Source organism: Glycine soja, chromosome 6, assembly GCF_004193775.1.
Source record: "Glycine soja cultivar W05 chromosome 6, ASM419377v2, whole genome shotgun sequence".
NCBI lineage: Eukaryota > Viridiplantae > Streptophyta > Magnoliopsida > Fabales > Fabaceae > Glycine > Glycine soja.
The window spans coordinates 39,518,565-39,579,512 of record NC_041007.1 but is presented as its reverse complement, the minus strand read 5'-3'; the positions used below and the strand labels follow the sequence as shown (position 1 = coordinate 39,579,512).

The 60,948-nt window shown below is 33.1% G+C and overlaps 5 protein-coding genes and 3 long non-coding RNA genes across 11 annotated transcripts; 3 read left to right on the top strand and 5 right to left on the bottom strand.

Annotated features, from left to right (window-relative positions):
* Window positions 1–8,541: 8,541 nt before the first annotated feature.
* On the bottom strand, window positions 8,542–9,395 carry LOC114414193. The gene is made up of 3 exons (XR_003667153.1): window positions 9,306–9,395; window positions 9,019–9,132; window positions 8,542–8,928 (listed from the first exon to the last, which is right to left on the bottom strand). It is a non-coding gene; the product is annotated as an uncharacterized LOC114414193 (long non-coding RNA).
* A 2,295-nt stretch (window positions 9,396–11,690) lies between these two features.
* On the bottom strand, window positions 11,691–13,688 carry LOC114416922 (light-mediated development protein DET1-like). Of its 3 annotated transcripts, XM_028381961.1 has the most exons (5): window positions 12,605–12,871; window positions 12,427–12,527; window positions 12,241–12,351; window positions 11,872–11,948; window positions 11,691–11,791 (listed from the first exon to the last, which is right to left on the bottom strand). In XM_028381961.1, the coding sequence occupies exons 1-4, from the start codon at window positions 12,741–12,743 to the stop codon at window positions 11,934–11,936; spliced, it is 366 nt and encodes a 121-aa protein (XP_028237762.1). In that variant the 5' UTR covers window positions 12,744–12,871; the 3' UTR covers window positions 11,691–11,791; window positions 11,872–11,933. The 3 variants fall into 3 exon arrangements, with proteins under 3 accessions (XP_028237762.1, XP_028237763.1, XP_028237760.1); XM_028381962.1 differs by lacking the exons at window positions 12,427–12,527; window positions 12,605–12,871 and adding exons at window positions 13,185–13,349; window positions 13,422–13,688 and having other exon boundaries at window positions 11,872–12,351; XM_028381959.1 differs by having other exon boundaries at window positions 11,872–12,351; window positions 12,605–12,873.
* A 2,413-nt stretch (window positions 13,689–16,101) lies between these two features.
* On the bottom strand, window positions 16,102–20,617 carry LOC114416228 (WD repeat-containing protein 91 homolog). Its single transcript, XM_028381100.1, has 13 exons — window positions 20,564–20,617; window positions 20,386–20,463; window positions 19,680–19,757; window positions 19,568–19,600; window positions 19,190–19,284; window positions 18,752–18,854; window positions 18,555–18,649; window positions 18,024–18,086; window positions 17,768–17,843; window positions 17,585–17,693; window positions 17,063–17,175; window positions 16,926–16,984; window positions 16,102–16,274 (listed from the first exon to the last, which is right to left on the bottom strand). Exons 1-13 carry the CDS (start codon window positions 20,615–20,617, stop codon window positions 16,145–16,147), a joined length of 1,086 nt encoding a protein of 361 aa, XP_028236901.1. The 3' UTR covers window positions 16,102–16,144.
* A 3,654-nt stretch (window positions 20,618–24,271) lies between these two features.
* On the bottom strand, window positions 24,272–26,224 carry LOC114416227. Its single transcript, XM_028381099.1, has 3 exons — window positions 25,513–26,224; window positions 25,219–25,404; window positions 24,272–25,143 (listed from the first exon to the last, which is right to left on the bottom strand). The coding sequence occupies exons 1-3, from the start codon at window positions 26,222–26,224 to the stop codon at window positions 24,272–24,274; spliced, it is 1,770 nt and encodes a 589-aa protein (XP_028236900.1).
* Window positions 26,225–35,685: 9,461 nt separating this feature from the next.
* Window positions 35,686–36,969, top strand: LOC114416226 (protein NETWORKED 1D-like). Its single transcript, XM_028381098.1, has 2 exons — window positions 35,686–36,504; window positions 36,583–36,969. The coding sequence occupies exons 1-2, from the start codon at window positions 35,686–35,688 to the stop codon at window positions 36,967–36,969; spliced, it is 1,206 nt and encodes a 401-aa protein (XP_028236899.1).
* A 3,319-nt stretch (window positions 36,970–40,288) lies between these two features.
* On the bottom strand, window positions 40,289–42,109 carry LOC114416921 (ABC transporter G family member 35-like). 2 transcript variants are annotated; one of them, XR_003667654.1, is made up of 5 exons: window positions 42,066–42,109; window positions 41,068–41,109; window positions 40,887–40,968; window positions 40,615–40,723; window positions 40,289–40,416 (listed from the first exon to the last, which is right to left on the bottom strand). XR_003667654.1 is itself a non-coding variant. In XM_028381958.1 (5 exons), exons 2-5 carry the CDS (start codon window positions 41,083–41,085, stop codon window positions 40,397–40,399), a joined length of 300 nt encoding a protein of 99 aa, XP_028237759.1. In that variant the 5' UTR covers window positions 41,086–41,109; window positions 42,066–42,109; the 3' UTR covers window positions 40,289–40,396. The 2 variants fall into 2 exon arrangements, 1 of the variants encoding a protein (XP_028237759.1); XM_028381958.1 differs by having other exon boundaries at window positions 40,816–40,968.
* A 4,584-nt stretch (window positions 42,110–46,693) lies between these two features.
* Window positions 46,694–47,565, top strand: LOC114414365. Its single transcript, XR_003667195.1, has 3 exons — window positions 46,694–46,934; window positions 47,053–47,157; window positions 47,368–47,565. It is a non-coding gene; the product is annotated as an uncharacterized LOC114414365 (long non-coding RNA).
* A 1,042-nt stretch (window positions 47,566–48,607) lies between these two features.
* LOC114414345 lies at window positions 48,608–50,191 on the top strand. The gene is made up of 2 exons (XR_003667189.1): window positions 48,608–48,718; window positions 49,914–50,191. It is a non-coding gene; the product is annotated as an uncharacterized LOC114414345 (long non-coding RNA).
* The last annotated feature ends 10,757 nt before the right edge of the window (window positions 50,192–60,948 follow it).

The following is a 60,948-nucleotide window of genomic DNA, read 5'->3' as shown; positions in this document are numbered from 1 at the left end:
GCATTTAATGCTATATTTTAATTACCACATCATAGTTAATTATGTCATCATCATACAGCTTGACTACTTGATTTTTATTTTATTTTAAATATCTTCAATGTCTAGTATTTGGTTAATTTGGGAAAGAAAGTAATTACATATAAATAATTACTAATTTGGTTAATTTGTGTCAAATTTGTTAAAAAATAAACATGTTTAGTGTACCTAATTTTCTTTAAATTAGAAAAATTTGAAAATTTCATATTTATTTCATAAAATTTAATTAATTTCATATTGTCACGTGCTTACTATTTGAACCTTATATCAACTCTGTGACGATGGTCGTCAACCGATGTAGTTGCTCCCAAATAACCAATGTAGAATGTTGTTTCTCTAGTAATGAAGGTGGAAGAGAAACATCAAGGTTCATTGCGAAGATGAAGACAAAGGTCCACTCCAGAAGACACCTCTGATAAAATATTACACACACCAGGCCAGATGAAAGACTTTGTAACGAGGAAACAAAATTTTCCCAGGGTTGAGTTCCTACATTGCATGAGTTGCAGGAAGGAGCACAAGCTACGTCTTAAGAGCAAACCAAACACTAAGAACTACCATGATGCTTTGACCAACAAATCCTGGACATGTTATCCTTGGCCTTATCAAAAGTAAGGTGCACCCAAATCACAACTGAAGCTATATGATATTCAAGTTCATGGATGATTGATATTATCTTGTGAACTTTCTAGTTTAGGTTTCAGTTTTATATTTTTCAAGATAGTTAACAACATCTATATACCTGGAACTCAAACTCAAGACCATTTGTAATTAACAACTTTACGCGAGAGGATCATCCATGCCCTCAGAGATGTAGTGATAAATGACTGAATTGATTAATGGTATGATATGATAGAATGATAAAGAGAAATCAAGGGTGTATGTACTATTTGAGTGTCTAAATATTGCGACTCTTGTATGTTAGCTTAGGGCCAACCCAAATTGTATATAGATTGATAAGGTGACTCACATTAGCTTATATGGCATATAGTAAACTTGAATAGTGTAAGAAGCCATATTCTAGTTGTGAGGTCACCCAAATTGTATATAGATTGATAAGGTGACTCACTTTAAGTTGAGTACCATGTCAAACTCAATATTATTCAAAGAGAACAGGTTCTGATTTGATCAAATGAAAGACCAAGATGGCCATCTAGAAGTTCTCCAAAGGAAAAGAAAAAAGTCAGCTTTCTTAAACAATAATAAAGAGGTCCAAAGTTTCTCCGCAACATCATATAGTTTTCATGTCTTCATGTAGGTGCCAAATGAGTCAATTAAGAAATGGCACTTTGCAGAGCCTAGTTAAGGTTTAGCATATAGCATAAAGTCTCTGCATTCTTGGCAATTGCAATCCTCAAAGCGGCACTTGATGCACCCTTCACAGTAACAAGTTGAGCAGCCTTGGCACGTTGAAGAACGAGAACAGCCCCTGCTTGCTTTCAGACTTGATCTCTCTTCATCATCATCGCATGTTATTCTGAAAAATAAAAATTTTCACATCATTAATTAGAATTGATATTTGAGCAGATCTCTCAACTAGAATATAGCTTCTTATAGTATTTAAGTTTACTGTATGCAATATAAGCTAGTTTGAGTCACTTTTCAATCTATATACGGTTTGGCTTGGCCCTAAGCAAACATACAAGAGTCCCAATATCTGGACGCTCAAATTGTACATACACCTTGATTTCTCTTTATCATTCTTTCATATCATACCATTAATCACATCAGTCATTTATCTCTTCATCTCTGAGTCCATGGATGACAATCCGACATAAAGTTGTTCATAACAAGTGGTCTTAAATCTAAGTTATAGGTATGTTGATGTTGTTAATTACTTGGAAAAAGAACGTTGTTGCAATAATCAATTATCCTACCTTACTAAAGCTGGATTGTCCCTAGTTGAAGGTATTTGTGATTTTTAGTAAAATATCAATTATCGCTCATCCTTTTTGTTTCTCTAGCTCTTATTGACACATCGCGAGTCCCCAGTATCTTTTTCCAGCATATAATGTGTTTTGCAAGACTAAGTACCAACTAGTAAGTGTGATTGACCAACACTGCATGAGGGTTTTTGCATTTAATAGGAAAAGTTGAATGCGCAAAATTAAATAGAACTGAAATTGAAAACTGTATTTAATAAGACGACATTTCTTTAATCCTATAAATTTATAGTTTTCCGTATGAAATGTAATATGAAATTACTTTATCTTTATCATTATCTATAGATATACAAAAGAAAGAATATGTGGGTAGTTGCGGAAATATATTTTGTAGCTTTTGATGAGGAATTGAATGGAAAAAATTCAATATGCTTGTATTAATAGAAATTGATTGACCGGAAAAACCGATCGTGATTATAAATACAAAAGCAATTCATGTAACTAATCATGATTAAACTTTTTTCACCCAATTCATTTTGCACCCGTTGAAATACAATGGTAGGGGTAGCATCATCTTTTGAAGGAAAAGATTACACAAAATTTTAATTTTATGCGTCTTTTGAATCTGTAGCTATATTGTATATCACGAATTTAATTATATATTTTTTATTTCTTTAATCATATTATGATATATTTCCTGTCTTTTCTAATGTTAAATTATTTTTTATTGCTATAGGAATATGTTCAACATTAGCATTTTTATTAGCCATTTAAATGTGACCTTCCAACCTACCAAACTAAAGCTATAAAAGTCATACAAAATATATTTTATATGATGAAAACATAATTAATTTAAAAATATCACTAAATCCTCCGTTAGAGTTGATATTATGTCAAAATATAAATTTAAAGTACAAAATTAATTATTAATGCTAAATTGTTTATAATATTAACTAATAAAAAGAAAATAAGGAAAAATTAACTTATTTATACTCTATTAGTAACTAAACAATCATAGAATATTTTTCTCTATATTCTTTAAAGAAAATAAATTCATTGATAATTGAATAGTAAGAAATAATTCTAAAGAGCATTTGATAGTAATATAATATTATATATTAATATTAACTAAAAATATAAATAATTATAGTAATATTATATGTATAATATTTTAAAAAAGGTTTGTAAGAGGGGGGAGGGGGTGGCCAACCCCCTTGGTTTAAATGTTGGTCCGTCTTTGATACTATATAATGTACAATTGTTGCATGTAAGATTAATCTTCCCAATATGCTATTCAGAAATATAGACTAATTTTCTGGATTGTGTAATAACACTAGACTAAATGCCACCCAATTGAGAGATTATGTTTTGGAATCAAATGTCTATCAAGTATAATATTTCAATATTTATTACCATTGTATTTCTATTTTTCTTAAGTTGTGTAACATTCAACATTAAGTTATAGTTTCAAATTGATAGAGAAAGGCAACATGATATTGAAATTTAAACATCTTTGCTACCAATAAACATATTGTAACAAAAGTTTTCATTTTGTTACAATTCAAAATATTGTTTATCAAATATTCTTGCATATAAAATCATATATTGTTGAATTAATTTTATCTTTATTTCCTTTTATCAAGTGAATGAGACTTATAAAGAATCATTGAAAAATTATATATTTCTTTTGACATATTACGCACATTAATTTACAACATTTTGTAACAACAATAATTGCTAGATTAACAATAACATGCGTTATCAAACTTCTATTAATTTGAATTATTCTTTTAAAGTTTTACTTATCATATGCCAAAATAAATAGTTCTACAAAAAAAATTGAGCAGCTTTTTGCTCTAAAACTATATTATTTAATACAAAATAATCCTATCACTACACAACCAAACTTGTTTATCCTGTGCATTGCATGGATGAAAAACTAGTATATACTGACACAACTTATTTGCTCTTTTGGAAATTCACTATTGCAATAGCAAAGAGAGCAAAAGTTTAATTAAGTCACAACAATATAAATATCAAGTAATATAGGTCAATTGTCATGACATTTACATGTCATCATATAGTAGCAGGTCGGAAAAATATATTAAATTTTTATTATTGACTGGTGGAGGTAGAAAAATCATTCAATTATGATACTAGATGACCTAATTCACATAATTAGAACCTGTGGTACATAAATCGCATAGGTAAAATTAAGTTAAAACTATTATAACTTACCCTGCATTCGAATCAAAGTTTATCAATTGGCCTAATAATAAAGATAATAAAGTTTAGACATAGTTCCTTAAGTGTTTTTGTATTGTTCTTGAATTAAAATTAAAGTTTTATCCTGATAATAATCTATGAAATAGTTTTTTTAATCAAAATTAATTAGAGTTTCATCTTGATATAGATCATCATAAATTATCAACATAAGACTTTAGATTTCATGAAATTAAAAAACAACGCCAAAAGAATTCACATAATTATCATTAATTTATATTTTTGATATCATAATTTTCTCTTAAGAAAAAAATATATTATTATCTCCACCAATATTATCACTTCGATAATTGTTGTTGTCATCAACATTACCATCATTATCACCACCGGTGACAATGATGGTGGTAGGTGACAAATTTTTATATATAAAAAATATGATATGAAATTTTTTAATTAATTGTAATGATGTTAATAATTTGTTATTATGAGTAGTTTAGATATGCATAGTTCTAAAGTACAAGTTGCACCTTAGTGGAGTCTAATCCTAAAAAATTACAATATATATATATATATCAACAGAGATTAACTTTCTCCATCTCCTTTTTCGAACCCATTTTTTTCATATGTTTGTCTTGCTTTTTACATATCACTTGGGGTAAATTAAATTACACTTGGACACTTTGAGATTGAAAATATAGAGCGAAGAAGAGAGGTAAGATCATCTAATTATTCTCATGGAGAAGATGACGGGTATGAAGAGGATGGGGCAGGATGGAGAAATGAGATGTATAGGGAGAGAAGAAGTCATAGAAGATATGGAGATAGGCAAAGAGAGGAAGGGATTGATGGAGTAAAGGTGAAGATCCGTACTTTTAAAGGGACTCTGATCTGAAAGTGTATCTTGAGTGGGACATGAAGGTTGAGCATGGCAAGGTATTTGCATGGTCTCAATAGGGAGATCCAAGACATTGTAGAGTTGCACCACTATGCCTCTTTGAAGGATCTCATTCATCAAGCTATCAAGGTGGAACAACAAGTAAAGAGGAAACAAACATACAAGAAGGAGAGAGGATCTTCATTGAAATCTCATGAAAAGGTGCTTCCCTTGGTAAAAATAATTCTAACCCTACTCCCACTTCTTCAAAAGCGAGTTCCATTAAATGTTTTAAGTGTTTGGGAAAGGGTCATATTGTCTCCCAATGTCCTAACAAAAGGACAATGGCTGTGTTGGGTAATGGGGTTATTACTAGTGCATCTTTTTCTGGCTCTTCTAGTTCTTCTACTGAGAGTGAAAGTCAATGTGATGTACAACCCTTGAAAGGTTTTCTTTTGATGGTTAGGAGGTTAATGGGGAGTGTGTGTAAGGATTGAGATGAAACACAAAGGGAGAACATTTTTCATACTAGGTGCATGGTCATGGGGAAAATATGCTCTTTGATTATTGATGGGGGAAATTGCACTTATGTAGCTAGCCAAAGACTGATAGAAAAGCTTGCTTTGAAAACTTTCACTCACCCTAGGCCTTACAAACTACAATGGTTGAGTGAGAATAGGGAGCTAGTTGTAGATATACAAGTTTTGATATGCTTTTCCATTGGAAAATATGTTGATGAGATACTGTTTGATGTAGTCCTTATGGAGGCTAGCAATCTCTTACGTGGAAGGCCTTGGCAGTATGATAAGGATGTTCTCCATAATGGTCTCAAACAAATATTCAATGGTACATAAAGGGAAAAAGGTTACCCTTACACCTATGTCTCGAAGTGAGGTTTGTGAGGATCAAATAAAAAATTAGAGTGAAAAGAGAACAAGAGACTAAAGTGAAACTTTTTAAACATAAGAAACCAAACTAAAACATAGATAAAGTATCTTATTACACAATTTTACTATTATTACTATTTGGATCATACACTTTATATGTTGGCTACCTTATACCATTATATTAGATCAAGACCAAATCATTAATTTCTCTAAGTAACAAGGGAGAACACTGAAGTGGATGGAAACATTTTAATTTGTAATAATTGATGAATTTGACTCTAGAAGCGTTTGAGAAGCTTGATTTCAAAGAAGGGAGTGGAAGCACTACTAGAAATATAAGTTTCTACGACACCTATCCTATGATAAGTGGACTGCCTTAGAAAATGAGCTTGTGGCATTGTTATAATTATTGTAATGAAAAATGCCTTTTACAACACATATTCTAAGATGGTTATTGAAAACCGCCTTAGAATATTATGGCAAATAAAATTTAAGACATGTTTTTGTAAAAAAACCATCTTATTTCCACTGAAAAAAATTTAAACCGTAGCTAGCCTGCTGGAACTCTGTCGCGCGCCTCCATACGCTACCTCGACATCAAGAGAGAGGAAGAAAGCTGAAAAGAAGAAGAAGAAACGAAAACCCACTCACACACACTCTCTGCACTTGCACATGCACCATTCTCACTAATCTCTAGGGTTTATTCATCCATCCATGGAGCTAACTGTTTTCTCTCTCTTCTTCTTCTTCTTCTTGACATTCCACCTTCCCTCCTGCTTCTTAGGTACCTTGTTGATTTCATTCTTCGCTTCACGATTTCTTCACAATTTTAACTGTTATTTTTATTTTATGTTTTCTGTGGTCTAACTCTATTGTCTTTCCTTGCATTTCATGGAGTGTGAAGGGTTGTTAGTTGAGTTGAGATGGATGAAGAATGAAATTGAAAAGTGAAGTTTAGAGATGGAAGAAGAAAAAGTAGTGCCGAACTACGACGAGCTGACTTGTAAGGGCGAGAGAACTGCGTGGTTCAAGCAAGGTCTCGGCTTTTCCTCTTCAGCACCAAAGGATGATGTTCCAAAACCCTCCTCCTCCTTCCTCTCCAAATTCGTCAAAGCCTCCTCCAAGTCGAAGAAACAAGCGCAGCTCCAATCCATCCACGACAATCTCAAGAAAAGCCTTCTTTCGAGTCTAGGGTTTCGAGCAGGGATAGGGATAGTGATAGAAGTAGAAGATGAAGCAAGAGTAGAGTAAAACGTAGAAAAAGGAACAGAAGCGGAGATAGATACAGGGCAACGCGAAGGCGAAGCAGGAGTAGAGAGAGACATAAGGATAGTGAAAGAGGGAGACAGAAAATTGGGTTATTTTCCTTCACTGTGCTCTTTGTTTTCCCTTAGGAGCTACTTTCTTTCGGTTCCGCAAATCTAGGACCAAAGGAAAATTGGGATATTCAGTTATTTTCCTTAATTGTTATTTCTAAGTTCTTACACGGAGTATCGGGTTTTTAGGGAAGGACATTTCAGAGTTTAAGTTTATTGGCTTTGGCTTTTCTCCTGCGGCCATAGGAAGTAGGGAGTTCGAACTGATATTAGAATGACTATGGATGTGGTTGTTTTTAACATGGGGGGGGGAATCCACTTATTTATGCAAGTGGAATAATCTTGTTTTTGGAGGTGGTGGGTAAATTTGATGTGGAGATTATGTGTCATTGTTTTTGTTTCTGCAGAAATCATATGAAACCAAACGATATAAAAAGGGTCTCAAAGCAACTGATGTAATTTTGAAAACATTTCCCGACCATGGAGGTATACTTTATTATTTTGGTGATTATTTTCTAAGTTTTTCCTTATGGCCAGGGGTCATCTTATTTCCCTTCTTAATTGTTTAAGTAAGTCATGCAAGAAATGCAATGTTAGCCCCTCCCCCCTTCCCCATTTTCTATCTATTATTTCTTATTTGCAGCATATTTTATTTCTGTGGTCATAATTTTTATTTATGTGTCCGTTCCGGTTTCTGGATGATAGAAACTTTATTGATGAAGGGTTTGACATTAAATTGCATGGATCGTAAGTCTGAAGCATACGAACAGTTTATCAATCTTGCAATAGTTGTCTATCAGATGATCTAGCTTTGATTTTTGTTCTGGTACAAAATGACCTTAAAAGTCATGTTTGCTGCAATGTTTATGGTCTCCTTTATCTGTCAGAGAGAGAATACCGGGAGACGATCAAGTGCTATCGAAATGCACTGAGAATTGATCCCGACAATATTGAAATTGTTTCTGACCTATCACACCTACAGGTAGCATCTTAAATGCATTTGTAAATTAAATTAAGTAAGAGTGGATAACATAATCTCGTAAAAAAAGTGTGGATAACATAATGTGAAAGGTTGAGTGCATAATGTAAATTAAATTAGTTTTTTACACTCACAATTTATGTTCCGTAACATTAGCAAGTATAACTATTTTGATATTATTTGTACAAGTTGAGTATCTACTGTAATATTGAATTAACTACTTTGATGAATGATAATTGGTACTATTGAGTTTTAACGCTTTTTAAATGTATAGGTTAACATATTTAAGTTGTGACTTGTCGCAAGCAGCCTTAAACAGTGCATACTACAAGAAAATGACCTATACCTACAGACAAAAACTGCCACTATAAATAAAAAATCCGTAGGTAAATGTATGATAGACTTTGTCCTACGGACGTTTCTTCCGTCAACTTTGAGGGGGTGTATAATGACGGCTAATTGTTTGTCACTATAGGTTTTACCTACTATGTATAGTGTGTAGGTAAAAGTCATTAACTTCTACTTACATCTCCTAACTGTAGGTAAAAGTCTTTAATATGTATCTATCATCTTCAATTGTAGGTAAATGTTTAGATCTTAGAGAGAGCTTAGAACATACATAATTGAATGTGGGCAGTGCAGCAACCCAACGATCCTTCTAGCTCCAACTCCAACTAGCCTTGCCAAGTAGTTCATAATTACCTAGGCCTTGGCTAGAGCAGGCCCTCCACTATTTTTCATAAGATATTCATATGATTTTAATTAGAACCAAGGTGAAACATGGTAATGTGACTACAACTCATGATTAAGATTAACCTACCTGATGAGAGAAGGCATATGCCATGGTTCTTTCCCTCTTGACTGCTGCTTCTACTACTCATGAGGTTTGCCAATTGGATAGCACCATATTACTAAAGACACCAATAGCAATCACCTTTGCAAGCATCAAATGGAACTCAGCTCATCCACAAAAATTAGACACAAATTTCAATTCTTACTATAAAAATCACTGTCTATCTCTTTGTTGCTGGATATGTAAAATACTTAATTGTAATTTGTAAGTAATAACATACTGACAGACAACAATTATTGTGTGTACAAACTTACTTGTGCTCTGATTCATCTTGTATGAATGCATGAAGTGCCTCAACTACTAGGGAGAATGACATAATCAAAATAAATAGTTGTCTACACAAGCAACTGAACAAGAAAATTCAAGATGTTAGTGCATATGATGTAATGTACCAAACAGGAGAAAATATTGAATTAAGTTTGCCATAGTTAATTCAAAACAATGTCATACATAATTCTTTTAGCCTCATACAAGCAGTAATTTAAAGACTCAACATTGTAAAATTCAAACCAAAATGTCATGTATTATCACTTCTTTAACAAACTAAATTGCCTTGGTAAAATATATATATCTTTGGGCAACTCAATATAGTTAAACATGCCAATTCAGAATTTTTTTTACCATTTATTATGCAATATCATTTAGCATTTTACAAGATTTTTATGAAAAATAGTTCTACATAAATATAAAAATTCTGTTTTGTGGATATTTACATTCGGGATAAAAATTACATGTCAAGTTGTCAAAAACCTCTCAAAAGGAATCAGACCTGATTTGTAATCAACTGTAACACTATAATCTCTACAACTTACTTTTACTTTGGTTCCAGCCAACATATATATCAGCCAATAGACCAGCATATATATCAGCCAATATATATATCTGCCAATAGACCAGCATCAATAGAGCATAATAGGTTGGACTTAAGTGCCTAATATTTTAGTGAAGTTAAAATATTTAGATTATGAAAATGTAAAGTTGATAAGTTTTTATTTTAAAAAATTATTTGCTAATTATATAAACAAATTGAAACTGAACTTGAATATTTTAATAAGAAAGATTTCAGATTTGAGATGGAAAAGAATGTGACTAAAATAGGAGACATCACAACTAGAAAAATGGCTTTTTACGACGGTTATTAAGTGCTTTTAACGACGGTTGTAAACCGTCGTTGTATATAACGTCGTTGAAACGCAATTGCTTTTTATGACGGTTATTATAATAACTGTCTTTGAAAGTGAGAACAATTCAAAGACGGTTATTATGAAATAACCGTCTTTGAATGCAGTGTCTGGTTCAACATTCAAAGACGGTTATTACATAATAACCGTCTTTGAATGTTACATCTGGTCGACATTCAAAGACGGTTATTATGTAATAACCGCCTTTGATAGTTACATCTCCTCGAGATTTAAAGACGGTTATTACATAATAACCGCCTTTGAATGTTACATCTGATCGACATTCAAAGACGGTTATTACATAATAACCGCCTTTGAATGTTACAACTGATCGACATTCAAAGACAGTTATTATGTAATAACCGCCTTTGAATGTTACATATTCAAAGACGGTTATTATGTAATAACCGTTTTTGAATCTCGAGGAGATGTAACATTCAAAGGCGGTTATTACATAATAACCGTCTTTGAATGTCGACCAGATGTAACATTCAAAGACGGTTATTATGTAATAACCGCCTTTGAATGCAGTGTCTGATTTGACATTTGAATTCAAGGTATTTATTCCCTGGCAGAGGCTATGACCGAGAGTCTGAGACAACAAATTATAGAATTCCAGGGAACAGTTACTAGTAAGTAATAGCATGGAGTCTATCTTAATTTTAGCATTTGTAAAAACACACCATCACCAGACAAAATTAGGAAGCTCTGAAATAATGGAATATCCTTACACTTGTAAAAACACACCCATCTTTTCAGCAGAACTTTTAAGCATACATGATATCAGAATAAAAAAAACAAATTGCAATTGGAATATCCTTACACTCATGAAACCACTAAATAGTAAGTGTAGTTACTTTCTATAGTGTTCATCTTTAAGATAGTAAGGAGCTTGAAAAGAAGCATGATTAAAGTAACAGATACCAAATCACAACCAAACCAATGTCTATCAGTTAAAGACACACACACACACACACACACACACTATTTCTGCTGCTATGACATGAAGCCTTCATAGCACTGTCTTCACCCTTCCCTTTGTGATGTGCAAAAATCATCAATAAAAATCTTTTCAACTTAAATTTTGAAACAACTATGATATGAGAAGTGGTACCAATCAAATCTATCTAATATCATGCTAGTAAATAGTTATGCCTTCAGTAACAAGATTATGCATGTTTCATAAGTGACAATTTTAGCATGAAGACAATGCATATGTAAACTAGTGGGTCTTTATTTACATCACCCTTCTATGTATTTAAGTTCACAATTCTCAAGCTTGTGTCGAAAGAATATTAAAGAAGCACATTTAGGTATACAAGAAATGTCTTCTCATTTCCCCAACTGTGCCTACCAAATGATAAATGTAATATGTCAAACCAAACTACCAAAGGTATCCCAACATGAAAATTAGCAAATATGGCATCCATTTGAAGACAAACACAAACAAATAGATTGAAACACAAGTAAACCTGTTTTGAATTCACTTCTTGGTCCTCTTTGGGCTTGTCACTCATCACTTTCAACTGCAACTGCAACAAAGCCCTTTGCCTGTCTTCCTGCAATATATTCCAAAGAATAAATATAATAATAAAAATTATGACAAGAAATTAATTTATCATATCAGGGTATTCCATACTTTGGATTTTTGAAGATGCAACTCCTCTTCCAGCTTCTGACACTCATCTTCAAGTTCACACCTCAATGCTTTGATCTCTAGACCACATAGTCATAGAGAATTTCGTACCATGTCATTAACAAACTATCCAAAAAGCTCAAGCTGCTAGGTAACGATACATGAATGACTTTATATTGCATCTCTAACAAATACTAATCAGAAAGTAACTTTATTTAAAAAAATGGTTTTTTCAATTAATTAGAACATTAAGTAATTAAAAATATAACTAAAGACAAATCAGAACACTTATGATCCCATGTAATAGAATGCAATGATAGAATATTTCTAAGCAGCCAATAATTTCAAATTCAAGACTTTTTCTATGCTTACGAGCAACGTGTGTTCATCTTCAATGCGCATCAACTGCTGCCTTTGTTCTTCTTTGCATTCTTCAATTTTTTGGCCACACTTTGCCTCAATTTCTGCAATGGCTTTGTCAGCCTATAAAGGTTCAAATTAATTAGAAACATGTTGATGGAAATTACATTCTACAAATACCAGGAAATCATATCGAACCTTTTCTTTTTCCTTGTTCACAATTTCCATATTCTCCAACTCATACTTCCTCTTAATATGATTAATAGCCTGTTTAGAATCAATTGCCAACGGCCCATTCTCTATCAAATAAAAAATACCAATAAAGAAATTTCTTACTGATATACAATTTTTTAATAGAAATGATCAATTTCCTTACCTGTAAATTCTGGTCTTGTATATCGATCAACAGGCTTAGTTGATATCATATGAGCAAATGAATTTACAATCATATCCAGCAAGCACAAGACCTCAGCAAGCAGTGTCAACACAGAGACATTCTCACGAATGTCATCCATAAGTTATGTAATTTTTTTCTATTACAATAGATATAAATGCAATAGCTGAAAATAACCTCCCCTATCCTGTAACAAAAATAACTCCTCAAGCCATGACTTGATTGGTCCTCGTGTCTTGGTTGGAATTAAATGCAATTACAAGTATACAACCTATAACTTTTTTTTAATCAATTAGAATATTACTAAGCAAATATTTTTGCCACTGGGATGTGATCATAGAGTATAAAGCTTTTCTATCAAAATATTCTTGATTCAAAAGTAATGTGTACGTACAATGAGTCTTGATTCAAAAATATTCTTCACAAACTGCAAAACTACAAACAAAATTTATACACAGAACACATTAGCACATCACGTACATTGTCTTTTGTTTTTTCTTTTATCTAGGAAGGGAGGGACAGAGGAGGCAAGTGATTAGAAGGATACAACCAACAACACTACCTGTGCAGAGCTGCTTGCCTTATCTTTAATGCTCCGGAGCTGTTCCAGTGCGTGGATATTATTTGAATGAGAAGATATGAAATTCATATACATTGAATTCCTTGATGTTGCATGGAAGTGGTCACAGAACTGCTCAAACAACAGATAAAGCTCGTCTGGTGAATTCTGATAAGATGTAAAAATGAGTCAGAAAACACAGAAAACCCAAGAAAATAAAACATGATGAAAAACATTTACCTGATAAAATGATACAATTTCAGTTGTATCCATGTTATATACAACAACAAAAGCTGGGTGGTGATCAACATTTCGGAAAATTTTCAGAATAAGATAGAAATTGTAAGTTAAAATAAACCAAGTTAAAATAAAAGACTGCAAGTTAGAAGAGGAAAAAATAAGGAGGAAAGGAACAATGCCTCTTTCCAGCCTATCTAAGGCACTAAATCATGTCTGTACTTATGAGGTGAATGGCCAAGTTAAAAATATCTATTATCGAAGTTGATGTATATTGTGATTTTATACTAACAAGCCAGGTAATTGGAAAAAAATATATTCGAAGTAGTAATGTCTCAAAGAAAAATATAACTTAACAGAAACTTCCCCAAATAGAAAATAGAATTTCATGGAGGTATTTCAAATACAAATCCATATGTAGCAACATTCTTGTTATTTCAATGCCCATACATCAAAGACAGGGGGAGGCACATTAATTTAGTGAATACCAGGACAATGCTCATACCATTGTTACTTGCTAGAAAACTGGAGGATGTCATAAAACATAGATCATAAAATCATAAAAGTAAATTATCAACAACATTGAAGAAGCAAGGTACAACAGCTACAGGAAACAAAACTTTAAACTAAAAATTACAGTCGCAATGAAATCCAACCTTTTCAAGCTTATATCTAATTCTAACTTCTGGATTTGGGGAATTCATCTTTTTCTTGGCCTTCAAACGATAGCACTTCAGCTCATTTAGACAGTTTTGCTACTATGGTTGACATCTAGGAAGCAGACTTCCCACTTTTCTTTGATGAGGATAATGGAGACGCAAACTTCATTTACTGTTAGATAAGATGCATATTTATCTCCTAAATCGTAATACAATATAAAAAGACTATATCCCTATAAAAAGTTATCAACAGCTAAAAGCAATGTGTGAGGTTGTGAGCATTGGGTTATTTATATTCTATTAAGTATGCATTACGTTATGTCATATGATCTATATTATATATCTATCTTTAACTTTTGGATTGCGAAGTTGAGAAGATATGAAGCTGATTCTACAGTAGCCCTAAATATCTCAAACTCAAATAAATTGAAGCAAACATAAGAAGCAAAACTTGTTCTTTTCCCCTTTCCACTCACTTGGCAAATGGGAAGCAAGAAGGAAGACAATGCAACAAATAAATGTAATAAATAGTGAACAAAAGAAGAGACACAAACAGAAACTGAAAGAAATACGAATCACAGAAAAGAAATGCTTTATTTAAGTGAGAAAAAATGAACCTATTAAATGTGCAGGAAAACCCACGCCTTGTTCCTCTGATTAAAGCAGAAGAAAACATAAAAGTCCAAAATCTTGCTGAAATTAAACACAAGGAGAGCAAAATGATTTGGTTGAGGAAATAGTTCGAACAGATTGTAGTCATGGACGCAATCCAAGAAATGAATGGCAGACATTTAAGACGGAGTCATGGAAGAAAGCAAACTTAAGCAAGACTTGCCTTCTGTTTGTTTGCTTGTCAAGCCGCTGGACTTTAGTCCTCCAGCTGATATTGGCTGCTGCAGATTAGAGTTTTGATGGAAATGTGTTTTTTAGTTGCTTTGCACTACATTCAATTGAACTTTTGTTGGGCAAAATAACAATACCGTTTTCTATATTACAAAAGGAAAAAAAGAAAATCATTGTTTCAGAAAACATTCCATTGAGAAATAGTTTTCAGTTTGTGAAGTTAAGTTTTTATTTTATTTTTATAAAAGTAATTATAAAATATCACTCTATTTTACTTTACTTCTTTTTTTACAAATGAGTCTTGTTAACATGTATTAATTAAGAAACTAAAAAAAATATTATTTTGAAAATTATAGAGAAACATACAAAAAAATTATAGTATTGTAATTTTGTGTACTCAATAAAAAAAATTCTTCTATTAATCCAATATTATATTGTAATAGTGGCTTAATAATAAATGGATTAAGGCAAGCTAGATTTTCTAACCTTTTGTCGAGATCTTTGAGTCTTCAAGATATACTTGTTTGGCCTTATATTAGGTTAAGGCATTTCATAAGATACGGCCTAGGGACCAGGAGTCTCCAGGTTGAAATTTTCTGGAATGTTTAATTAGATATAGAACAAAACATGAGCCATGGCCCATTTTAACTAGTTGGACAAAATTGCAAGATATCAAAAATACTCATGGGCCTACTTAAAAATTGTAAGACTTTAAAAGTTAGTACTTAACATGGTATGACTGCATGAGATCTCCATGACCTAGTGATCAAGAATTCAATCCTTATTGTCCCAGTCTGATAACTAAAATAAATTTCAGCAATAGGTTTAAGCACTGAGGGGGGAATTATAAGAAAATTACCATACTAGTTATAAACTTCAAGGTTTAAGCGTTAATCCTTGACACTAGATGTTTCAACAAGATAGGATAACCCTGGTTTCAACCAAGGCTCTCTGTATAGTGAGGAGTCTCCTACAGAGAAGCTAGGACTGTAATTCAAGGAGGGCTGCCACATGCTTAAGCTAAAGGAAACAACAATGCTATAGCATTTTTTATTTTATATTTGACCATGAACCTGACACAAGACAACCAGACACAACAATTCCAGATAACTAACAAGATAACCGGATATATTCAAAGCCAAAATTTACTGGGTGTAACAAGTCAAACCAATGTATGGATAATTATATAATTATAATCCCTAAAGGCAATGGTCTAATCACAATTCACCACGAATCATCAACCTGGTATATGGGTGCTCTAAATGAACTGGATGTTACCAAGAGTCTCCTCCCATTTGCATCTAATGCCATCTCATGTCTGCAATATTTTGAATCATTGAGGGGGTAACAGAACCTATGGAAGGAAAAAAAAAGGTCATGCTGTGAATTATTTCTTCAAACAAGTATAAAACCAAGGATAGGAGGAACCGGGATAAAAATGCTTTAGAAAGCAAGCCAAATACTCTAAATAAAATATTTACACTTATAATATTGGGACCCCACATCGACTAAAAAAAATATGGCCAATATAGTCATTATAAGACTCGGACAATCCTAACCTTCCAAACCAATTTTATATTATTGAGTTGTTAGACCCAAAGCCCAAATTGTAATTAGGATGTTATAATTCTGTATTAGGAAGTTATCTAGGATTAGGCATTTATATGTTGCATGATAGTTATATATAGGTTGTGTGACTAATTTGTAGAAGGCAATTAAGATGCTTGATTGGAATTTCTGGTATTTTGAAAGAGGAAATTCCTTGTTAGGGAGAAACCCTGTCTTTGTTGAAGTTTGTACTAAAATCTGGCCTAAAAAAACCAGATTATTTCTATAATTTATTCATAAATAATGAAGTATGTTTACTTCTTGAGTCTGATATGACAATCCTCTATTTCATGCATCAAATTTTCCTGCATTTGGCTAATAAAAACTATTTTGAGCCGCACAAAAGAAAAAAGAAACAGTGTACATCTAAGTGTAAGGTGTCAAACTAGAAATATACCTACTAGAGTCTCTCGACCACAGGATTTGACCTTGATTTTGCAAACTCCACTCAAAAATCTGACAACAAAGAATAAATTAATATAAATGTACAACCCATTTCACAAGCTGGAATAACATTAAATTTATAATACTTGCCTTCCCATCAGAGCCCAGGCTAAAAATGCTAGTCTCATCTGGTCCAAACAGAATTGAACTGATGGAAGAATCATGTGCAGGCCAGCCAGTGATTTGTAGACCAGCAGACATGTCTTCGACTAGTTAAGGATGACATGATTGTCAAATCATGTGGCCACTGCTAGAACATTCTAAATACATTTATCTTTAAAAGAAATGCACCATTTTATTTCACTGAACAAGAAATCCCAGCAAATTGGCAACTCCAGCAAGGGAAGATATAACTTAATAAATGCAACCAATTGTTGAAATTGTGGGGATTTAAGTGTGATGGATATTATTGATAAATAATTAGAAACTAAAGAATTAAGAGAAATTAGAAAGAAATCAAATAACAATAGAAATATGGAAATATGACAATCAAATCAAATTATATTGGAAATATGTTTAACAGCAACAAAATTACATTATATTTTACTTCACATATTAATCACTAAGTATATCAAACCAAGGAAACAATCAAATGAACAAAATTAAGGATACCAAACATGTGAATCATTCCATCAACGGCAGAAGCTGCCAAAATCTTTCCATTGTGATTAAAGCATAGAGAAGTAATTGCTGGTGGATCTTCTCCAAGAGGAAGGACTGTCTTTATGAAATCCAAAATTAAAAATAGCCATAAACAACATAAACATAAAACATTTTATACAAAGAAGAACATACCATGGCTTTCCATGTCTTCATGTTCCACACAGTAAGTGAAGCAAAACCCAGGTTGTCAATATAGTTAGAACCAGCCCTACAAAGAAAGTAAGGTCCTCATATTCCATAGTTCATCCTTATGTCCGAAATCAAAACAGCAAAACATACATATCATAATAAGACTAACATTTTATTAAAAGTTACAACAGAGGATCAAATCAATAAATTAAATTACTAGTTCAACAAAGAATTCAATATTTAGAAATTTAACAAATACCCTCCAGATGCTGCTGCAGACACAAAAATAGGTTCCACAGGACTGCACTTTATGTCCAATACACTGTAAAACCACAAGTAGGAGAGTTAAAAAGGCAATACACAGAAACCTGGAAAATATACAAGGTTTAAATATGTTTCTGCGAATATAGCCATTTTTGTTTTTAGTCCTTGCAATTATTTTATTTTTTATCCCAACAATATTCACCATCACTTGTTTTGGTCACTGCCATAAAAGTAGAGACTAAAAACAAAAACCTTTATATTTTATAGGGACCTAAAAGTAGGGACTAAAAACAAAAACTGCTATCTGTGTAGGAACCATAAACAAAAAATTGTTATATTTTGCAGGGACATAAAACTAAAACAGATATATTTGCAAAGATGTAAAACATGTTAACAGCAAGTTCACGACAAGGACCAAAAACAACGAACATTGCAAGTTATAAAAAAGTTATAGGGACTAAAAACAAAAACTACTATATTTGCAGGGACCTTCAACATATTAGGCCAATATATAATTAGGAAATACCTTGGAAATGCTTCGGTTGTGTTGAGGTCACAGACAACTCTCTTTGCATCCACATTCCATGCCTTAATGCACCCATCGGATGTACCTATAAGAAGCTTTTTATCAAGAGGAACAACTTAATAATTTAATTCATAATCTCATCTCATAATCATTACAACTGAATAAACTCAATCACCATGATAAATCAATTCACATACCAAGCGGTCTGATTTACATTCCCAGTCAAGTGACAAAATTTCAGTGCCGCAATATATGGTTGCATTTCTAGACACTGGAGTTGATGTATCATATGTCCATATCCTTCATTAAAACATGCAGAGCAAACAAAGGCAAAATTGCTTGAGAGATTTCATATAAAGGTTAAAAAGAAGCATTAATGATGCAAAACATATAAAGGGGAATTTGAAAAGAAAAATGTATTGGAGTGCATTAAGCTTTATTTCTTTTTTTCTTTATTTAATTGTGTATCATTTTATGTTAACTTGATGCTTGCTCTAAATATATCTACACACAAGGGATCTAAATAGTGGCAAATGAGTACATGCTACAGCCAAGTAATTGAGACTAATAATTACATGAAAGCTATTCTATTTTGCCACTAAAGTGATACTTCACATCAACTCCCACAAAGATACATGACAGTTCCATCCAGAGAAGCACTGGCAATATTGTTTCCAGATGCAGAGAAGCAACACCGACTGATTGGACCGGTGTGCCCCAAAAATGTCTCCTAGAAACCAGTAAAGAAAGAAATCTTTACATATAAGTTCATTGCAAGAAGCAAGTGCTACACAATATAATTGGGTGAAAAAACTGTCAAATCTCTTTGCTCTTGATGGCAAATCATGTTTATCACAATCTTCATGTTTGCATGAAAAAGAAAGCCATCTAGGCCTATAAACAATCAACTCGTGATGATTTCTGCTGAAACTTATAAGGTATTGGCCATCATCAGTGAATTTACAAAATGAATGGTCTGGGCACTCAACCTCATATACTGTGTAACTTGGTACCAAATTTTCATAGAATCGCCGAGCATGATGAACCTGCAAGAATTAAATTACAACTGCAAAAATTAAATTCAATTCAGGTTCCTTCAACAGAGGAACAAGACAACAAATTTACAAATTTCCCACTGAACTTAGTTTGTCCATCTGATAAAGTGAAAGCAAATTTTCCAAAATGGCGCATCATATATACCTTCTGCATTTCAAGTTTCCACATTAAAAACATCAGGTTATACTTGACAAAGCAAAACCTTATTTATCTTCCCTCACTCATGTTCTTGATACTTCACCAAGGATATTCACATTTTCTAAAATTACAACCCAATCATTGTGCAATTTCTTGGAGTCGTTTGCCTAGGGCCAGCTATTCTGCCTACAAAGCAAAAGCCTCAACAAGGAAAAATTAAACTCATTCACAAATAAATAAAAAATGTAAAATTACCATGTTGTGTCGGGATCCTTTGGCTCACAGAAGGGTCTATTCTTGGAAGAGTTGTGTAGTTGTCCTCCCCATCATTCACTCTAAATCTGATAGAGGCAAAGAAATCTCATTGCCAATAAGAAGCATTGCTTCTTTATAGTTATAAAAGAATAAGTATGTACAGCAGTTAGAAATTTGTGAATTTTATGTCTGCTGTCTTATTAAAAAAAAGAATAAGCGGTATAGCAAAAATGTAAGCGGTAGAGACAACAAAACACAAAGTTTCATAAATATATTTCCAAATAAATACAAGCCAATATAGTGACATTTGTCTCAGTAATGTTCACAATAACCAAAAGATTTCCTATGTCAACTAAGACTTTGTACATTGAATGCTTTGAACTTTAAGAAAATATGCTGCCCATTTCTGGCGAATCGTTGTAATTGTTTCGTTGTCTAACGCCGTTCCATCAAGAAAACACTACAAAATATGAAGAATACAAAGGGTGTATTTAATGAAGATGTAAAATGAATGAAAATACTACTAAAATAGTAATTTGAAGATGTTAAACCGAACATACCATGCTCCAATCATTCTTTAAACCCCCACCGACGATGTTCCACATCCAATGCATCACGTAGTAGCCACACTCATACCCTCCGCTTTGTACATGGCTTTACATTCAATATAAATAATAATTCGATCTAACAATTGTATTGAGGTTATCATTTGAAGATCAATACTGGAAAATAATGATTAATTGCATCACTAACCTTGACTTCAACCCACTTAGGAGTTGCTGGATTATTTGTACCATCCGCGGTTGTGTTTGCTGACTTCATTGCACTGCTTATAATAATAGCATGATCAACATCTATACGACGATAACAAATGGTTGACACAAAATATTACACTGCATGATATGAGGGACAATACAAAACTTTACTTGTTAATTGCAGTTTTGATATGAGTATCAGGCTTCTTACGTAACGAACAAAACCATGCAACAACATTGGTCGCAGGACACAGTACTACCAGTTGCCAATGGCCCCTACAAGAAACAAGTATTAGGTACGTAGAACTTCAACATTATTTATAACCATTTGAATTAATAGTACTTACTAATTTAAGTAAGCTCCTAGGTACACCTCTCGTTGCGATTCCTTGAGCCATGCTTGTAAGTAATGCTCACATTCAGCACGTCGATCCTTTGCATTGTGTATCGATTGTGGCTCAAGGAATCCATACACGGAAGCATGACCCAAAGTAGAGCTCCACTCATCCAAAAACTTGCTTTGATAAATTATACATAAAAATTGATACTGATGCATAGCATACAAAATACTACTTATCAATGAATCATATTAAATTTACTTACAACATCCATAACTGTAGTATAGATATGTTCAAACATTTGTATCCAGCTACTATTTCATTTACATCAGAGAATGTCAAGAAGAATGAAGCATCAACATTTGAAAGCCCAAATTTGCTGCCATCCCACTTCAACTCAACAGGTGTGTCGTACATGAAATATAGGCTCTTAATCAGTTGACGCAACGGATCATGGTCAAAATCATTCGTCCCTCTTTCATCTGTTTCAGGAAGTTTCTTTGGACTAGCATCGGACTCCTAATTGTGTAATGAAAACAACAATTTACATAATTTCATAAACTAACATATATTCATGTAAACATGTCATGCAGCAAATATAATAACACCAAATTTACCTCATGTGACACTTTTTTCACAAGATTTGTTGGCCATGCAATGAATGTTTGAAGAGCCTGCTTGACATATTGAATCTCTGATGTCGGGAAGGGCACTTCGGCGTCACCTTCTATAACTTTGTCAACACTCACCCTCACAACATCATCAGCATAAGTGACATTGTGAATGGCTGATCCACCCTCACATATTTTCCCCAAGGCCACCAACACTGTAGTATTTTGTCGTTGCACGTATAACCCCATAGTGGGTTTTAAGCTCACATTTTTGTCGCCTGATGGGTCAACATCAGCAGTTTCTACATTACTTCCTTTAGTGCTAAGACGTGCAGCCAATGCCTGTAAATCCACCTCAATAAGGGGAGAGTATTGTGATCCCATCTGACTCAATTGAATGAAGATCTGACTGGACAACTCCTTCTTAAATTCCTCCAGACTCCTCTTGTGTTGTTCTTCATATTCATTCCTTACTTGTTCCTTTATGTTTCCAATAATGTCAGCCCACTGTTGTTGCATTAGTGTTGCTGAGGAACTACTCGACGTACGTGTTGCCCTACCATAAAATTGAGTAAGGGTCATACCAGATCCCGCTGCACGAACTCGACCTGGATGTTCCGGTTTGCCAATGGCCGTATTCAAGATGCCATCCCGACCATGGGGAACAAAACTACCATGTGTCGTCTGCTCTTCTAACGAGTCCTAAAACAAGCACAACATATTGAAAGAGTTAATGAGATAGTAATTATAAAGCAAACAAAAATTAGTTCCAAATTGATTATAATCATGCTGCAACTCACAATTCTATCCGAAATTTCTTTTGCTGCCTTTGATGTCATCTGGCCATATCGTTTGGTTCTAGCCATTTTCCACTTCACGTGCCTTTTAATGGGAGATGGTGGCTCCTCCAGATCAGACAATGGATTCTCAGTCAAAAGTGCCTGCTGTTGTCTTTGCTTTGTTTTCTCATCTAACATTTTTTTCTCAAGCAAGTCATAACCCCCACGAGACAGTACGTGGGGGCAGTCATTGTATTTTTGACTCTCCTTTGCCTTTTTCCGAATTTCCTGTCATTGACAATATATTATTTGCATTTATTTAATTGTTAAAAATGTACATTTCTAAAGAAATTTAAACTAAATTGAACAAACATGTTACCTGCCAATCCGGGGTCTTGCGACTTGCAACAAATTCGTCCCAAGTTTGTTTATCCATACCATATTTTGCTGAAGGATTTTCTTCCTGTCCGGCTTGTGTGTCAGCATAGACAAATTTAGTGGTTAGCGAAGACTTAAATTGCCTCCATCTAGTGCCCACCGTGGACATTACTTTTTTCTTGGCCTTTTCAGCTTCTGGGATATCAAATTTAGCCTGCATTACATATTCATCATGTCAATTTTAGTGCATGTAAACATTTTTTTGAAAATAAACTCAATGTTTGAATACATCAAATTGTTAATGTGACTTACCAAAATGTCCCCCCATACCATGTCCTTAAGAGTTTCTGGCACATTTTTCCAATTGCTGTGGACAATGGGGATCTTTTCTCGAGCTACAACCCCTAAAAAACTGTGGAACTTTTGCTTCTCTGGGCCTGATGCTCTTCCAGTTGCAGGATCCACATTAACTATTGGTCTAGGCTGATCTAAACTTCTTAAAGTCAACCTTCTAAGACGTGTGCTTTGTCGTGTCTTCTTAGGTTGTGGCTCCGAATTACCATCTGACTGCGGAGGGGACCTTGGCGGTGTCACCATGACGCTGTCCAAATGAAACAAATTTAGATTAATTTGGTAGGATTAAAAATAGCATGTATGCGGCACAAAATAAATATGAACGTTACATATAAGTCAATAACAAATAAAATAATATTGTAACATTACATTGATACAAGGCGGTTAAGGAGCAATGTTCTCCCATAAACCTTCAGCATGATCATGACGAATCGCATGTACGTCATCCACCTCTGCTTGTTCACATATTGAAGGCATTTTTGTGCAAAAATGAGGAGTCTCACAAATGTCAAGGGATGCATCATGAACTTGTTCCCTAACACCAATTGGCCTTCCTTGTAGAACCACTGATAATGTACGATTATTTGGATCTTGGATGTAAAACACTTGTCTAGCTTGTTCTGCCATTATGAATGGTTCCTCCTTGTAACCTACCTTGTTAAGGTCTACTGAAGTGAATCCCATTTCATCTCTATGAACACCGGTATTTCCATTAACCCAGTTACATTTAGATACTGGCACTCTAAATTGATTATAATCAAGCTCCCAGATTTCTTCAATAACTCCGAAATAAGGCATTGAGGCTTCAATTGGGTTGTTATCAGATGCTCTAGAAAAGTGCTCAGAATGAGCCTCCACAAGCACCCCACTATTCTGCACACTACTTTTATCATCTTGTGACTTTGTATAGAACGAATAATTGTTTATGTCATACCCCTGCCAAGTAGGGACATTTAGATTCGGACCAATAGCCAACAATCTTAATGTTTTGGAAGCATTGTCATCAGTCATTATTGTTTCTTTAAACCAGTTCATGAAAGTTCTATTATGCTCTTATAACAATTTCATCATGTTCAATTTTGGGTTAATAGATGTCAGATATTGTTTGTGAGTTTGTATGTATGGAACGACCTCCTGTGTGTTATTCAAGATATACAAATGCGCCTGTGACACATCTTGTCGACTCATGGTAACAACATTGAAGCCTCGTGTCCCTTGACCTCCTCGTGTCCGGTCATGACGAATTTTCGGTACCCCCACAGCTTCAACTGTTTCCATGTATTGTGAACAAAACTCAATAGCTTCTTCAGCAACATACCTTTCTACAATGGAAGCTTCTGGTCGGTATTGATTTTTGGTATATTCCTTCAACACTTTCATGTAGCGTTCAATTGGATACATCCACCGCAAAAAAACCGGACCACACAACCGAATTTCCCTCACAAGATGAACAATGAGGTGAACCATGATGTCAAAAAATGATGGTGGGAAATACATCTCTAACTGACAAATGACAATGGCAGCCTCATTCTCCAAGTCATCCAATTGATGAGGATTAATGACTTTACTACATATGGCATTAAAAAGAAAGCACAAACGGGTTATGGCAACTCTAACTTTGTCAGGCAAGATGCCGCGAATCGCAACAGGCAATAATTGTTGCATTAAGACATGGCAATCATGAGACTTCAAGCCAACCAACTTAAGATCATTGAGGGCGACAAGGCTCTTGATATTTGAAGAGTATCCTTGTGGAACTTTGACATTCCGCAGACATTGACAAAAACTTTTCTTCTCTGCTGTTGACAGTGTGTGGCATGCTGGGGGTAAATATGTTCGTCGACCTTGTGATATGGGATGCAACTGCTCTCGTATTCCCATGTCAACCAAGTCTTGACGACATTTCAAACCATCCTTTGTCTTCCCTTTAATGTTAAGAAGAGTACCAATTAAACTATCACATACATTTTTCTCCACATGCATAACATCTAGACAATGACGCACATATAGATCAGACCAGTATGGAAGATCAAAGAATATTGAGCGTTTCTTCCACATGTTGTTGGGAGATGATGTCTTCTTCTGGGACTTGCCAAACACGGTTACAATGTCCTTTACACGATCATGAACTTGGTTTCCAGTTAATGCTTCTGGGGGGCCTTCATTCTCCTGACTTCCATTAAAAGCTTTTTTCAATCGTCGTTAAGGGTGAAAAGCTTTTAGAAATCTTCGGTGTCTGGTATATACTGTCTTCTTTCCATGCTTGAGTTGGATGAAGCTTGTGTTTTTCTCACAGATAGGACATGCATGATGCCCTTTCACACTGTATCCACTTAAATTTCCATATGCTGGAAAATCATTAATAGTACAAAACACCATTGTGCGTAACCTGAACGTCTGCTGCACATTTGCATCCCACACATCTACCCCTTCTTCCCACAATTGTTTCAAGTCTTCGATTAATGGCGTAAGATACACATCAATATCATTCCCTGGCTGTCTTGGACCCGCGATCATCATACACAGGATAATGTATTTACGCAAAATGCACAACCATGGGGGAAGGTTGTAAATCATCAGTAAAACAGGCCAAGAACTGTGGTTGCTACTTAAGCTACCATAAGGATTCATTCCATCAGAAGCAAGAGCAAGCCTTAGGTTCCTTGGCTCATCCCCAAACTCTGGATACAAACGATCAATTGTCTTCCACTGTGGCGAATCGGCAGGATGTCGCAGTAATCCATCAGATTTTCGGTCATCCGAATGCCATGGAAGGTTTTTTGCATCATGTGCATTAGCAAACAATCGCTTAAACCTTGGTATTATTGGAAGATACCAGCACACCTTGGTAGGACGACAATTTTTGGTTCCTGCATCATCAGTTAATTCATCGTGTTGCACTTTGTATCGTGATACCCCACACGTGGGGCATTGCCGTAGTTCTGCATACTCATTTCTATACAATATGCAATCATTAGGGCATGCATGGATCTTCTTGTACTCCATTCCCACTGGACACAAAATCTTTTTGGCCTCGTAGTGATTTTTCGGCAAAGTGTTTTATTATATCATACAGAGGTGCATGCTCTTGCTCAAAAGTCTCTTGTCCAAGATCACGGATCATTTCCTCTATACGCTCTCCGCTGTCTTCTGAACCGCCTGAGACTGAGAAACAGTTGGAATGTCGGCCGATTCCCCATGCCATATCCATTTTGTGTAATTTGGAATGATGCCGTAACATATCAGATGTGATCGGATTTCATCAACTGACTGTCATCTACCATTAAGACATTTAACACATGGGCAAAAATAATTGCCCCTCAAACTTTCAGCATTAAGTTGCGTAAACAGTAGAAATTGTTCCACCCCGTTCTCATACTCATCACTGATGCGTTTTGCTTTCATCCAACTTCGATCCATGTTTCGTATTTGCTATTCATGACAATGAATAAGTTATCTGTGATGCATGCTAAACTCACTTTTTTGCATTGAAGGTGTGGCCCTACCCCATTCAGGAAGACATTTTTTATAGTTGAATCAAACGTACAAGTAAAATCTCTTTCGAGTGATTTGATGAAATTTCGGCAGCATTTCACATTGGTCTTCAAGTACACAAGATGAAAGCGATGAATGTGTGAACAATCACCGCGATCAAATATGCACCCGAAGAACAATGTCAAATGCAGTATACCGAAATTTATTCAAATCATTCAAAAGATAATTTACCTCTACGTATGATTCAACTATAAAAATATGTCATCCCAAACTGTCCAAACGGACAATTCAAGAATCAATACATTGATTAATTCAAACTATCCGTATTAATCGATGTATCGAATCTCGAACGGGGAACTAAGGTTCACTCATAATGCAACTAACTAGTAACATGAAACAATATCGATATTTGAACAACGACATGTTACAATCATACCACTTTTTAAAAATAGAGACATACCTCGAAAGATGCTCAGTGTCAATGACAACGAGTGCGGGGATGCAGTTACAGGGAAAACACTAACACAAATGTTGTAATGACGACATATAATCTGTACCATCAATGGGGGAAACTATCAGCTGGATCAATCATACTCAAATAACAATGCATCATGTTTGAGGTTTATAAAATAGTACAACCAGTAAAGAGGTTTATTTTAAGTGAAATAAGGATAATTTAAATATTTAGTCAAATGGAAACAAATTAAGTTTTGCCTAACATCTTAACTTGACCAGAACAGGGAAAAGCATACTCATGTATTCTTTAACATGTTGAGGGCAACAAGCTTCTTTCACATGATAATAATACCATTCCAGAGTTTCTATGTGCCCACTAATTTAATTACATTGAATTAGAGCTTGAATTACACAAAAATATTACTTCAATCAGTACAACATCCATTAACCAAGGCCCGATTTTGTAGGTGTATAACAATGTCAATTATGTACAAAAGTCAAGTAATTAAATTCCCTGTACGTAAGGGCATTCATGAGTGACATGAGGCTCATTTGTGTTGTTATTGTCTTTGAAAATTATTATATCTTTTGTTCATCTGTTTTCCATTATTTATGATTGCTCCATTTTTGGCTGCCTAGCTGGCTAGCTTTTAGATCAACGGAAACAATGGGTTGATTCTAAAGGGTAGAGGCCTAGTTGACTAAAGACAAGAGCAATTAGAAAATAGCATTTTTTTTGGGGCTGAAAATAGAGGCTTGAGGAGTTGATGTTTTGCCCTATAAAGTATGTCAATATCAAGAATCTTCCCTAGCAACGTTAAATTGGTGTTTGCATCACAAAATTGTATTCAGAAATGATATTTCCATCGTGAAAAAGTTTATTTTTTGGAGTAGATTTAATAGAAAGACTTTTAGCTGACGATGGCATGATCCAGGGGAGTTTATTTTTTGCATTAATAGATTTAATGCAGTATGTGTTCTGCACTTCTTCTAGGATTTTCCTTCTTTTTTTTTTGCCCTTCTACGTCTTTGGTAATGACTTTCTGGTTTTACTTTTCTCCATTTCATTAACTATTTTCTAGTTCTTCTTCTTGGCCAAGGTAAATTTCAATCTTCATTTTCATTCTTCTTTATGGATGCCAAAACATTGTTTTGCAGATTCAAGGTATGTCCTTCTTTCTTTCCTTTTCTTATTTGTTATCCTGTTACTTATCACTTGATGAAAAGGCTAAAAGTAACTGACTCATTTCTAAACAATATGCAGGCAAGGTCAACAATATAACTATTCACAAATAGAGCAATTTTCTTATAGGTGCATTTGAGGTTTGTGATCGGTCAATGCCTACTTATAGAGCAATTTTTTTATTGTTTTTTGTGTGTAGTTTTTATTTATTTATTTATGTTGAGTACGAGATAGGTCATCTTACAATTACAAAATTATCAAGAATTTTAAATATAAGCATTGAGCTGGCCAACTTGATCGACAACAAGTGCATGGGGCTTACCAACTGGTATGGCCTAATACCAGAGCTTTTCCCCAATGTTAAGTATGTTCAAGGGATCATGACCGGGTCGATAGTAATTTCCAAAGGAACAAAGTACCTACCTACCTACCTAATCACATTAATGTATGTACCGTTCCAAGACAGGTCTATTCTTAGCTGCTGGCAACAAATTTTGGATTTACTAGCCCTTGTTTCATCCAACTCACTGCACCTGGACTTAGCATGTTATTTTTTTCCTTCATTTTTACATGCAACCGGTTATACAAATTATGCTTGTGTCCCTTTCTTTGAAACTTTGGTAGCATTCTCTTTTTTTTCTTTTCAACTTAAGAGTTTTATCTTATCACAATAAAATCATGTTTTTTCCTACTAAATAAATTTGATACATAAATCAAAAAAATTTAAAATTTTCTTTTGTAAATCCTTTTTAAGAGACTTCAAAATAAAGATCCAAGGAAAAGAATGACTGCAGCACAAGCATTAGGTGAGTTTCTCATCTATTATTTGAGGGTATTGGTTTTTCTTCTATTCTATTCCTTACAGCCTACAGGTAAGGACTCTATGAAAAGACAGCTAGTGATGCCATGACTCCCATAACTGATATATTTTCTATTGATATTAATGCAAAGCTTGATAGGTAAGGACTCTATTTGTGACTCAAAAAAATTACAAGTTCAAACTAGCTTTTGTATCTTATACAGCATTTTGTCATCCAACTGAATGCTTATTATTAAGCAGGGATTTGATGAATCCAATATTGGAGAAAGGGCATAGCAGAGTTCCTGTCTATTATGAGCAGCCTACAAATATTATTGGACTTGTTCTGGTATGTAATTATGCATACAGTCACTTATTTTTCTTTATTCCTTCAGTATTGAACAGTCATTTTCTGCTATGTGAAAACTTATAAAAACCACAAACAGTATGAGACTATTTTCTTTAAGCTTCAACCTGTTAACTTGCTTTCCATCAAGATGATTTGCAGAAGTTAATTATTTTTGTCTGTTCGACCAAAACTATGTTGCTAGGTTTTGATAAACCCTAAGTTAATATTAATTAATAATTTTGCGCTTCAAAAAATTAGAAAAGAAATTCGGCGATCCAAAATTTCTAGATACGCATGCTAATCTGACTAAAGATAAGAGTGTGTTGTGCATTACTATCAGTTGAAGACACCAACACTATGGAGTAATGCGACTTTTTGACTTGTGAAATTGTTCCGTAAATTTTATTCATTCTCTCCCTTTTTTGCGGTTATCAAAATGGATAAGAAACACACATTAAAACTCCTAAATTAGAGATTCCTATAAAATTCTCAACCAAAAGAAAAATTATCCTAAAAAAGAAAATAATAAATTGTTATAGTTTCAACGGCTAACCATTTGTTAGGGAGAGGATCAAACTTTTCACTGCTGACCATAATTTATGAGCTACTATACCTATTTTCTGTATTATTCTTTCTTTAGTTTTTGAATTTTCAGGATGATTTCTATGGACTCAAAGTGAAAAATCACATCAATATTTCCATTCCCCATCATTGATCTTTAACCTTGTTCAGCTAGAACACCAGAGTTACATTTACATTTTCTTTAATTTTTTCTTCAAGGGGGGACTTGTTCAGCAAGAACACCAGAGTCACATTTACATTTGATAATTACTATGATGATTATAATGACTTGTTTTGATGTGGTAATGGCTAAAATGTCCCCTTTATGAGTTTTCCATTGTGGGATTGTCACAAATGCATGCATGCAACTAAGACCTTGAAAAGCATTATAATTTGAGAATGGAACCTACTTTGAAGGAAACAAAAAAGGGCTTGAATGCAAGGGACATTCAACTTCGTATATTAAAAGTACTTCATGTTTCATTTGAGATTAGCTACACTTTCATGCAAAGGAATCCATTGGTTTCGGGTGCTTTGTTAGTCTTCTTCATTTTGTACATATTTCTTTCTTTTATTTATAACTTGTTGGTCTTCTTGTCCCCATTTTTCATGTGCACTGCCATTTTTGTTAGAATCTTTTGGAGTTCTGAGCAAAACCTCCTTAATATTGTCAACAATGAGGAGGAAAAGGGAGGGGAGAAAAGGGATGAACCAAAAATTTCACCTGAGATGATCAGGAATGAGAGACGTAGTTTGCTTTATAAGTGTCCATCATACAATGCAACAAGTAGAATAAGAAATTTCACAGGGAAGAAATTGGATGTTTATGGTGGTTTAGAAATAAAAGCCAAGGATTTATCGTCGGTGTTTCGCAATGAATTCCCTAGAAACAACAATAAGATTGGAAGGACTAAATTTGACAAGGAAGAGATTGGTTCTTTGGAGGCTCCTATAAAGCAAGTTTTGTTTTCTGAACCTTCAACGATGAACCTGGTGACTCATGTTGTTAGTTCTGATGGTCTAGAGAAAAGGACAGAAAACAAAGAGGATGAGAAAAAAGTTCAAGAGGGTGGCAATAAAGGTGAATTGACAGAGGATGAACAGAAAAATGAAATGGATCTTGGGACATGTGAGTTGGAGAGACAGCTGGTGATGCCATGACTCCCATAACTGATATATTTTCTATTGATATTAATGCAAAGCTTGATAGGTAAGGACTCTATTTGTGACTCAAAAAAATTACAAGTTCAAACTAGCTTTTGTATCTTATACAGCATTTTGTCATCCAACTGAATGCTTATTATTAAGCAGGGATTTGATGAATCCAATATTGGAGAAAGGGCATAGCAGAGTTCCTGTCTATTATGAGCAGCCTACAAATATTATTGGACTTGTTCTGGTATGTAATTATGCATACAGTCACTTATTTTTCTTTATTCCTTCAGTATTGAACAGTCATTTTCTGCTATGTGAAAACTTATAAAAACCACAAACAGTATGAGACTATTTTCTTTAAGCTTCAACCTGTTAACTTTCTTTCCATCAAGATGATTTGCAGAAGTTAATTATTTTTGTCTGTTCGACCAAAACTATGTTGCTAGGTTTTGCTATGTTCTTATAATTAATATTAAGAATAAAATCCTAAATTATTTTTTCTATTTTTGGCCAAAAATTAAAATCAAGTAATATTGATGAATTAAAATACCATAAAACTTATTTTCATAATTAATATTAATAATATAACATTTAATCTAATAATTAAATTATATCAGTCGATATAATTGTAACAAATTACTCAGAATCATACTCACTAACACAGTTATTCGGATCTACCAACCAAGTGCCCAATTAACCAAACCTAGAAACCACCCACAAGTTTGAAGCTTTTATTTCTTAAAATTAAATGACAGCTCACTTGAATTGGTACAGATATTTTTGAAGAATTGGATTTATGAGCCTCTTGTAAACGCTTTCTATGATCAGTCTGAATTTCTTTCAAAGGAATGAATCTCATCAACCTATCACTATACATTCCATATATTGTTCTTGTAGGCTGTGGTCAACGAAGATTCTACTGGGGATGTAATTCCTTTACAACATCAAATTCCACTTTTGAAGGTGGTATCCGCTATTTCTTGTAGTATAAGTTTTATGTGAGTTGCTAATTTAACTAAAATGATAAATTTTTGGGCCAGGAAGAGCTTTCTATCCTTAAACGACGTCAGAATATCTCTAGGTCTTGGTCATTTTCTTTGTCATCTATCAGAGATATAAAACAATCACTAGAACTCGAAGACTGTTGCCTAGAAAATGCAACTGACATGGTTGACCAACATGAAGATAACATGCCGGATTATGAATCCAAGGGCATCAGAATGTCCCACAAACAGGTATACATGGGTAGGCTTGGCTATGTTAATGAAGGCCAGTGTAATGACAATTTATGTATGAAGGATGAACCAATGTTTCTATTGTTTTCATGCCTTGTTGCTTCAAGATATATTGAATTCAGGACTTCTCCTTTGTAATTATTCATTTGTTTTATTCATGTATGATCATCATAATTCTTGTCAAAATTTGAGAATGGATTGTTGATTTGTCATCTTCTGATGCCTTTAAAAATTTCATGTTTTTATTGATTTGCCAAATTCTGATATATTTTTATTTTTGGACTTTCTGTTGTTTTAATTTATGATATTATCAAATACTTGGTCAACATTTGTGTGAAATACTCAAAAAGAAAATTTGATCATCTATATTAATTTTGAGCATGATTCTCTCTTGTGGATAATATATATTTATGATTTGTACCATTAAAAAAATTAAAACTAATTTAATTTATGATATTTTTTATAAAGTAATTTAAATTATTTTATAAGAAATATATATATAGTCAAAATATTATTTTCTAATATATATATATATATATATATATATATATATATAAACACATTATACATATTAACTAGTCAGATATAAATTATGTTTTAGTATAAAAATCTCTATCTTATAATATAAAAATTATTCAACAGAATATTTACAGATTAAATTATTTAAATTTTTATTATATCATTTTAAAGTAAAAATTATTTTCCCTTAAAAAAAGGTAAAGAAAGAGTCCTCTCCATGATCTGTCTTTTGTTGCTTGAGAATCCTCCACATTAGAATCAACACCATATGTATGTTTATTTGTAAACTATCCCCCCATGCTAAGGTTGCCTAAAACTACTAGAAGAAGAGGTGAGGAACAACCATCCATCAGCAATGATTACCTAATAGACAGCTGAAAACGAACAAGAACTAGAAAGACGAGTAAAGTAAAAGTATAGCTAATGGTGAGAATCCTAAGAAGACGGAGTAGGACTGAGGGGCAAAAACACCCAAATGATTCTCGAGAGTGGTAGCTCTATGAAGGTTTGAATCTCGTCACCTTCATGTGAATTAAGGGCTCAAGTGCACAGCCTAAAGAGCATCCATCCACTCTTGAAGGGCCATAGGTGTTACGGTTATCAAGTCATGGAATGCACTACTACCCTGACCATATATAGGTGCATTTCATCTTGTAGTGTACCAAAGTCTAACTCTTCATATCACTACAGCACATGCCATCAGTGTATAGTCCTTCATCATATATCGTCTCAACTCGTGAATTCAGGATTGACACAATGAGGCTTTCACATCATTACTCTCTATAATATCCAATAACATTTCCTCTACAATTTGATTCCAACTATGAATACCTCATACATATGGTGACTGACCTCAAAATCACATAGATATGTATAAAAGTAAAATTTTATTAAAAAAATAATGATATCCTATAAATTATAAATATATATTAATATTTATAATAATTCTTTTTATAAAATATTTATGTATCGGCTTAATTCTTTGTTAAATCCATAATTAATATATGTACACAATGGGTGGCCTTGACTAGCCGAAAAAGAGAAAATAAAATTAATAGCATTAACTATAAAAGTATATTTAATTTTATTTGATGATCTCCTCATTATTTAAGAAAAAATATTGTTTGATTTAAAAGGATGTTATAAGAACTAATCTTTTTAAAAGAGATGTTAGGGTGTTATTTCATTGTGTTTTTTTACACTACCCCAGAAATACTCTCTTTTGTTTTTAATTTATATTTTACATAAATATTAATTACTATAAATAATTCACTTACTAATTAAATTCAATATATTATTTTTTGGCATAAATATATTAATTTATATATATATATATATATATATATATATATATTCTTATCTTTATATTTCATTTTTCTAAAACATATTGCTAACTCCATGCATCTTGTATCAAGTTCTGGCCTTTCTATGCATATCAGCAAATGCACAATTATTAATTTATTTTCTGTTAAAAGAACTTCAAACAGGGACAAAAATCTGGTGCAGAGAGAAATGAGGGCCAGATGTTTTCTTTTTCTTTGGCTATAGAACCCTAAATATATATGTTGTTACTAAAGGTATCATGATTGACAAAGTTCATTTTCTGGATTCGAGGTGGAATCAATCAAGATGAAGAATGCATAATTTACTGAAGGGATCTCATTTTAGTGGGGAACTTTGAAAATCACTTAATGTTGTACACTAATAAGAAAATGCCAGGCCTATTCAATCTTTTGAGTGGATCTTGTATAAAATAGTGACAGAGACATTACCACTAGGCCAAACAAAAAGGCAAAACCACGCCATAGAAAGTAATAAAATAAAATAAAAAAGAGGCTAAAAAATAGAAAGCAATGTACTATAGAGATCTTCGGGCTATTCTTATTTTTGTGGAATTATTAGAGTCTAACTTTTTTTCTGAACCTAACTCCAACTTCTGATACATGCATGCTCCCAGCTCCAGGCATTTACCAGAAAAAGTAAATAATTTCTTAGCTATATAATATATGTGATCTAAGACATTCTAAGAATTGGAAAGTTCCTCCAATAATGTGATGTGAAATTGGCTGATGTCATGAAAATTATCAACTAGTAGTACCTTATAATTTGTCAGTACACTGATGTAGAGCATGTGATACACTAAACCCCACTAAAGAGTTTATAGTGAGAAGCATTCAAATTATGACATCCGATAAAGTTATGACACTTGAATTACTCCAATATGAATTAATCTGTATGGAAAGGTCAACGATTGATAGATATAATGGGACACACACACACATATATATATATATATATATATATATATATATATATATATATATATATATATATATATATATAACCATGTCTAGAGCTTTCAAAGAATATTAACAGTTCTTCTTCTGTACATTATCTAACTACAGACTTGTTCTACGGTCTGGTTCTTCCTAGTTGATATTTAGTGGCTTTTTTATGTGGGAGCTTCATTATGATGTTGGCTACAAAGTCATCATGGATTGGATATTGACGCCATCATGACATGAATTTCATCATCAGACATTGATACACTACCGTAACCATACATTATATATTTGTAACATCAAAATTTTTGTTAAGGCTAGTATATATATCAATTAAGGTGGGGCTTACTTTATGTTTTCCCTGGAGAACAAGAAAATCTTCCAAAGTTTGCTAGAAGGGGGCTCAATTTTTTTGAGACGCAGGAGGAGAGTAATGAGCAAAACAGTGGAACTTAATGAACGAGCTACTAAAGCTGAAACTGAGACTGAGTCCCTAAAGCAGGAACTTGCTAGAGTAGAAGCTGAAAAGGAAGCTACCCTTGTTCAATATAACCAGTGCTTGGAGACAATATCAAAACTGGAGGAGAGAATAAAAGAAGCTGAGGAGAATGCAAGAAGGATTAAGGAGCATGCCGATATAGCAGAAAAAGAAATCGAAGCTTTGGAATTACAAGTTACTAAACTTAATGAAGAAAAGGAAGATGCTGCTCTCCACTATCAGCAATGCATGGAGATAATTTCCAGTTTGGACTATAAGCTCTCTTGTGCTGAAGAGGAGGTGCATAGGCTAAATTCCAAGATAGTTGATGGGGTTGAAAAGTTACAGAGTTCAGAACAGAAATGTCTTCTGTTGGAGACATCAAATCACACTCTGCAGTCAGAATTACAATCTTTGGCACAAAAAGTGGGGTCTCAAAGTGAAGAACTTAATGAGAAGCAGCAGGAATTGGGTAGACTTTGGGGTTGCATACAAGAGGAGAGACTTCTGGAGAAAAATACTGTTTTAGAGAATTCCCTTTCAGACTTGAATGCTGAGCTAGATAGCATCAGAGGAAAGGTAAATGTGTTGGAAGAAACATGCCAATCTCTACTAGTGGAGAAATCAAATCTTGCTACTGAGAAGGCCACCTTGTTTTGTCAGTTACAATCCACAACTGAAAAGTTGGAGAAGCTCTCAGAAAAGAGCAACCTATTGGAAAATTCACTATTTGATGTGAATGCTGAACTTGAAGGGTTAAGGGTAAAGTCCAAGGTATTAGAAGACACATGCTGATCACTTGAACATGAGAAGTCCAGTATCTGTCAAGAGAAAGAAACCTTAGTTTCACAGTTGAACATAACTCATCAAACACTGAAAGATCTTGAGAAACTGCACAGTGAATTGGAATTGAAGCATTTGGAACTAAAAGGAGAAAGGGAGCCTGCACTTCAAAAGGTAGAAGAGCTACTAGTTTCCCTATATTCTGAGAGGGAAGAGAATTCCAAAGTTTTGAAATTGAATGAAGATGAATTGGCTGAGAAGGAGTTACAAATTCTTATTCTACAAGAAGATGCAAATTGCAAGAAAAAGGAATATGAGGAGGAAGTGGACAGAGCTATACATGCTCAACTTGAAATTTTCATCTTGCAGAAATGTATTGATGATTTGGAGAAAAAGAACCTCTCCCTTCTAGTTGAGTGTCAGAGACTTTTGGAGGCTTCCAAAATGTCTGACTAAATGATATCTAAATTGGAGACTGAAAATGTTCAAAAGCATGTTGATGTGAATTCTCTGTCTGAGAAAATTAAAATACTAAGGATTGGCTTGATTCAGGTGTTGAAGACTCTTGACAATAACAGTGGGCATTTCGGTGAGGATATGCTTGAAGAAGACCAAATGCTCCTGAACCACATATATGGAAAACTTCAGGAGAGGCAGAAATCTTTTGACACAATTTTCAATGGAATCCAACAAATGGCCATTGAGAATTCAATTCTGATTGCATTCCTAGAGAAGTTGAAACTAAAGGTGGAAAATCTTGTAAGAAAAATAGCAGGTAATGTTAATGATATAGACATGCAGATAAGTTAGTCTTTTGGTCAAGCATTAAGCATGCAGATATGTATTCAGCAATTAGACATGAAATAGAAGCAGGAAGCTAAAGAAAGACAATAACGTAAAATAGCTCTAGAAGGCTACGCCGCACATCAATTTTCATGGTGCTTTTGTAATTCGTAGATGAGTGCCATAAAACAAGGAATTCATTTATATAAATAGCCTACAACATCAGAGAAGCCTTAGCCTCGAACATTCTCAGGAGTAATTTTACTGGTTAGGCTGTCATTAACTATAATACTTTCCCCCAAAAGGTCCATCAGACTAATAAGTGAAATCAACTCTCTCTTTGGATTTAATCCTCAGTTCCCTTGTATCATAAATATTCCATCATTGATAACGGCATGATTTTTCTACCAAGAGACTTTACTAATAGAACCAACCACAAATCTGAGCCAAAGGCAACAGAGGAAAAAAAGTTACATGCTCTGTTCATGCTAGAAACTTAGTATATCAAGAAAAAATTTCATTTTATAATTATTATTGTACCTTGGTATATTTTGATATCTTGGATGATCTCTTGGATGAGCTTCTTCACCAACAACTCATCGCTGACATGCGCGCTTCTTCCCTGCAACCACGATTAGCAACCATCACCATTAACAGAAATTATATGGAACCCGCGAACTTAGATAATAACAGTACACGAACCCCTTAACCAAAAACAAGCTTCAAATAACCTTAACCTAACAAAGTTTGTAAGTCACTAGCAAATCTCTCTCTTCATGAAACTTCAACCCAGGAACTTGGAGCGATGAAGTCGACCTCGTCCAGTTCAATGGAAGAAGGCTACAATGTCGAAGAGAAGAGGTTCAATGTTGAATGTCAAAGAAAGGACCAAGCAGAAAGGGGAAGAAACATGCGCTAGGGTTCAAAGAAAGGACAAGCAGAAACACAGGCTAGGGTTCAAGGAAAGGAGTTCGTAGCAGAGAGGTGAACAAGCAGAAAGGGGAAGAAACATGTGCTAGGGTTCAAAGAAAGACAAGCAGAACAAAGAAAGGAGTTCGTAGCAGAGGACGACGAGGTTGCGGTTTTGTTTTTTTTTATTTTGAAAATTACAACGGGTTTTTACTAAAAACCGGCGTAAATTATAAGAAACATAACATTCTAAGGCGGTTTTCAATAACCGCCTTAGAATGTGCGTCCTAAAAGGCCATTTGCAAGCCAATAATTTCAAAAATGCCACCGCACCACTTATTAAAGCGGTTCCTTGTACAACCGACGTAAAGTGCGTGTCTTAAAAAAGGCTTTTTGTAGTAGTGCATTGAAGATAGCAATTATAGATGCTTCACAACACTAACAAAGGTGCCTAAAAAAATACCAATACCAGGAGAGAGAAAAAACAAACATAAAGAAAGAAATAGTAATTAGCTCTACTCAGCAAGCAAATATCATAAAAGAATGAAATAGTTGTTTTCCATCATCAGTGAAAAAACCGCACTTGCTCCGACAATTTTTTTGTTCTGTACATTGTATCCATACACAATAATATAATTGATTAATAACAATGGATTTTCTTCCCAAAATTGGAATGACAGACATATATACATTGAATCGTGTTTCATTTGGCATATATTATTTGACAATTTTCAAATAAAATGGCACTGCAACTTGTAGGCTCCTGCAGCCATATTTGCTAGAAAATTTGAGTGGAATAAAGATAACAATAACATTTTTTTTAGGGAAAGAGAACAAGAACATAAAATCATTTAATTGTAACTACATAATAAGCATAAGGTGAGAATATAATTGGTAAACGGGTCAGCTCATGCTGTTTAAGATTTGTTACAAGTGATCCGTATTTTAATTGGTCCACATTGTAACGGATTAGGCTAGAATACGAAATAAATTATTTTTTATTTTCTTAATTTATCCCTGCTAGTATTCTTTATATTGATTATTACAAATATTTACTTATTTATTAACTCATATAAACTATTTTAATTTTGTTCTATCATTTTTCTATTTAGTCTGTCATATCCTCCTCATTTTCACATCTTTTTGTAAATATAAATTTTTAATATATAATAAAAAATAAAAATGTGGACAGACATGTGCTTGTCTCTCCACTAGTTTAATAGGAAAAAAAAATCATTAGAGCAACAAAACTAATTAAATATAAAAATTAGACACCAATTTTAACAAACAGAACAAGATTACAATACAAGCTGATTGTAATTTCTGATGTTTGGTTTTGTTTTTCTTTCGTCCAACTAAAAAAACACAAGCGGATTGTTGCCAGCCCGGCCCACTAGTCTCCTATCAAAGTTTCAGTTGTTTTAAAATGACGACACATATTTTAGAATTCTACCTTTCGTATTGATTCAAACTGTATACTATATTTTAGACGAATGCTTATTACTTTGACGTTTAGCTCTCATTGAAGGTTTGAGTTTTAAATCTTAATTTACAATTCAAACATTTATTAGTTAACATAGAAAATATGAGATGCATGTTAATTACTTGAAAATCCTAAATAGTTTAGTTTGACACTAGTTTTAATTTAGCTTAAATTTAGTTTGGCAAAAAATTAAACCAATTTAAATTGAAAAAAATATGTATAATTAAATGAATGATTTCTTTAAGTATATTTTCCCCAATATCAATGAATGTTTCGCTCTTTATTATTAGAAGATATTTATTAGTTCAACAAATAATGTGAGCAACACCCCAAGATTCACTCATTTCATTCTTCTCTATTTTCGCCACCAATAATTCCAATTTCAAAAAGGCAACTTGGCATGCACAGACTCACAAACATACATATTTGAAAACAGCAAGGTGGCAGTTTTGTAAATTAAAAGTGAAAACTGAAAAGGAAAAAGAAGTAAACAAAATGAACTCAATAGCCTTTGGTTTGAAATATCTAAAGAAAAAAAAGAAACAAAATAACATCCGATTACCAATATTTGTTGGATTAAGTAAGGAGACTAACGGGTATAGTTCTGAGTTTCTGTACACATTGGTGAAGTTGACCTTAAGAGATGCTTCTATGCCTGCTGATGTAACTTCCAACATCCAGGTTGCAGGATTATAACCTTCTTTGATCTTAGGAACTCCTTGAATAGCCTACATCAATCATGCACTATAGTGAATATGCTAAGTTCCCAATGCTACAGAAGCATCATATGTTATATGTGTTAATCTTGTTTACACTAAATTCGCCTCATAGTACAGAATCAGATAAGAACAGTGGTGGCCTAACGGACCAGCATATATTTGCTCCCCTGCCAACTTCAAAAGTAACATCCATTAATGTAGTCTTACCGGCACCACTTACACCCATCAGAGCTGTTAGTACTCTTGGCCTAAAGACACCACTAACACCCTTCAAAAGTTCTCGACGTTCCTCAAAAACTCCTTGCTTTTTCATTTCCTACAATCAAATAAACACTCAAATATATTTTAAATATAATCAATACCATACAAATAGAAAGATTACATTTTTTAAAAAAATGTGTATAGTACCTGTGGCATGTCTAAAGAATATTTGATCTCATCAAATGTGAGAGATAGAGGTTGAAAAGGAAGAACCATACCCTTCCTTCCACTTCTGTTAGCTTTATCATCACTAACTCTTCCAGAAAAAGATCTGGATGATAAGTTTGCTTCTTCTACAATCTTTGTTTCAAAATCATCATCAGATTCAATTGGTTATGAACATAATAAAAAAGCTCAAGCTAAAAATTTAGAAACTATAACTAGAGCTCAAGGACTCACCAAAAGAGATTTTTCCATTTGGTAACTGAATCAACTCTTCAGCTGTTGAAGCATTTCTCTCAATCAATTTCTCAATTAATTAAGGATATTATAGATAAAAATAATTAATGCATCAGACTTTTAGAAAAAAATCTTATAAAAAAAAGGACAAACAATTGAGTAAAAATAATCTTATACATAAGAAAGGAGGTAGTATATTAAGATCTCAACTAGAAATAAAGTTAATATAATCCTTATAAAACTAAGCCAATCCTAGAAGCCAGTTTTTTCTAGATTGATTAATCCATAAACTCATTCTAAGAGCACAATCCATTTTTGTCTTTGTGAACATAAAATAAATCAAGAATATCATGCAAGCGATAGATATTTTAACCATAAAAAGTTGCTACCCAAGAAGCTTGGCCAATTAGAAATCAATGTCAATATTATTGACAAAGTAAAACATCAACAATACAATTATTATAACTCCGCAAATTTTGATCTACAAATAATGTCTCACTAGTCACCATGTTTTACCATTTGTCATTCAGTTTATAATCTCACATGGTACACTAGTCATGATGCAGGGATTATTTCTCCTGAACACGATCCTGCATCTCTACTTTTACAGTTTAGTTACCAACTCGTTTATCTCTTTAAATCAAAATAAATTGCACTAAGTCAAAACACTATAAAAAAATTGCAACATGAAATACAGAAATACCCGATAAACTCATGCATATTGAAGAACATGCTAAATAAGTTCTAGGATTAGCAAGTTAATGAAGATTCAAAATTTTATGTAATATATTGAAAAACAACTCTTATTGTACAAAAGGAATCCCGCATTCTGGACCGCATTGAATGGTCGGAAAAAATATAACCACTGAAATACATCTTCCCAGGAAATCCAATTTTCCCGCATTCTGCTGCAAATTATCTGCAGTCGGCAACAGAATAGATGAACACTATTGGGCTAAACTTCTAAGCTTGCAGGGATATTAGCTTAAAATGCTTACAATTAGTAGACCAAGGAATTATGATTTAGGCTTTTTTGGGGTATCTGAGCTTGATGGTTCAGCTTTCCTCTTAATTCCCAAAAAATGCTCTACCTGAATCAATTAAAAAAAAAATTTAACAGAAAAATGCAAAGCTATTCCACAAAAGCACTTTTTCTAAAGCTTAAACACGTCCTAAATTACCTTTCGATCACCAAGTTAAACATTATTAACATTAAACATTAAACATAGTTACTTACTTCTTAGCATGCCAAAATCACTTTTTGCCATAATCAATTTAAATTTTTTTAAAATAGGTTCTTAATGCAGCCATAAGTCAACTCTCTTACATCATCTTTGGTCAATTTCCTTCTCTCAAATTCAAACTCAAGTTTTGAAATGGGTTGAGTGGATGGTTCACAGTCATGTTCGCCAAGCCAGTGAAGTAAGGATCAGATAATGCCTGATATCACAAACATGACAGAAATAATGAAATATACTCTTAGGTAATTATCAATGAAATTATATATAGGTGATAGGAGATCATCCTCTTCAGCTGATGGAAGGTCTTTAGGATCATTAGGTAACTTTCCTTCTCCAACATAAGTATAACATGCAAGAGTTTCGAAATACTCCAACTGTATGCTTTGAACATTGTCGTTGTTTCCACATATGAAAACTCCTCAGAAACACTAATAAATTGAATTCTTTTTTCAATGAATAAAGAAACGCAATGACATCGATTCAGAATAATGACTTACACAAAAACTTCGGTAAAAGCACGTGAAAAGACGCAAATTGAAATCCGTGTAATTTGAAAATTGAAAGGAGGCGCTCTTGCTCGTCGATTTCCTCGAAATGTCGGCGCCAGCGATCCTAATCCCAATCCTCGTCGCCACCGCCGACGCGGACGCGATCGACAGCGGCGGCGTTCCCAAGGGACTTCCAGTAGGAATCGACTCGGTTGGTGACCTCGGAGAACTGGTGCAGCACGGAGTCCTAGCCGCTGCATTTGGCGCCGGCACTGCGGTCGTCGGAGGAGGAAGAGGCAAGGCAGCGATAGGGGGGTTACGATGGGAACGAGAGGAGCAAGGGCGTCCGTTGTGCGGGGAACGGAACGGCAAGCTTCTGCGTCAGGAAGGTGAGCGTTGGTGCGGAAATGAAAGAAGAAGAAGCCATGAGAGAGAGAATGAAAGAATGGATAAGCGTGTTGTTGAAGAAGAAGGAGATTGGGAATATACTGTGTGTGTTGAAAATGCGAAGTGAAGGCGATGGAACATGAGGCTGGGAACTTGACTGTGAAAATTTGAGGGATGGATCTTCTTAGTGCCTCAATAGATTTTTTATTTTTTCTAGACACAAGGGGATAAGGATGAAATGAAAATTTTATTCTTAACTTATCTTTCCTTCTCTTTATGAATCAATGTCATGTAACTTCCTTTTATTTTTATTGATCGGTTTGGGTTGCCATTCAAAAAGGTGAAATAGGTGGCACTAAACAAATTATTTTTTATCAATGTCATGTAACTTTCTTTTTATTTTTAGTCTTAAATGGATTATGTCAAAGAACATACATAAATAATTTGAAGTGTAGTTCTATTAGTCTTTCTTTAGTATATTAATAATTATTTTAATATGATAAAATAATTATTTTAATATGAGAAAAATAGTGAAAATATTGTATATTATTGAGTTTCTGATTAACTTTCTTAAAATAATTATTTTAATATGTATTAGTTTTATTGTATTTTACTTACACTATTGTTTGTAGGTAGAAACTTTTTAAATTTTATCTACACCAATGGACTGTAGGTACAAGTTTTATAGGATTTTACCAACACCAAGTAATCGTAGGTATAAGTTTTTTTAAATTTTACCAATACTAAGCATTTGTAAGTAGAAGTTATTTTGAGTTTTACCTACATTAAATAATAGTAAGTATAAATTTTTTAATTTTACCTATGACAAATAAGTGTAGGTATAAGTATTTTTTGACTTTTACCTACACTAATTTATGTGTGTAGGCAAAAACCTCCGTAGGTATATGTCATTTTTCTTGTAGTGTGTACACTAAACCCTGTCATGGTAGTAGAGATTATTTTTACGAGTTAAATTTATACATATATGGTCATATGTCAGTATATAGAGTGAATTGAAGGGACTTTTTTATGAGAAAGTGAGATAATCAGGAATAATTAAGTATCAGATCAAATCATGCAATATTAAGATTAAAGATAATGTGACATAACTTTTTAAGAGATTATATAAGCATAATTATCCATGTACATGATTATATAATCTAAATTTACTTCTCTTATCTTCTTATTACAAATACTATAAGAAATTTCATGTGTGTGTGTGTGTGTGTGTGTTTTAATACATAACACAAAATAATTATATCCCATTCAATAAATAATTAATAATTATATCCCGTTTAATACATGGGTTTTTCTATACGGTATGTTAAAATTATGTTGTGCTTGTTGTAAGGTTAAAAAAAGGTCCTAAGATGGTTTTGGGGGGGGGGGGGGGAGGGCCACTCGGGGTGTGTGTGTGGTTCTCTGTCAAACCCAGTGGTTTGAATTTATGAATTTATATGTCCAACAGATATGGCTTATTTCTACACTAGTTATTTTATTCACATAACCTAAGCAGCAGGTGGAGTAAATGATAATACTCATTATTAATTCTCAGGTTGACCTGATCTGGGTGGTATTCATGGTTTGACTGCTGTTATTATTTTTTCCTGTGGGGTTTCTCTGCACTGAATATTATTTCCCTGATCTCATTGTTAGAGGAATGTGAGTTTCTTGAGAGAGCTCTGGAGGAGTTGCACAAAAAAGAATCTAAAATTGTAAGTATGTTTTACTTTTATTAACCTAGGGAATTTGATAAATGTAACTAATACATGATATATAACTTGATGATTCCGAATATGCCTTCCTAGGTTGATAAACTTGTATACAAAAAAACAAGAGGTTTCAGTTTTAGTAAAGCTTGGTCACCTAGAAGAAGGTGAAGCTTTGTACTGGGCATTACTTTCCATGAATCCTGATAATTATAGGTGATCTCTGTTGTCACTTATATTTTAGGTTGAAGTATCTCGATTGATTAGTCATTTTCAGGTGTTTTTTTTCTCTGACGTTGTTATTTTTTTTTTGGCACCTTTCTTGGTTCTCAATAAAATTGTTCTATTCATAAAAGTTACATTTTAATTATTCATTGTGTTTCAAATGGTGAGATTGAGATGAACCCATGTATTTTATGGTATATTTTCATATAAAAAAGTTACAGAATAGTTTTTGTTGATGTTTTAAAAATTGGACCTGTCATTAAACTTCCTATTCTGCTGTTTATATAAACTTATTAACCTTATATGAATGCCATGTTTTTTTATATGTTATGCCTTCAAGGCAGCATGCATGTCCATGTATAAGTTGTCTTGGATGTTCGGTTGAAGACTTCCATTCTTTTGTTTACGTATTTTGAGGCTTATGGTTATATGGACTATTTCCTAGTGTTACTTATTATACATAATATCCTTATCTCATCTTCATACAATTTACAAGTAGTCTTTTGTTAAGGATTTTGATGGTAATAACATTATATATATTCATAAAGAGGAGTTCCCTCAAGAAACTCCAATTTCCAAGTAGTGTCTATTTTTACTTTCTCCTTTTAAAGGTATCTAATTTTTTAACTTGAGAAATAGCAGAATGCTTTCTGCCTCTGTGTGTGTAAACCTTACACTGGGTTGGATTGAATGAATACTTACAATATCTGCTACGTAACTTTGCTTTGGGTCTTGTTCTTAAAATACAGGATATGATGTACCATGGAAGGCCTTTTTCCAAAATTCTGCTTACGTGTGGGCATATATGCTGAATTCTTTTGTAGTTGGGGTCACCATAACTGTTTATCATATGGCTTGACACATTTTTCAGGTACTGTGTAAGCATTTAATGCTTTATTTTAGTTACCACATGATAGTTAATTATGTCATCATCATACAGCTTGACTACTTGATTTTTATTTTATTTTAAATATCTTCAATGTCTAGTATTTGGTTAATTTGGGAAAGAAAGTCATTACATATAAATAATTACTAATTTGGTTAATTTGTGTCAAATTTGTTAAAAAATAAACATGTTTAGTGTACCTAATTTTCTTTAAATTAGAAAATATTTGAAAATTTCATACTTATTTCATAAAATTTAATTAATTTCATATTGTCACGTGTTTACTATTTGAACCTTATATCAACTCTGTGACGATGGTCGCCAATCGATGTTGTTGCTCCCAAATAACCAATGTAGAATGTTGTTTCTCTAGTAATGAAGGTGGAAGAGAAACATCAAGGTTCATTGTGAAGATGAAGACAAAGGTCCACTCCAGAAGACACCACTACTAAATAAAACATTTATTACGACGCGTGAATTACGACGGTCCACAAAAACCGTTTTAAAAAAATATCCAAAATAATATTATAATAAATTTATCAATAATAAAAACGGTTATTTAAAAAACCATCGTAATTCCTTTTATATTTACACTTTTTTTTTGCTTTTTCTCTCTCATTACAGCTGTTAATTGGTTTTTTCTTGTTATTGTGATTTTCTCTCTCTCGCATCGGGCAGCGCACTGGTCATGCTTCTTCCCTCTCTCTCTCTGCTCTTCTCCGCCTCTTTGTCTTCCCTCTCTTTGCCTCTTCTCTGAGTGTTTCTCTTCCCTCTCTCTACCTCTTTCTCTTCTCTTCATTTCCGACGTTGCCTTAATTCTCAGTAAACGGAGTTCGTTGGTACCACACATACAAACGACGCATCCTTCTCTTTCTTTCGGCTTCGATTTCTCTCTCCTCTTCCTCCTCAACTCGATCCCAATTCCACTAGGGTTAGGGTTCCATCACCCTTTTCCCCTTCTCAATTCTTGCTTTCCTTTTTTATCCGCTATTGTTTTCGTTTATTAATTGATCATTCTTTCTCGTTTTGTTCTTTTTTGGTGAATCCAGGATTCAATTCTGATGCGATTCCGAGCTTGTTAGATCCACGACAAGGTTTCATTTCCCAGATTTTTTTGTAAAAAAAAATTCTTCCTCTGTCTCAACTTTCTTACGGTAAGTCATCAAACTCTCAATTTTTTGGTATATTCCACTGTCGCTTTCTCTTCACTCTCCTGAGAAGCTAAGTTTAGTGTCATTATCATAGTAGTGGAAAGTTGATAGTTGAAACCCCTTCATGGTTGCTGAAGTTCATTCAATAATCACCCAAGTGAGTTTAATAATAATTAATGTTATTGAAGCTATATGTTTCGTGTTCATTTACAGCATTTGGAGGAAGCAAAAAAGTGTTGGTAGCTGAAATTGACGCTCACAACAACAAGACTTTGCCTTAAAATAAAGAATCAAACGCTTCCTGGATTGGGTTCTCGGAAAATTAGGATCTGCTGCTTCAGTGCTTCACTGTTTTTTTTGTCTTGAGGAGCACTTGGTGCAACTTTTCTTGTTCTACACAAGATTGAAAACAAGAGGTTGGGCACTGTTTCCTTTGTGTGTGTGTGTGTTCTGTGTAAATGTAATTGCTGGCATCATGCAGCATGAACTCTTAATGAATTTAATTTCGCTTATTGAAATCTTGTAGGTCCTCTGCTTCTCATCAATGTCTTTTGAGGTACTAATCAGATTTCTACTCCAAAGTAGAAGACATTTGGTTTTATGAATTTAGTATTCTTACAAAATGTTATGAGCACCATGTGATGTGGCATTTTATTTGAGCTTAATTCCATCTGAATTATGAAGCTATTTTTGTAAGTCTAAATCATGGAATACTACGTTCTTCTGGAGCAGGGCTGCGAATATAAAGAAAGCTCGGGGATCTTATTTTTTGGAGGTAACTAATAAGGTTTTGTGTTCCATTCCTTGGTCTTCCATTTTCGGGGATCTTATATTTCAAGGATCTTATCAATAAAATAAATAGATCCTCCATTTCTCCACTGCCAATTGTTTACTCTTCCACACTGTAAGTAACTTGTTTTTACTTTTTAAATTGTGACAACGTTAAAATTTTTTTAAGCATTAGCTTCAAGGGAAGTGTTTGAATTTATACAAAATATCTCAGAATATATTTAATGTGTCTTAAAATATTTTAGAATATCTCTAAATATTATGTAATCAAATAGACATCATACTAAGGAAGTAATCTTGTTTCATAATTTTATTATGTTTCCTTATTTAGTCATTGTAAGCAATTTTATTTTATTAGCTTGTGTTGTGTGCTTGGGCTTGTTCTAGCAGTGCTTGGGCTTGTCTCTTGACTGTTTTTACATATATTGAAATTATTACTTAGACATGATAGTTCAAATGGCAAAAGGAAGATAGAAGAGAAGAACCTGGGGTTTTTGGTGTGTATTGGGAGGGGCAAGGACTCAGAAAGCATTAATCTGGTTCACACGCTACTGCACCTGAAGTTAATATTTCTTATTCATTCTTTTGTTATTATTATTATTATTATTATTATTATTATTATTATTATTATTATACTGTATTAAACTTTCCATATGTTATTCTATATTGATTATTGTATGTGAATTTTTGGTGGGTTGATGATTTATTTCAGTATTGGAAGCTAATGGTCCGAAAAATCCAAGGAATTTGTTTCAGGAATACAAGTGAATATGAGGTATGCTTCCAATTCTTCAATTTTTCATTTTTTATGTCACTGTTGATGTTTTTAGCAATATCTTTGTTATTTATTTCAAACATGCTATTATATTAATCTATAATATTACCAGCTTAAGTGAGAGAATTGTTTAAAATGATAGCCTGGCAAACTGAGAGAATTGTTTAAAATCTATAGTATTAATCTAGCGTGGCAAATTAATCTATAATATTACTAGCTTATTAAGTTATTCTAGCCTGACAAATTAATCTATAGTATTTATTTTACACTCTCCAGGCCCACTAGCTTTAGTCTAGCCATTTCCACACAATTAAATCACGTTGACATTATATATAAAAAAAATCTTTTTTAGTTTTCTCTGATTTTTTTTTAATCTTTTCAAACAATTTAAAACTAAAAGAATCTAAAATATGATTAAAATTAAAAGAGATTTTGAATAACTCTTCAAAAAAGTCAGTTTTTTTATAAAACTATTTATTACTATATTATAATAAACACACATGGCTTATTATTTTACTAATAATATAAAGTATTTTGACTTATTTTTTATATTTAATTAAAATATTTAAAATAAACAAAAAATTCAAGACATTAATTCAGTGTTGTTAATATAACCATACCTTTATTGAATATGTAATTATTTTTACAGGGATAATAATTATTTTTACAGTGTTAATAGTTGGTTTAGGACTTGTTTGGGTAAATAGTTCAATAAAATATTTATTTCTCAAGTTTTTCTCTAATAGGAATCTATTTAATCTTTTATTGACAGACTTATTAGAATAAATTCAAAGAGAAGCTTGTTTTGATATAGATTTTTATAAACTTTTTAAATGAGTTTAAATGAAAGCCTATATAAAGACCATAAATCACTGTAGTATTGAATATGCTCTTTTATATTTGTAGCTGATGTATACATGCATAGATAAAATAAAAATCCATATTTGCAGATAATTGCTTAAACAACACCCTTGATGTTTAAATGTTTTAATGGATGTAGCTTTTACTTTTAAAATTTATCTCAACTTCCTCTCCAGTCATCAATATTTTATTTCACCATTAACTGCATTGCTTCCATTTCTGATATCACGCGAGTGTGTATCCCCTTTTAGTTTTCAAACGAAAACAAGTTAATGCAGTTTATCTATTTTTGAGAACTTTCAAAATTCTAATCAAATATATGTAAACTTACCAGGTACCACTTGATTTCCCAATGCATTTGAAGAGCTTCGCCAGGAATTAGCCAAGGTTTATAGTCTCCAAGTTTGGCTGCCAAGTGCAATGCACTGTTTCCCTTTTTATCCACTTTTCCGAATATATTACTTTTCTTTAGATTTTTCTTGTTGAGCAAGAAGTTATATAAGTAAGTTTGTCTGTTCTCTACTGCCAATAGCACTATATTTTTTTTCTTGGCATCCATATCATGAACAGCTACTGGAAACGAGTCAATGATTTTCTCTACCATTTCTGTCACACTGTTCTTTGCAGCTATTAATATCGGTGTCTCCAACACCTTCTTCTTTTTGGTGTTAATCTTTTCATTTTTCATTACAAAAAAAATGTTTTCATTTTTCTCATCTTTTTTTGATGTACAATCACAACAATAAATATTGAACACCTTCTTAAAGCTTTTACCTCTTTATTATGAAGCATGCTTAACAAAAAAAATATTACTAAAACAATTATATTTTTATTTTAAAAAAAATAATAAATACATTCTAAGACGGTTCTTTAGAGAACCGTCTTAGAATGTCTATATTCTAAGTCGGTTGTCTTAAAACCGCCTTTGAATAATAATTTTAATTTAATTTATTTTTTTTTTGAAAAAGAAATACATTCTAAGACGGTTCTTCAAACACCGTCTTAGAATCATTATCTTATTTTATTAATTTTTTTTTAAAAAAAATTATATTCTAAGACGGTTCTTGATAAATCGTCTTAAAAAACCTTTACATTTTAAGACGGTTCCTAGAAAAAATAACCGTCTTAAAATGTGTAATTTTTTAAGACGGTTTCTAAAAAATCGTCGAAAAAATTTTAACTTTTTACGTCATTGGCAACAAAGACGGTTTAAAACCGTCGTAAAAAGTGCTTTAGAAACGATGTAAAATGATCTTTTTGTAGTAGTGGCACCTCTGATAAAATATTACACACACCAGGCCAGATGAAATACTTTGTAACGAGGAAAAAAAATTTTCCCAAGGTTGAGTTCCAACATTGCATGAGTTGCAGGAAGGAGCACAAGCTACGTCTTAAGAGCAAACCGAACACTAAGAACTACCAAGATGCTTTGACCAACAAATCTTGGACATGTTATCCTTGGCCTTATCAAAAGTAAGGTGCACCCAAATCACAACTGAAGCTATATGATATTCAAGTTCAGGGATGATTGATATTATCTTGTGAACTTTCTAGTTTAGGTTTCAGTTTTATATTTTTCAAGGTAGTTAACAACATCTACATACCTGGAACTCAAACTCAAGACCATTTGTAATTAACAACTTTACGCGAGAGGATCATCCACACCCTCAGAGATGTAGAGATAAATGACTGAATTGATTAATGGTATGATATGATAGAATGATAAAGAGAAATCAAGGGTGTATGTACTATTTGAGTGTCTAAATATTGCGACTCTTGTATGTTAGCTTAGGGCCAACCCAAGTTGTATATAGATTGATAAGGTGACTCACATTAGCTTATATGGCATATAGTAGACTTGAATAGTGTAAGAAGCCATATTCTAGTTGTGAGGTCACTCGAATATCAATTCTAATTAATAATGGGAGAATTTTCATTTTTCAGAATAACCTACAATAATGATGATGCGAGACCAAACACTACTAAAAAAATATGATTTTAACATCGTCAATTTAACATTGGTTTTATGAAAACCGATGTTAACAAAAGGACTTTGTTAACATTGGTTTTTTAAAAACCGATCTTGTGTGTATCCCTTAACTTCATTTTTGACCAAAGCTAATGTTGGTTGACGTGTGTTAACAATGGTTAATAAAAAACCTAATGTTGTCAAATTTTCTAAAACACATAGTCTCTTGCCCTCTAGCTGCCTCATTCTTCTCTCAATGTCATGAACCCTAATTAGGTAAGAATCTCTCCATATTTCATGATCAGGCTCCCTTCGATACTCCTGCCAACGAACCCAAAGCCTCATAGTCACGGCCACAGGTCCTCCCACCCTAAAGCCTCACCGTCCCTTCCTCACCCTAACCCACACCAACTTGTACCAGCAACTTGCATACAAAGCCAACGCCTCCATCTACACGTGCTTCGTTTCCCCTTTATTATGATTAATTCTGAGTTTGAACTCAATGGGAATGAAGAACATCTCAAGCTTCAATTAACAACCTCGATGGAGAAGCAGTCACAATCTATAGAATTTAGGTTTGGACTTAATTGTAAAAACTAACTCAAGGTAAGAATTGCCGTCACTTATAATTTCACAATACTACCAGCTAGTTGATGTCACCCCAGCAAGTCGGGAGATGGACGTCTCAGTTATGAACTTTGCAGGATTAGGCATCTTTGTGAGGTTTGATAACAGCCTGATAACATGTGACCCAATAGGCCAACAACAACCCTTATTTTGAAGCCATATTAGCATTCAAGTTTAGGTCTTACTTAACTCCTAAAAGCTAGTTTGATAGGTGAAAATTGCCCCCTTATACCACTAGTCTATGTGTTATTTCCTACACAATGCTATAATTTTTTTGTAGTGTTACATAAATTAATCATCCTAGACTATCAGAAACACCTGTAGGCATAAGCGTCAATCCACCTCCAAAACACAGTAGTATAAAAAGATAATATCAAAAAGAAAACTTTAAGTTGAGTACCATGTCAAGCTCAATCTTATTCAAAGAGAACTAGTTCTGAGTTGATCATATGAAAGACCAAGATGGTACCATCTAGAAGTTCTCCAAAGGAAAAGAAAAAAAGTCACAGCTTTCTTAAACAGTAATAAAGAGGTCCCAAGTTTCTCCGCAACATCATATAGTTTTCATGTCTTCATGTAGGTGCCAAATGAGTCAATTAAGAAATGGCACTTTGCAGAGCCTAGTTAAGGTTTAGCATATAGCATAAAGTCTCTGCATTCTTGGCAATTGCAATCCTCAAAGCGGCACTTGATGCACCCTTCACAGTAACAAGTTGAGCAGCCTTGGCAAGTTAACGAACGAGAACAGCCCCTGCTTGCTTTCAGACTTGATCTCTCTTCATCATCATCGCATGTTATTCTGAAAAATGAAAATTTTCATATCATTAATCAGAATTGATATTTCAGCAGATCTCTCAACTAGAAATAGCTTCTTATATTATTCAAGTTTACTGTATGCAATATAAGCTAGCGTGAGTCACTTTTCAATCTATATACGGTTTGGCTTGGCCCTAAGCTAACATACAAGAGTCCCAATATTTGGACGCTCAAATTGTACATACACCTTGATTTCTCTTTATCATTCTTTCATATCATACCATTAATCACGTCAGTCATTTATCTCTCCATCTCTGAGTCCATGGATGACAATCCGACATAAAGTTGTTCATAACAAGTGGTCTTAAATCAAAGTTATAGGTATGTTGATGTTGTTAATTACTTGGAAAAAGAACGTTGTTGCAATAATCAATCATCCTACCTTACTAAAGCTAGATTGTCTCTAGTTGAAGGTATTTGTGATTTTTAGTAAAATATCAATTATCGCTCATCCTTTTTGTCTCTCTAGCTCTTATTGACACATCGTAAGTCCCCAGTATCTTTTTGCAGCATATAATGTGTTTTGCAAGACTAAGTACCAACTACGTTCACAAGAAAATACTAATGATGCATGTACTTGAATATCATATAGCTTGAGTTGGGATTGAGCAACTTACTTTTGTTAAGGCCAAAGAGAACAAGTCCAGCATTTGTTGTTTAAAGCCTCAAGGTAGTTCTTAATGTCTGGTCTGCTCTTGAAATGGAACCTGCGCTCCTTCCTGCATCCCGTGCAATGCAGGAACTCATCCTTGTGAAAGTTTTGTTTCCTCATTGCAGAGTCTTTCCGGTTAGCCACATTTGCCTGGTGTGTGTAATACTTTATCAGAGGTGTCTTCTAGCATATAATTTGATAAAACATGTAATCTTAAAAACTAAATTGAGGATTTTCTTTTTAAAATGTTTCTTTATTGATTTATACCAGCTACCTAAGTTGGATTTATCTCCATTGTTCTCTTTGAGTTACCATATGAAAACATAAAACACTTAAGGAAAATAATTGATTTAGGAAAAATCACACTAACCTTGAGTAATATTGTCGTCTTCTGTCTTTTTCTCATTTCCTTGACTTCTCTTCTGTTTAGGTGGATCACCTGTAATCATATGAGGAAAGAAAGCCCTTAATTTTACTTTTCAATCCTTCTTAAATTAAGTAAATATAAAAAAATTGGTGCCCTAAGTTCATGACTGCACAATGAGATGCATGCAAATTGACTGTAGGTAGTCCAGATTCTTCTTCCGCCATTTGATTTAGGGATTTTGGTATGGACTATTTTCTTCTCAAACAGGAATTTCACAATGAGAAAAACTTTCAATGTTGTCTAATGAGCCTATAAACTATGTTGCAAAAATATAATTTATAACCATTTTTTTTTAATAAAAGCGGACACATTAAAAGAAATCAAATCTGAATCCCAAAATAGCCAAAGAAATAATAATTAAACACACTCTTAATTTCTTCATAGTTGAAAATATAATAAAACAAAAGTGATGTGATGATTTCAAGGAAAATCACACTAACCTTCTGTAATATTCCTGAGTTCTTCCTCTATCTCGATTCTTAGACTTCTCTCCTCTTGAGGTGGATCCCCTGTAACGAGATCGAGAGAAAGGAAACCCTTAATTTTATTTTTCACTTCTTTCAAAATTACTTCGATAATCAATAAAATTCACTAAAATTAAATACACATCAAATTATAACTATTTTTGTAAAAGAGAGAAATATCGCTTGAATGCATAGAATTCAGCTACCTTTTGAAACCATATGTAAACATAAAACACTTAAGCAAATTAATTGATTTTAGAAAAATCACTCTAACCTTGAGTAATATTCTCATCTTCTTTCTTTTTCTCATTTCCTTGACTTGTCTTCTGTTGGGGTGGATCACCTGTAGTCATATGGGGAAAGAAAATCCTTAATTTTATTTTTCAATCCTTCCAAAACAACTGAATATAATAAAATAAAAATTGGAGCCCTAAGTTCATCACTGCACAATGAGATGCATGCAAATTGACTATAGGTAGTCCAAATTCTTCTTCGACCATTTGATTTAGGGATTTTGGTATGGACTGTTTTCTTCTCAAATCTGAATCCCAAAAAAGCCAAAGAAGTAATAATTATATACACTCTTAATTTATTCATAGTTTAAAATATAATAAAATAAATGTTCTGTGATGATTATAAAAGAAAGTATATTAATAGTCACTTATTAAATGAAATTTGGAAGTAAGTGATAAATATTTTTCTATAAAATACAAATCACATTAATTTATACGTTTTCATAATAAATTTATATTAAAGTGTAATAAAAAATAATAAATGTTTAAAACACAATTGACCAAGTGTATTGCACACTATTTGAACGCCATCCTAGCTACATATAATGAGATGTTGATCATAATAAATATTAAAATAATTGAGAATGTATTTTGATAAAAGATAATTAGGTGACGATCAAATACTTCTCTTAAAATTAAATGCTGAAAATAAAAAACTAGAAGTTATGTGTTCATTATGATAAAGGATTTGTCTCTTCATGACTTACTGTCTTCTTTTAAGAGATTATTTAAATAATTTTTTTATTATTTAATAATACTCATTAATCATATAAATGCTTAACTTCAACAACAACAAAAAAAAAAACAAAAAGTCACGTAACTCTTGTAATATTCAAGCATCTCTTAATTACATCATTAATTAATACTTTTATTTTTATGCATAAATTTAGTTCATTTTAATAATCAAATTAATTGATATTAAAAATGTATCTCAATCAATTGATATATTACCTGAAATCTCTATAGTGACCAAGCATCCCTTAATTGTTATTTCTAAGTTCTTACACGGAGTATCGGGTTTTTAGGGAAGGGCATTTCAGAGTTTAAGTTTATTGGCTTTGGCTTTTCTCCTGCCGCCATAGGAAGTAGGGAGTTCTAACTGATATTAGAATGACTATGGATGTGGCTGTTTTTATCATGGGGGGGGGAATCCACTTATTTATGCAAGTGGAATAATCTTGTTTTTGGAGGTGGTGGGTAAATTTGATGTGGAGATTATGTGTCATTGTTTTTGTTTCTGCAGAAATCATATGAAACCAAACGATATAAAAAGGGTCTCAAAGCAGCTGATGTAATTTTGAAAAAATTTCCCGACCATGGAGGTATACTTTATTATATTGGTGATTATTTTCTAAGTTTTTCCTTACGGCCAGGGGTCATCTTATTTCCCTTCTTAATTGTTTAAGTAAGCCATGCAAGAAATGCAATGTTAGCCCCTCCCCCCTTCCCCATTTTCTATCTATTATTTCTTATTTGCAGCATATTTTATTTCTTTGGTCATAATTTTTATTTATGTGTCCGTTCCGGTTTCTGGATGATAGAAACTTTATTGATGAAGAGTTTGACATTAAATTTCATGGATCGTAAGTCTGAAGCATACAAACTAGTTTATCAATCTTACAATAGTTGTCTATCAGATGATCCAGCTTTGATTTTTGTTCTGGTACAGAATGACCTTAAAAGTCATGTTTGCTGCATTGTTTATGGTCTCCTTTATCGGTCAGAGAGAGAATATCGGGAGGTGATCAAGTGCTATCGAAATGCACTGAGAATTGATCCCGACAATATTGAAATTGTTTGTGACCTATCACACCTACAGGTAGCATCTTAAATGCATTTGCCGTTAGTTGCTTCTCTATAATCAATAAATTTAACTTGGATGTTAGTCTTTGATTATGCTGGCATGTACTTAAGTTTGAAAATCATAATGTTAGTCTGTTTACCAAGTGGAGATGTTTTTTTTTTTTTTTTTGTCTTCTATTTTCTATTTTATTGAAAATGATAACAGGATGTGCTTAAACTAGAATTATTTATCACATTAGAACTTGCTCTGGATTAAGGGGAAAGGTGAATGAAAATCTCCTTCGGGTCTCCTTCCGTCCTGAATTTTGAAGTGCACCAAGAAAGACCATATCATGGGAGGAATTTCACCTTAGGACCTTAGAGGAAAACTCATTATAATCCTTATAAGTAAGATTGGATAACATAATCTCGTAAAAAAAGTGTGGATAACATACTGTGAAAGGTTGAGTGCATAATGTAAATTAAATTAATTTTTTACACTCACAATTTATGTTCCTTAACATTAGCAAGTATAACTATTTTGATATTATTTGTACAAGTTGCGTATCTACTGTAATATTTAATTAACTACCTTGATGAATGATAATTGGTACTATTGAGTTTTAACGCTTTTTAAATGTATAGGTAAAACAAACACTACAGAAACTTAACATATTTAAGTTGTGACTTGTCGCAAGCAGCCTTAAACAGTGCACGCTAAACCCTGTCATGGTAGTAGAGATTATTTTTACGAGTTAAATTTATACATATATGGTCATATGTGAGTATGTAGTGTGAATTGAAGGGACTTTTATATGAGAAAGTGAGATAATCATGATTAATTAAGTATCGGATCAAATCATGCAATATTAACATTAAAGATAATGTGACATAACTTTTTCAGAGATTATATAGGCATAATTATCCACGTACATGATTATATAATCTAAATTTACTTCTCTTATCTTCTTATTACAAATACTATTCTCACTTTATGTATCCCCTTGTTTATGTGTGTGTGTGTGTGTGTATATATAAGGATAAATTTGTTTAAACTTTAAAAAAATAATTTTAAAATAAGAGTCTCTTATATGAGCATTTTCATACAAAATAGATAGAATTTACTTTTTAAAATATAAAGAGTTTAGACAAATATACTAAAAAAATAAAAAATTACTTATTTTATTACAATGAGCGTTTATTTCAACAAATAATTTTAAAGAAACTACTCATATATTATATTTATAAATGAATAGATTTGTTACGAGAAAACGACAAAATTTTATTATTAGAGATGTATGCGGAAAAATATTTTACACCAACTATGTACATTTTATACAGTACAATGTTTTTTAATATATTACAAACATGTTTTAATACATAACACAAAATAATTATATCCCATTCAATAAATAATTAATAATTTTCAGTATTTTTTAATGACATGTTCATCATGGGTTTTTCTATATGGTATTTTTTTAGTTGTGACTTGTTGCAAGCAGCCTTAAACAGTGCATGCTAAACCCTGTCATGGTAGTAGAGATTATTTTTATGAGTTAAATTTATACATATATGGTCATATGTGAGTATATAGAGTGAATTGAAGGGACTTTTATATGAGAAAGTGAGATAATCATGATTAATTAAGTATCGGATCAAATCATGCAATATTAAGATTAAAGATAATGTGACATAACTTTTTAAGAGATTATATAAGCATAATCACCTAGAAGAAGGTGAAGCTTTGTACCGGGCATTACTTTCCATGAATCCTGATAATTATAGGTGATCTGTGTTGCCACTTATATTTTAGGTTGAAGTATCTCAGTTGATTAGTCATTTTCAGGTGTTTTTTTTCTCTGATGTTGTTATTTTTTTTTGGCACCTTTCTTGGTTCTCAATAAAATTGTTCTATTCATAAAACTTCCATTTTAATTATTCATTGTGTTTCAAATGGTGAGATTGAGATGTACGCATGTATTCTATGGTATATTTTCATATAAAAAAATTACGGAATAGTTTTTGTTGATGTTTTAAAAATCGGACCTGTCATTAAACTTCCTATTCTGCTGTTTATATAAACTTATTAACCTTATATGAATGCCATGTTTTTTATATGTTATGCCTTCAAGGCAGCATGCATGTTCATGTATAAGTTGTCATGGATGTTCGGTTGAAGACTTCCATTCTTTTGTTTATGTATTTTGAGGCTTTTGTTTATATGGACTATTTCCTAGTGTTACTTATTATACATAATATCCTTATCTCGTCTTCATACAATTTACAAGTAGTCTTTTGTTAAGGATTTTGATGGTAATAACATTATATATATTCATAAAGAGGAGTTCACTCAAGAAACTCCAATTTCCAAGTAGTGTCTATTTTTACTTTCTCCTTTTAAAAGTATCTAATTATTTAACTTGAGAAATAGCAGAATGCGTTTTTGCCTCTGAGTGTGTAAACCTTACACTGGGTTGGATTGAATGAATACTTACAATATCTGCTAAGTAACTTTGCTTTGTGTCTTGTTCTTAAAATACAGGATACGATGTACCATGGAAGGCCTTTTTACAAAATCCTGCTTACGTGTAGGCATATTTGCTGAATTCTTTGGTAGTTGGGGTCACCATAACTGTCTATCATATGGCTTCACACATTTTTTAGGTACTGTGTCAGCATTTAATGCTTTATTTTAATTACCACATGATAGTTAATTATGTCATCATCATACAACTTGACTACTTAATTTTTATTTTATTTTAAATATCTTCAATGTCTAGTATTTGGTTAATTTGGGAAAGAAAGTCATTACATATAAATAATTACTAATTAGGTTAATTTGTGTCAAATTTGTTAAAAAAATAAACATGTTTAGTGTACCTAATTTTCTTTAAATTGGAAAATATTTGAAAATTGCATATTTATTTCGTAAAATTTAATTAATTTCATATTGTCACGTGTTTACTATTTGAACCTTATATCAACTCTGTGACAATGGTCATCAATCGATGTAGTTGCTCCCAAATAACCAATGTAGAATGTTGTTTCTCTAGTAATGAAGGTGGAAGAGAAACATCAAGGTTCATTGCGAAGATGAAGACAAAGGTCCACTCCAGAAGACACCTCTGATAAAATATTACACACACCAGGCCAGATGAAATACTTTGTAACAAGGAAACAAAATTTTCCCATGGTTGAGTTCCTACATTGCATGAGTTGCAGGAAGGAGTACAAGCTACGTCTTAAGAGCAAACCAAACACTAAGAGCTACCATGATGCTTTGACCAACAAATCCTGGACATGTTATCCTTGGCCTTATCAAAAGTAAGGTGCACCCAAATCACAACTGAAGCTATATGATATTCAAGTTCATGAATGATTGATATTATCTTGTGAACTTTCTAGTTAAGGTTTCAGTTTTATATTTTTCAAGGTAGTTAACAACATCTACATACCTGGAACTCAAACTCAAGACCATTTGTAATTAACAACTTTACGCGAGAGGATCATCCACGCCCTCAGAGATGTAGAGATAAATGACTGAATTGATTAATGGTATGATATGATAGAATGATAAAGAGAAATCAAGGGTGTATGTATTATTTGAGTGTCTAAATATTGAGACTCTTGTATGTTAGCTTAGGCCCAACCCAAATTGTATATAGATTGATAAGGTGACTCACATTAGCTTATATGGCATATAGTAAACTTGAATAGTGTAAGAAGCCATATTCTAGTTGTGAGGTCACTCGAATATCAATTCTAATTAATAATGGGAGAATTTTCATTTTTCAGAATAACCTACAATAATGATAATGCGAGACCAAACACTACTAAAAAAATATGATTTCAGCATCGTGAATTTAACATTGGTTTTATGAAAACCGATGTTAACAAAAGGACTTTGTTAACATCGGTTTTTTGAAAACCGATCTTGTGTGTATTCCTTAACTTCATTTTTCACCAAAACTGATGTTGGTTGACGTGCGTTAACAATGGTTAATAAAAAACCTAATGTTGTCAAATTTTCTAAAACACATAGTCTCTTGCCCTCTAGCTGCCTCATTCTTCTCTCAATGTCATGAACCCTAATTAGGTAAGAATCTCTCCACATTTCATGATCAGGCTCCCTTCGATACTCCTTCCACCAAACCCAAAGCCTCATAGTCACCGCCACAGGTCCTCCCACCCTAAAGCCTCACCGTCCCTTCGTCACCCTAACCCACAACATCTTGTACCGGCAACTCGCATACAAAGCCAACGCCTCCATCTACACGTGCTTCGTTTCTCCTTTATTATGATTAATTCTGAGTTTGAACTCAATGGGAATGAAGAAAAT

What these genes read in the sequence shown, in the direction of transcription:
- LOC114416922 (XM_028381959.1), bottom strand. Translation starts at nt 12,743, where the DNA reads ATGGATGACATTCGTGAGAATGTCTCTGTGTTGACACTGCTTGCTGAG. An exon ending in TACAAGACCAGAATTTACAG is followed by an intron (nt 12,528 to 12,604) that starts GTAAGGAAATTG and finishes TTTATTTGATAG; the next exon opens with AGAATGGGCCGTTGGCAATT. An exon ending in TGAACAAGGAAAAAGAAAAG is followed by an intron (nt 12,352 to 12,426) that starts GTTCGATATGAT and finishes GAACCTTTATAG; the next exon opens with GCTGACAAAGCCATTGCAGA.
- LOC114416228 (XM_028381100.1), bottom strand. Translation starts at nt 20,617, where the DNA reads ATGCATTGGATGTGGAACATCGTCGGTGGGGGTTTAAAGAATGATTGG. An exon ending in GGCGATTCTATGAAAATTTG is followed by an intron (nt 19,285 to 19,567) that starts GTACCAAGTTAC and finishes ACTGGTTTCTAG; the next exon opens with GAGACATTTTTGGGGCACAC. An exon ending in TCTCTGGATGGAACTGTCAT is followed by an intron (nt 18,855 to 19,189) that starts GTATCTTTGTGG and finishes GTTTTAATGAAG; the next exon opens with GATATGGACATATGATACAT.
- LOC114416227 (XM_028381099.1), bottom strand. Translation starts at nt 26,224, where the DNA reads ATGGAGTACAAGAAGATCCATGCATGCCCTAATGATTGCATATTGTAT. An exon ending in GCATCATGCATGTCCTATCT is followed by an intron (nt 25,405 to 25,512) that starts GTGAGAAAAACA and finishes GATTGAAAAAAG; the next exon opens with CTTTTAATGGAAGTCAGGAG. An exon ending in CTGGTCTGATCTATATGTGC is followed by an intron (nt 25,144 to 25,218) that starts GTCATTGTCTAG and finishes TTAACATTAAAG; the next exon opens with GGAAGACAAAGGATGGTTTG.
- LOC114416226 (XM_028381098.1), top strand. Translation starts at nt 35,686, where the DNA reads ATGAGCAAAACAGTGGAACTTAATGAACGAGCTACTAAAGCTGAAACT. An exon ending in GGTTAAGGGTAAAGTCCAAG is followed by an intron (nt 36,505 to 36,582) that starts GTATTAGAAGAC and finishes TTAGTTTCACAG; the next exon opens with TTGAACATAACTCATCAAAC.
- LOC114416921 (XM_028381958.1), bottom strand. An exon ending in ATTCTTTAGACATGCCACAG is followed by an intron (nt 40,724 to 40,815) that starts GTACTATACACA and finishes ATTTGATTGTAG; the next exon opens with GAAATGAAAAAGCAAGGAGT. An exon ending in GATGGGTGTAAGTGGTGCCG is followed by an intron (nt 40,417 to 40,614) that starts GTAAGACTACAT and finishes TGATTGATGTAG; the next exon opens with GCTATTCAAGGAGTTCCTAA.